Source organism: Nicotiana tabacum, chromosome 23, assembly GCF_000715075.1.
Source record: "Nicotiana tabacum cultivar K326 chromosome 23, ASM71507v2, whole genome shotgun sequence".
Classification (NCBI taxonomy): Eukaryota; Viridiplantae; Streptophyta; class Magnoliopsida; order Solanales; family Solanaceae; genus Nicotiana; species Nicotiana tabacum.
In genome coordinates, this window is record NC_134102.1 from 21,298,693 (window position 1) to 21,370,781 (window position 72,089).

Consider the following 72,089-nt stretch of genomic DNA (forward strand, 5'->3'; position numbering starts at 1 on the left):
AATAATATGTGTACTGGGTAATATAATATATATTTCTGTATGGTATCGGTATTTCGGTATTTCATTTTAAAATATCAAATACCATACCTAATACCATTATTTTTTAAACTTAAACCGAATATCAAATACCAAAATTTTCTGTTTCAGTACGCTAATTCGATATTTACCAAATTATGCACAATCCTAAGTCAACTTCAGCCTATGAAAGCCGTTCAATCTAGGGTTGTGCATAATTTGGTAAATATCGAATTATCGTACCGAAACCGAAATTTTTGGTATTTGGTATTCGGTATGGTATTTGGTTTAAGTTTTAAAAAATATTGGTATTAGGTATGTTATTTGGTATTTTAAAATAAAATACCGAAATACCGACACCGTACCGAAATATATATTATATTATACAATACACATATTATTAATTATAATATAAATATAAAAATCTAAAATTTTATTTTTCTTTATTTTCTAAGTTCATCAATTAACTTTAACCAAGTAACAAGACATTTCTAATGATCAAATTTATTCTTTTATGTACAGTTTTCTTCTCTGGTTGATATTTGCTAATTTTGGACAAACCTTTTGTCAACAAATATTTTTAGTTTTTGTACTTTTGAGTACTTTAATTTAGAATATTACAGTCTATGACTCTATGCACTAGTTAGTATTCAAACTGAATAAACCGAAGTTACCAAACCGAATAAACCGAAACCGAAAGAAGAAAAAACGAATCATACCGAATTTAATTAGGTGCGATATTGGTATTACATTTTAAGAAATCGAATACCGAAAATAACGAACCGAAATATTTAAATATTGTACTGTACCGACCGACGAACACCCCTAGTTCAATTTGTCCAAATTTGAAAGATTTGGGTTGGTCATACATTTATTATGGAAAAATGACATTGTATAGTCAATCTCAAATTTGAGTTTTGATTTGTCAGATATTGTCGTAATTGATTTGGTAACTAAATAAATTATAAAATAATAAATAAATAGATAAATAAATAAAAATAAAATTTGAGTAGGATCGGTAGTGTTACGGCCTATTGTTTAGCCCAAATTGACATGCTCCCCTCGCTCGGCCTCCCTCATTTGATGCAATCAAATTTTGGACAGAGTATGATTCAACCCATTTTATAAAAAATGAACACTCAAATAAAGTATTCATGTCAAATTACGTTAATAATTTCTCGTTTTCACTAAAATGATGTAAGTAAAGTAATCATGTTAAAATTATCCAAAAAAATATTTGCTGATTAGCACTTGGCTTAGTAATTGCTCATGCAAGCCCTGCAACCATTATGAGGAAATTCCTAGCAACGAAGGTATTAAGAGGGTTAATCTGGCATTGGACTTAGTATTAGGTATTTAGGTTAATGCCTAATAGGCAGAGTTAAATATAAGCTACAAAACTTTTTGAATTTTCGGATTCCAAATTTAAATTCCAATTCTAAATTTAAATTTTTCAAAAAAGAAATTCGAAAATGGAAATCAAAATATTCGAATTTCGACTTTGCTTAACTACACCCACCTCTACTAACTAGTACTTCATTTGTTTAGTAACTTGGTTAATGTACTTAAGTGACGGTGGATTATGAATATTCTCAATGGTTAGAAGACAAAGACTCAAATATCGCATTGATGGAATACACTTGACACTACAAAGTTTTAGCTTATAAGTTACTGCTCCCTTCGTTTTAATTTAGATGAGGTAATTTGACTCGACACGGAGTTTACGAAGAAAAAAAAATTGAAACTTGTGGTCTCAAAAGCTTAAGGGGCAAAAACTTTGTGGGGTCATGATATTTGAGTGGTTATAAAAGTTTTCTTATTAAGGGCAAAATTGTTAAAATGAAGAGTTCAAAGTTTAATTATTTCCGATGATAGAAATGTGTCATTCTTTTTTGAACGGACTAATAAGGAAAGTGTGTCATCTAAATTGAAACAGAGGGAATAAGTTTTATCATTTATTGAAAGCATAAGTTATAGATTAAAGAGAGGAAAGACCAATTTGCTTGCATTTATCTTGAATATGACATGCTCCATGATTCAATGTACATTTTCTTGTGTTGTTTCATAACTAAACTTGAAAATATTTTGGGTGGAAGCTAACATACAAGTATTTACTGTCGCATTTCGTTTTCTCGCGAAAGCGGGTTTCGACGTGTAACAACTCTTTTAAATGGGTATAAAGAAGCAAGAGTCGCCACCTAACGATTTTAGGGTGTGTTAAAGTATCTATTTGCAAATAACTTTGTTTTAACTAGTTAGTGTCACCAAAAATCGGGTAAGAGCTCAAATTACCTCGAAAAGAAGGTGTTAGACACTCTTCGAAGTCCACAACTGTGGGTCCCGTCCGAATTTTACGCTATATGGGATTATTGGATTATAATTGTCATATGTGATCATGTAAGTTAAAGGAAGATATGGAATCTAAATATCCAACAAGTATAAAGAAGATTGCACATATGAAGGAAATAGATTATACATTGATAGATGATTGGTACAAGTCCTTGGAGATTAAAAAACAAAGGTGCAAGTAGTAAACGTATGAGGGGGGAAAGGGGTCCAAAGTTTTTTAGCCTAAAGGATCACCACGTGCAACATAAATAATAATTCACAACTCCCTTAAGGTAGGGGTTGCTCATATTTTTCAGTGGGCATAAACTATCATCTTATGCTACCCAATTACTATCTTAAAGTTATTTACCTAAAGCATTCTAGTTCAATTCTAAACCGCATCCTATACGTGCATTACCCGTCCCATGCCTATGGTCCAGAGGCTTTGGACCTACTACTTAGGTGGTTCTAGACTTAGGGTACTCAAAATGATAAAACTAGGCGCACATTTAAAATAGGCATGATTGCACATAATAGCAATGAAAGGCTCAAGTTTGCCTCCACACATAAGCACAAAAAGCACGCGATCAATTACATATTTTCAGATTATGCAGTAAGGGGTCATAGGCAGTTTTAGAATTAAGACGCATTAAAGACGTTCAAAACCTATAGCCATGGCTTCTATGTGGCTGCATGGTTTAACAAAATCTCATAGGCAGTAATGCTAGTCAGATTATCGAAGCTACAGATTATAATCATTGTTAAAAACCCGTAGGCATGATCTTTAAGTGATTCGCGCTTGGGCAATGGAACCGTTGAAAACTCATAATTATGTGTCTTTGATCCTATAGGCATGCTTTCTAAGCGAGTAGAGATATCCTATAGATATATTTTCTAAATGAATTCATTTTGCTTAACCCTATAGGCATGTTTTCTAGGCAGGTCGTGTGATGAGAACAACAACAACGACGGTTTTATTAATCAATTAAGGCTCTAAAGGCATTGTATCTAGATGAGTATCGATGGAAGCAAATCTTAATTACTTAACGCGATCCTATAAGCATGATATCTAACAATCACATAGCAATAGTAAAAGCTGGGCAAATAACCAATGATGTTTGAATCCTATATGCATGTTAGCTAATAGCGGGTATGAGTGAAGCATGTAAACGAGTGAAACACTTAACTCTTATAGGCATGCTTTCTAAAAGTGTATAGGAATAGGACATGTAAAGCGAGCTTCGGACGAGTTCCGAGCAGTGCTCGCAATAGGGAGGTAGATAAAGAGGATTCTGGCGGCCTTGGCTTTCAGCCGGCCACAATCAAGAGTACAAAATAATCCAGAAAGAGTAAGAGTGAGAGAATAATAGTAGTTCTGAGGTCCCTTTAGGGAAAACGGGGAAGGGGTTTTTATAATAACAAAATTGAACGAATTAACAAGGAAACACAGTTAATAAAACACAAATAAGGAAAGAAAAGCATGCAAAATCGATTTAGAATCAATTTAGGAGTAAAATCGGGTAAACTCTAGTTCAACAAGAAGAATACAAATAGTCAAAGATCTCACCGAATCGGACCTATGTAGCCTGGTGGTGAAAGTATCGAGTCAATAACATGAAGATAATATAAAATCAGAGTTGGACGAACACTCACTGACTTAGCTTCCATAAATAATTGAGTAGCAAACACTGTAACGTTGAGAAAATGGTAAGAACCACCGTGTGTGCAAAAAAGAAAAGGAAACATGGAAGATTTTCCATGTGATATCGGATTAGGGAATGGGGTTTGAATGGAGGCGGCTAGGAGTTTCTTTTAGATAAGAGAGAACATTCAAAAGGGTTTGAGGGCGGCTGTTAGGTGGGAAATGAGGTGGGATTTCCAGGTTTGGGTAGTTAAAAGAGAGGGGTTGCTTATAGGTCGTTGATCATATGAGATCAATGGCCATGATTTTTAAAAAGAGCAGGGCGGGTCATTGAGGCGGATCGCGTCCGGGTATAGTAAAAGGGTCATTTGGTTTGGGTTGTTGAAGGGTGAACTGTGGGGTGGGACAAATGTTTTGGGCCTGATTTTGGTTCGAAATTAGCCCTATATTGGGCTACAATTTAAATATACGAAATTCATTTAAAATAAATTATAGAAAATGACTAATAAATAATAAAAATATTATTTATGCAGTAAAAATCTTAAAATTAATAGCTTAACATTATAAAAATATAAAATACTATTTTGACATAAATAATATAATAAACGCAATTATTTATAGAATATAGGCCATTATTATAACTAGTGTAGATAAAATAGAGAAAATGCAAATATAATTATGTAAAAATGAGACAAAATACTATAAAATTCATGTAAGTATAAAATGATAAATTTGGATGATTACATCACCTAAAAAATAACTTAGAGGGATGATTAGTAAATATTTGAATAAATTAAATGCAAGAAAATCAATTTTAAAGCTTTAAAAAATAATAGCAAATACTTATATGACCCTTGTAAATTGGGTAATAATACAAAATGATATTTTGAAAGTATATGGAATACTTTATAAAATACGAGGGCAAAATTGGGTATCGATAGCTGCCCCTCTTTACCCGAGAATGATGAAAGAGTTGTCGGATAAAGAAAATGATGATCAGTTTTATCCGAATGAGCAAGGATGAGGTGCTTTTGAAAAAATGAGGGTCGAACCCTAGTTCTTGAGTTGCCTACATATCCCTGATATTACGGGAATTAGGCTGTGTGTAGTTCTTGATCCAATAGCGTACGAAACCAGTGTAGTTGTTATACAGATGGTCTTATATTTCGAGGAAAGATCTTTCAGATAGGATAGTGTCATGAGTAACGGATAATTTCAGGCGGAGCTATGAATGTGAATTTGAACGTTATGTACGTATAAGACAAGCGTTTGAGCGGTTATGGGATGTGAACGATCAATTGCTAGTGATCGGCTACATTGGAAGCGATCAAAGGATGTGAACATTGTGAACGAAAATCGGAGTAAAAATTGCTCCCGTTTGTAGAACGGTTACCTCCCGGGTTATCTACAAAACTTAAAACATAATACACGCGAATATATGTAGTTGTTGTGAAAATTTAAACATGATGTAAATTCCCTTTGAACCATGAGAGTTGTCTTTCGGAAGATGGGGATGGTGTCCTTAGACCATTACGTCCTGGGCCATGAAGCGTATGACAAGGGATTTGCAAGCCATGAAATGGCATCCTCGGGCCATAAGGATGGTGCCTCTAGACTATGACGCCTTTGAATGATGATATCCAGTTTTGAGAGATCCTCAGGCCATGTCATGATGTCTTCAGGCTATTAGGATGATGCCTTCAGGCTATTACGCCTTTGAAATTTGTGATGATGTTTCAGCCCTTGAAATGCACGTATGCATTGATATTGATTGCTTGATAGAGAAAACGGGTGATGCTTAGTCATATGTGAGAACGAGACCAGGCAGAGCTTAGCCTTTTATGAGATGAGGGCAGTGCTTAGCCCCATGCAGGGAAAGACAACGTTTAGCCTTATATAATAATAGAGGCAGTGCATAGACCTACATAGAGGAAGGCAACGTTTAGCCCGATGAGGGCAGTTTTTAGCCCGGGACAGTATATGTGGATTTAGCTACTCATATTTTATACAAAAATATGTAACACATGGATTTGATACCAGAAAACATATCGTATGTATAACTTAAAAATATAGAAATTAAAAGCAGAATAAAATAGTACTTACTTAAACATTGCTTTCTTTATATCATAGTAAGAGAGTACATTGAAAACATTCAGAGAAAATCTTAAGGGCCAAAATTTTTCTGATGCCTCCTATTACATTTTGTAAGTTCTTATATAGAACTTTGAGAGAGATATACTTTTCCGAAGTCAAAAGAGCGATTAGGTTGAAAAAATAATAGATTTCTAACCATCTTATTATCCTATAACATTATAACATAGACCAATTAAACAAAATGAAAAAAAGAGATGATAGAGAATCCGTTGAGAAGTTTACCTGTATCCAAGGTATCTATTCTTACTATAATACTTTTTTTTAACTGTATCGCACTATATATCATTTGATAACCCTAAAAATCTTCCATATGTGAGATGCTTCCACGTGGATGGTCCTCTTTAAAGATGCTTTCTTGGTAGTGCGGACTTGATTTAATAAAAGTCTTTTATCCTTAGCGGTAGCTTTTATAAAGTTGTCTGGGCTATCAGGATCATCTTTAAATAAAGTTGTCCTTGATAATGATGTCTTGTCTTTTGATGATGACTACTTCTCTTCTGCTTTTGTGAATGGGCAAGTCTAAATGGGTAAGTCTAAAGGGGTAAGATTCCAACTTGTCCTTTAGATGACTGGGTCTCTATTCTATTGTATAGACAACTTACCAGGGTAATTTCGGTTCTTTAAACCTCTACCCATATTAGTAAATTGACTAATCACCGTAGTCTACTACGTATGCTTGAGTTATTCCTCTAGGGTATAGTTCATCACCATTTTCACTACTGGATGATTCAGTGATGAGATTCATGATGTTGTCATGTTCATTATCATTGTCTATGTCCGAGAGAGCTTTCAAAATCTTCTTTCTTAACACCTGCTTTGAAATTTTTGATTTCTGGATGGAGGAGGAAGCTGCTGATGTCTTCACAGAAGAAGATCCTTTTGCCTTAGGTGCCCATCCTTTAACAAAGACGACTTTGCTAAGAAATTTAATTCTTCCAAATTCCTTGATCTCAAAGGACCAACTGATGATACAGGAAATTCTTTTGGCTATAAAGAATTAACATATTTGGATATTCTCTGGGAGAGTAGTTATTTCTAATTCTTGAGTAAATTTCGGATATTGGTGCAGAAATTGTTTTGACAAGATCTGCTTATTTCCTCCATAGTGATTCCACCATTCATAGAACCACCTTGGAATAACTGTTTTATGAATTTCATCGCTGTATTTGACAAACCAGGTGTGCCTTGGTCTCAAATATGTGAAGTTATACCAGACCGCTTTATAATCAAACCAATTATATATTTGTGGCTTGTGTTCCATGGATAGGGAGATTGGTGTATGCAAATGGTCTGTTTGCCATTTAAAAGGGGTCAAAATTCTTTTAATAGTGAATTTTGAATAGGAAATATAATCAGGGTTTGTCACTTGCTCGATCTCTATTGAGTCTGTATCAACCAAGATAGCCTCGTAAAACTTTCTTGTTTTAAGTGGATTTTCAACTTCCACGTAATTTTTATCTGTATAACAGGGATTGGCAAAATCTTCTACCCTAAAATTTTCATACTCTTTGTCCAAAGTGAGGACAAGTATGACTTGTATTGGTAGGAATTCAAACTTTTTTTCTTCTTTAAAAGAATTCTGAATCTCTTCTTTCTTTATTGGAGTAGTAGGGCATACTGCCTGAGTGAAAGTCTCTGGGGCTTTCTTGTTGTAGTCTTCTCTTTTCTGCGATTCGCTAGATGGCTGAGAGACTATAGCTTTTCCTTTGTCTTTTTTCAAAGGAGTAACGGCTGGTATTAAAATGATTTGACCAGTAAGAGGGTCTGTTGAGGAAGAAAGGAGGGGTATCCCAGAAGGGAGAGGAATTTCAACGAAAGCTGAGTATATGTTTTGTGGCCTTATTTCAGGTCCACTAGTAGGTTTGAAATGGTTCCCCGAAGGTGGAACTCTTCCTGTAGAGATGAAGGGTCTTGGTGGCCCTTCTGGCCTTTTAGGCTTTGTTATTTCCCTGTAAAAATTCTCTGGCTAGAAAATCAGGCAAATAATTTTGTTCTCCTTTGATAAATTCTATTTGAAAATCAAAGTTGGATAATAAGGCTTGCCACCTTGCAAAGATTTATTTTGAAATAAGATTTTTGACATCTTTTTGCAAAATTTATTTAGCTGATTTACAATCAAATTAGAGTAAAAATTCTTTATTGATCAAGTTATCTTGAAATTTGGTAATACATAGTACTATAGATAAAAAAAAATTATAGTACTATAATTCCTTTGAGTAGATTTCCAGATTCCTAAAGTAAAGCGAACTAATTATTTAGGGGGATACAGAATTGACTTTCTATTTTAAAAATACCACAGTATCCTTTATTAGAAGCATCAATTTCGACAATCATAAAGGCAGAATGATTTGGAATTCCTAGATAAGGAAGTTTATGAACAATTTGTTTGATCTTTTGGACTGTTTCAGTTTGTTCTGAATTCCATGGGACAATATTTTTCCTAAGATGTTTGTACAAAGGTTCACAGACCAATTTAATATTTAGAATGAAATCAACAACATAATTAAGACTCCCAAGGAAGCGTTGTAGTTGAGTTTTATCAAGAATGATATCAGGAAACTTAGACGAGAACTCTATGGCTCTGCAAATAGGCTTATAGGTACATTGATATAAATCATGTCGTAAAAACGGATGGAAGTTTGGAAGAGCTTGATTTTCGAGCACTAACAACTAAACCATTGTTTTTGACCACTTTAAGGAAGATGTTAAGATGCTCGAAATGGGGATCAATGTCCTCAAAAATGATTAAGAAATCGTCTATGTATACTATAGACATATGGCTATAGGGATTAAAAATGCTATTCATGATATTTTGAAACTCAGAAGGAGCATTTTTAAGACAAAAAGGCATGACATTCTATTCATATTGTCCGAAAGGGACATTGAATATGGTCTTATACTTATCCTTTTCGACAATCTGGATTTGCCAAAACCTAGATTTCATATCGAATTTACTATAGAGGTTTGCTCTATAGGTTCGCTTAAGGAGGTCACGTTTATTAGGTATCGAGTACCTAATCTATTTAAGAACCTTGTTAAGAGGATTGTAGTTAATGACAAGCCCGGGGGCTCCTCTTTCAATTTCAGCTGCGTTGTTTACATAAAATGGAGAACAACTCCAAGGTGATTTAGAAGGACGAATAATCCTTTTTTCAAGAAGATCATAGATTTCTCTTTTGCAGACCTCCATCAGATCATGATTCATCTGAATAGGTCTAGCCTTAGTAGGGATGAAATGTCACTCCCCAAATCGATGGGCTGTGATGAGTGCCCGAGTTCTACCTACCGAATACCCCTAAGCATACGTCTAAGATATAAACATGAAATAAGTGTAGGTTATGCATAACATCTGCCCCTAAACTGATGAATCATGTGAATAACATACGTGAGGAGACATACTCAAAAGACATATATACATATACATGCGGAATACAGTAGGGCGAGCCGACAAGGCCACATACTATCCAACTATACATGAATGTCTACAGACCTCTAATAGAGTGTAAAACTATATAAAGGACAGGACTGGGCCCCGTCATACCCTTATATGTATACAAAAGTATTGTACCAAAATTCAATAGCAACTCCGGATCAAATGGAACACACCAACTCTCGCTGAGCTAGTATCTTAAGGATGGGGACCGTCAGCCTGTCTACCTGCACCTACGGGCATGAAACACAGATCCCCAGGCAATATGGGCGTCATTAAGAATAATGTATCGAGCATGTAAGGCATAAAAATCAATATATAAAAAGCATGAAAGAAGCATGGAGTAAAGAACTCAACCTGTAAGTCTGAATAGCTCTGTGAATCATGAAAATATTTATAATGTCATGTGTATACGTATAAATGTCATATCATGCATAGTTATATGCGTATATAACATCATCAAACCTCTGAGGGCATCCCATCATATCATCTCAACCTTTGTGGGCGAAATCATAAACATATACTAGCTGATCAGGTGGTGGTGCGTATATAACGCCATAACCTTTCCCCCATACCCTATATACATATACTATACGCGTATATAATGCCATATGATCATGGGTCCATATACATGTATAAATGAATGCAGTGCATAATGAAATAAGTCGATAAGATCTCTCGAAATGTCATGAGATCCATGAACAGACGATATGATAGTAGGACACATGGGGAATCAAGAACATAGGTAAACCTAGTACTTCTAGGAATGGAATCATTCGTGAAAGTGGCATGCTTGCTCGTTTCGTTGTATTATATGGATCATGCCAAAAGGAAATAAGGGATAGACTTAACATACATGTATGATCTCTTACTTATTACTCAACCAAGTTCAACACAACTTCTTGCATCTACAACAAGTGAAATGATATTGCCGTTAACATATAATGTCGTACCATCGTATTTGGCTAGTCGTATGGCATAAGGAAAATCGGGCAGCAACTCCCCTATTTTTAATACATCCCAAAGACTACTAAGGGTCATCAACAACCCAACAATAACTACTATAACCAACAATAGCAACAACAACAATATAATCCAAACCATATTTTCATCTTTTCTTCTTCAATCAACTTAATTAACACCTAGAAAATCTTAACAACAGCAACCACAACATTATCAAATTATTTCTCACAATTTCCAGCCACCACAAACCATATATTTAGCCACAAAATAGTCCAACCAAAAAGACAACCATATCCCATGTTCTTTCAAATACTATCTTATGGTTTTTCACTCAAACAACACAACCAACACAAGATTAACCTTAGGCACAATCAAGAAGATGTTATACATACCTTAGATAGCAGTTACAACTCGAAACCCTATATCAACTTAGCTCACAATATCCCTCAATCACACCACAACATCATAGAAGCATTCTCTCGTAGTCTTTAATACCTTTGATGATGATTTGAGTTGATTTCCCTTGAGTTTGGTTCTTGGGATCTTGGGATATGTTAGGGAGGGTTTTGGATAAAATTTGGGTGAGAAATGACCCGAAATGAGGCTGAAACAACTTTCAAAAGACGTAAGGTCGGTGGCTATCTCAAGTGGGTCCCAACCGAGCTGCTTGCATATTCTCGTAAAATACGGATATCTCCCCTACTCCGAGCTTCCTCATATGATAGCTCTGTAACCTGAACATCGTCAACTGGAATGACTTTAGAGGGATCTCCAATACACTTACGGAGCATAGACACATGAAAGACTAGATGTACAGACTCTAAGTTGGAAGGCAAGCCTAACTCATATGCTACTTGGCCTACTCTACGTATAATCTTATAAGGTCTAATGTACCGAGGGCTAAGCTTTCCTTTCTTACCAAATCTCATAACGCCTTTCATCGGTGATACCTTTAGGAATACCTAGAGGTCTACCTGAAACTCCAAGTCTTGTCTTCGTTTATCTGCATAATACTTCTGACGACTCTGACTTGCTAATAGCCTTTCCCTTATAAGCTTAATCTTCTCAACTGCCTGTTGTACCAACTTTGGTCCTACTAACTTAGTTTCTTCAATCTCGAACCATCCGATAGGAGACCAACACTTTCGTCCGTAAAAAGCTTCGTATGGAGCCATCTGAATGCTGGAATGATAACTATTATTATATGCAAACTCAATAAATGGAAAATGATTATCCCAGCTACCCCTGAAGTCCATCACACATGCCCGTAGCATATCCTCCAGTGTTTGAATAGTACGCTCAGCCTGACCGTCTGTCTGGGGATGAAATATTGTACTAAGACTTACCTGAGTCCCTAATCCTTTTTGGAAGGACCTCCAGAAATTAGCTGTAAATTGAGCACCTCTATATGATATAATAGATATAGGGACACCATATGAAGTCGTACTATCTCCTTAATGTAAAGCCTTGCATAATCCTCTACCGAATACGTAGTCCTGACATGCAAAAAATGGGCTGATTTTGTAAGTCTATCAACAATAATCCATATAGAATCGAACTTACACTGGGTACGAGGTAAGCCTATGATGAAATCCATATTAATCACTTCCTATTTCCAAGTCGGAATCTCTATAGCCTACAATAATCCACCAGGTTTCTGATGCTCAATCTTAACCTATTGACAATTAGGGCATTGAGCAACAAACTCTGCTATATCCTTCTTCATTTCATCCCACCAGTATATTCCCCTGATATCATGATACATCTTCATCGCTCCTGGATGAATAGAATAACGAGAATAGTGAGCTTCTCCCATAACTTGCTGGCGCAACCCTGCCACATTAGGAACACATAATCGACCTCGATATCTGAGGACTCCATCTCCTGTAATCTCAAATGGTGTCTTCTCCTTTTGAGGGGTTGTATCTCTGTAGTGAGCTAGCATAGGATATTCATACTAGCGTTCCTTCACTTCAGTTACTAGAGAGGATGTTGCCGTGTCCTGAATAGTAACTCTGGTACCACCTGAATCTAGTAATCGAACTCCAAGATTAACTAGTTGATGAATCTTATGAGGTACCCATAGATCTACGGCTGAGGGCGTCGGCTACTACATTCGCCTTCCCTGGATGGTATAAAATATCAACATCATAGTCTTTTAGTAGTTCCAACCATCGCCTCTGACGTAAATTCAATTCCTTTTGCTTGAATATATACTGAAAGCTCTTATGGTCCGTATAGATATCAACATGAATGCCATACAAATACTGCCTCCACATCTTTAGTGCATGAATTACCGCGACTTACTCTACATCGTGGGTCGGGTAATTCTTCTCGTGGTTTCTGTAACGACCCAACCGGTCGTTTTGAGTATTACAACCCCATTTTCCCATTTACTTCTCAAATTGTACTTTACTGTTATTGTGTGAATTGTCGGGGTAATTGGTTCGGGTCCATTGAGATTTTGGAAGGAATTGGAACACTTAGTTCCAAGGTTTAAAGCTTAAGTTAAAATAGTGACCAGATGCGGACTTATGGGTAAATGACCTCGGATTCGAGTTTTGATAATTTTAATAGCTCCGTATGGTGATTTTGGACTTAGGAGCGTGTCCAGAAAATTTTTTGGAAGTCCGTAGTGGAATTAGGCTTGAAATGCCGAAAGTTGAATTTTTGGGAAGTTTGACCGGGGGTTGACTTTTTAATATCAGGGTCGGAATCTGATTCTGTAAATTTGAATAGGTCTGTAATGTGAAATGTGACTTGTGTGCAAAATTTGAGGTCAATCAGACGTGATTTGATAGGTTTCAGCGTAGTTTGTAGAATTTGGAAATTTAGAAATTTATTAGGCTTGAGTCTGTGTGTAGTTTGTATTTTTGAGGTTGTTAGGTATGATTTGAGGCCTTGAGTAGGTCCGTATTATGTTATGGAACTTGTTGGTATGTTCGAACAGGGACCCGAGGTCCTCGGGTGAGTTTCAGATGGTTAACAGATTGATTTTTGAATTTGGAAGACTACTGGTACTGAAGCCTTCTGGTGTAATCGCACCTGCGGAAAAGTAATCGCAGGTGCGAGCTCGTGCAGGTGTGCAGGTGCGGAAAATGCTTTGCAGTGCGGAATCGCACACGTGCGAGAAGGAGCGCAAATGCGGGCAGAGGGTTGTGAGGCATTGGTCATAGGTGGGAGGGAAAATGCTGCACCTGCGTGAGCGCAGATGCGGACGGATGCGCGCAGAAGCGAAAACTTGGCAGACGAGTGGAGTCTGCAAATGCGACATTTTGCTCGTACAGGCGGATGCGCAGGTGCGCAAATCTTGTCCGCAGATGCGGAAATCGCTGGGGCAGAACCTTAAATTCTAGGGTTCGACATTTTCACCCAATTTTTCAGATTTTGGAGCTCGGGTTGGGCGATTTTGGAGAGGAAATTTTTCACACAACTTGGGGTAAGTGTTCTTATCTCCCTTGTGATTATATTCCATGAATTAACCTTCATTTTTGGTGTAAGACTATTGAATCTTCAAGAGAAATAGAAGAAAATTTCTATAATGTCACAAAATAAATTTTTCAAGTTTGAATACCGATTTGGAGTCGGATTTGAGTAAAATTAGTATGGTTGAACTTGTAATTGGATGAGTTTTCGTATTTTGTGAGTTTCGTCAGATTTCGAGACGTAGGCCCCACGAGTGATTTTTGGGGCGTAATTTCGGATTTTTATGGAAAATATTAGCATTTTGATATGGAATTAATTCCTATAAATTGTGTGGACTGAATCAAATTAATTGTTACTAAATAAGAACCGTTCGGGAGTTGATACGCGCATAATGGGATTTCTGGAGCATTGTTTAGCTTGCTCGACATTGGATTCGGCTTGTTCGAGGTAAGTAACTCTTCTAATCTTGGAGTTGGGGGTATGAACCCTGAATATATGTATTTTGTGAATTGTTGGAAGGTGACACACATGTTAGGTGACAGGCGTGTAGGCGTGCACTATAGAAATTGTGACATAATTATTTCTGTGGAATTTTATTGTTAAATAATCTTGGCATTTTCCATGCGGTTTTATGTGTTAAAGAAATTGAGCTGAAAGCATATTAAAAATCATGTTGAGGCTATGTGCTAGTATTATTGGGACCCACAGAGGTCATATTACTGTGAATTATTGTGTTAAATTAAAAATTCATACTCAGTCATATTCATTTTATTGCATATCATATCTTAGTCTCTGTTGTTATTTATTGATACATCATATCATCATTTTGGGCTATTTTTCATGACATTGTGAGCCCGAGAGACTGGAGAGATTGATGACTGAGTGAGGCCGAGGGCCTGATTTGTGAGGATATTTATGGGATCGGGCTGCACGCCGCAGCATGTTGCATATTTATGGGATCGGGCTGTATGCCGCAGCATGTTTGATATCGGCCGAGGGCCTGATTGTGAGGATGAGTGTGGATCGAGGTTGGCCGCCTACAACATACTTTATTATTATAGCACGTGAGTTGTCCGTGCAGCATGTGAGTTATCCGTGCAGCACGTGAGTTGTCTGTGCAGATTATAGCGTTTGGGCTGAAAGAGCCCCTCCGGAGTCTGTACACACCCCCAGTGAGCGCAGGTACCTACTGAGTGCCGAGTGCTGAGTGACTGGGAAGCACGAGTGATTGTGAGGTATGCCCGAGTGGCATGAGTGATTGTGAGGTGTGCCCGAGTGGAAAGAGTGATTGTGAGGTATGCCCGAGTGGCAAGAGTGATTGTAAGGTATCCCCGAGTGGCACGAGTGACTGTGAGGTTGGCCCAAGGGGCTGTATATGAGTGATGTTCTGCCAGAGGGGATGTTTATGATTTTATCATTGAGTTGCATCGCATTGGCATGCACACATGACATACAGGCATAGAGATGTATTTCCTCGTGCTGTACTGCATCACATCATTCATGATTTTTCACACATTTTTGACAGATGGGCATAGTGATGCATTTGTTTTTACATGGGTTATCCGGAAGAAAAATGAAACATCTTATTTATTATTGACAAGATTTTGGGAGAAATTTATTGTTTTCAAACTATTCATATTTTTGGCAACTCCGGTAAACGATTTGGGGTTTCACTGATGTATTTGAAAGGAAGAACTATTATTTTTGAAATCATGATTTGGCTGAGCATTTTATCTCTGAGTTACTTCTGGTATATTTGCTTTATGTTATTATGGACTGTTATGGACTATTGGTTATGGACCCAACCTTGGTAGAAGCTCGTCACTACTTTCAACCTACGACTAGGTTTGTTACTTACTCAGTAGATGTGGTCGGTTGTACTGATACTATACTTCTGCACATTGCGTGCAAATATTGTCTGTTGTTGTTGCTGTGCTCGATGGTTGCGGGACTTGAAGATGTACCCGCGTTCCTGTTGTAGCTGCCTCTTGTTCAGGGTAGCCTTAGATTTATAAAATCTCTGTTTATGTATTATTCAAACAGACTATGTATTTATTTCATTTTCGCTTTTGTATACTCTATTCTTAGAAGCTCATGATTTGTACTACCAGTTCTTGGGGATTGTACAAGATTAAGACCTTTATTCACTTAAATTGCTTTAATAATTATTATTGAAATTGGATAGTTGGTAATTGGTTTACCTAACGGGATGGGTTAGGTGCCATCACGACTAGTTAGATTTTGGGTCGTGACAGTTTCTTAGTTGTCTAGAAGCGTAAGCGACAACCTTACCATGATGCATCAATACACAACCCAATCCAATGCCCGAAGCGTCACAATAGATAGCATAACTATCAGTCCCTTTTGGAAGTGTCAGAACCGGTGCTGGAGTCAATTTATCATTCAATGTGTGGAAACTCTACTCACAAGCATCAGTCCACTGAAACTTAGTTGCATTATGAGTTAACTTTGTCAATGGTGCTGAAAGAGAAGAAAAACCCTCTACAAATCTCCTATAATAACCTGCCAAACCCAGGAAGCTACGAACCTCCGTCGGTGTCGTGGGTCTAGGCCAAGTCTTCACTGCCTCAATCTTTTGTGTATCAACCCGGATACCCTCACCCGAAATAATATGACCAAGGAAGGCTACAGAATTCACATTTAGAAAATTTTACATACAACTTCCTTTCTTGTAGAACTCTGAGTATATTATGCAAATGATCTGCATGCTCATCCTCTGAACGGGAGTAAACCAAAATATCATCTATAAATACAATCACGAACTAATCTAGAAAAGGTCTGAACACACGGTTCATCAAGTCCATGAATATTGCTGGGGCATTGGTCAACCCAAACGACATAACTCGAAACTCAAAGTGCCCGTATCTGGTCCTAAATGTTGTCTTCAGAATATCTTTCTCTGCAACTAATCAAATAAATCATCAATTCTCGGGAGCGGGTACTTATTCTTGATCGTCGCCTTATTCAACTTTCTGTAATCAATACACATCCGTAAAGAACCATCTTTCTTTCTTATAAATAACACAGGTGCTCCCCACGGTGATGTACTGGGTCTGATAAAGCCTTTTTCAAGCAAATCCCTCAGTTGTTCTTTCAATTCTCTCAGCTCTGCAGGTGCCATTATATACGGAGGAATAGATATCAGCTGGGTATCTGGTAATGTGTCAATAGCAAACTCAATCTACCGCTCTGGCAGAAGGCCTGGAAGCTCATCGAGAAAAACATCGGCAAACTCATTAACCACCGGGATAGACTGAAGGGTCGGTGACTCTGCTTTCACATCCTGTACCCGAACTAAGTGATAAATATAGCCCTTTTTTATCATCTTCCTTGCCTTGAGATAGGAAATAAACCTACCACTTGGCGATGCAGTATTACCTTTCCACTCCAGATTGGCTCCCCTGGAAACTAGAACCGAACCATCTTTGATCTACAATCAACATTAGCATAACAAGAAGCCAACCAATCCATACCCATTATAACATCAAATTCTACCATATCTAACTCAATCAGGTCTGCTACTGTAGAACGACTATGAACTACTACTATACAGTCTTTATATACCCGTCTAGCTATCACTAGATTCCCAAAAGATGTAGACACCTTAAAAGGTTCAATCAACTCAAGTTCTATCCCAAACTTACTAGCAACCAACAGAGTGACGTACGATAAGGTAGAACCTGGATCAATCAAAGCATATACATCATATGAGGAGACTGATAATATACATGTAACAACATCAGGTGATGACTCCTGATCCTGTCGACCTGCTAATGCATAAATACGATTCTGAGGACCGCTCGAGCTAGATGCTCCACTTCTGCCTCTATCACGACCAGCTGGTGCCTGTGAACCTTTCCCAGAGGGGCGTACTAATGATGACGAACTGGCTACAGATCTCACTGGCTGAACTATACTTGTACCACCTCTCGTCGGACAATCTCTCATAACATGGCATGGATAACCATAAGTATAACAAACATCCAACCCTACAAGGCACTGACCAGCATGCTGCTTACCACACTGAGCACATCGTGGAAAGGGTGGCCTCATCTAACTTGACTCACCCCTATACTGAGAACTAGAGGCCCTGGAACTCTGACTGGCCCCTGAATATGTGGAATGATCAAATATCCTGCCGGCAAACTGAAGGGGTGCAATAACTGATGGCTGGACTGGATACCTCGGGTACTGCTATCGCTGACCACCTCTAAACTCACTAGAAGGACCTGAAGATATCGCTCTCTTAATCTGGCCCCTATCATGCTCATGATCGGCCCTCTGCTTCTGCTTACGCTGGTCTACACCCTGAGTGTATGCCTGAATATGAGAAATATCTATGTCTGGGTGAAGTGAGACCGACATACAGTCATTAAGCAGGTGCGACTCCAACCCCATCACGAACTGATGAACCCGATCCTCTATCTTAGCTACAATAGTGGGAGCATACCTAGCCAAAGAATCAAACTGAATGTTGTACTCCCGAACACTCATATTACCCTGTGGAAGAGTCAAGAACCTATCAACTCTGGCCCGTCTAAGCTCTAGTGGCAAATAATGATGAAGAAAAGCCTCTGTAAACTCTTGCCATACTGTTGGAGGGGCATCCTCACCTCTGGACAACTCCCAAGACTCGTACCAATTAACTGCAACATCCCGAAGTCTATAGGAAGCTAGATCAACAAACTCAGTCGCAATGGCCTTCATTACCCTCAAAGTTCTCTGCATCCTATTAATAAATACCTGAGGGTCCTCGTTTGGATCTGCTCTAGTGAATACAGGAGGGTCCAAATTAATGAAATCGCGAACCCTCGCACTGATGGCCCTATCTGCATGACCGATACCTACCTCCTAGTGCCAAGCCTGTGCGGCCACTAATCGAGTCAATAACTAAATAACATCTCTCATCTCCTGACCCGGTGCATCTGGCTGAGGAACTGGGGTTACTAGGGCTGGCACTGGAGTTGGTGCCCCTCGGATCTCCTCCGGAGAGGGTAAGGTATGTGAAGTCTGAGATGGAGTCTCACTATGTGACTCTTCCCGAGACCTGGTAACTCGTGGCGCTCGACTTGTAGTCTCATCATCCATAGACTTGCCCTTCTGGGCGGCTGTAGCCTTCTTGGGCATCGCTGAAAACATAACATATCGTTAGGAAAATGAATTCTTATATCACACGATCTAAAAAAGAAGGGAGGGTAACATCCTACATGTCCTGCAGCCTCCTGTTTATAAGTGTGGTGCACAACACACTCATAAACAAGACTCTACTAGACATGGTCTGTAGACAACCCTAGGATGGAACTGCTCTGGTACCACTTTTGTCACGACCCAAACCGATGGGCTGTGACGAGTGCCCGAGTTCTACCTACCGAACACCCATAAGCATAAGTCTAAGATATAAACATGAAATATGTATAGGCCATACATAACATCTGCCCCTAAACTGTTGAATTGTGTGAATAACATATGTGAGGAGACATACTCAAAAGACATATATACATATATATGCAAAATACAGTAGGGCGAGCCGACAAGGCCACACACTATCCAACTATACATGAATGTCTACAGACCTCTAATAGAGTGTAAAACTATATAAAGGACGGGACTGGGCCCCGTCATACCCTTATATGTATACAAAAGTATCGTACCAAAACCCAATAGCAGCTACGGATCAAATAGATCACACCAACTCTCGCTGAGCTAGGATCCTAAGAAGGGGGACCATCAGCCTGTCTACCTGCACCTGCGGGCATGAAACACAGACCCCCAGGCAATAGGGGCGTCAGCAACGAATAATGTACCGAGCATGTAAGGCATAAAAATCAATATATAAAAGGCATGAAAGAAACATGGAGTAAATAACTCAACCTGTAAGTCTGAATAGCTCTGTGAATCATGAAAATATTTATAATGTCATGCGTATGCGTATAAATTTCATATCATGCATAGTTATATGCGTACATAATATCATCAAGCCTCTGAGGGCATCCCATCATATCATCTCAGTCTCTATGGGCGAAATCATAAACGTATACCAGCTGCTCAGATGGTGATGCGTATATAACGCCATAACCTTTCCCCATACCCCATATACATATACTATGCGCGTATATAACGCCATCTAGTCATGGGTCCATATACATGTATAAATGAATGCAATGCAAAATGAAGTAAGTCAACAAGATCTCTCGGAGTGTCATGCGACCCATCAACAGACGATATGATAGTAGGACACATGGGGAATCAAGAACATAGGTAACCATAGTACTTCTAGGAATAGAATCATTCGTGAAAGTGGCGTGCTTTCTAGTTTCGTTGAATCATATAGATCATGCCAAAAGGAAAGAAGGGATAGCCTTAACATACCTGTATGATCTCTTCCTTATTACTCAACCAAGTTCAACACAACTTCTTGCATCTACAACAAGTGAAATGATATTGCCGTTAACATATAATGTCGTACCATCGTATTTGGCTAGTCGTATGGCTTAAGGAAAACCGGGCAGCAACTCCCCTATTTTTAATACATCCCAAATACCACTAAGGGTCATCAACAGCCCAACAACAACAACTATAACCAACAATAGCAACAACAATAATATAATCCAATATGAGTTTCTCTGATTATCTTAACAATTATATTGAGCGGCAAGCTCGTTTTTACTCATAACAAGATATAAATTGAATCCAATTCTTATTCCATAAATTAGTTTACAACCTTCAGAACATCATACTTATATGTACTATATTATTTCTAGTTCAAAACAGCCACAAAATGCCTTCCAAAATAGCCACATATGTCTAGCACCTTAATTTTTATCGTCAATCACTTATTTTTCATCTTTTCTTCTTCAATCAATTTAATTAACACCTAGAAAATCTTAACAAAAGCATTCACAACATTATCAAATTATTTCTCACAATTTTCAGCCACCACAAACTATATATTTAGCCACAAAACAGTCCAACCAAACAGACAACTATATCCAATGTTCTTTCAAGTGCCATCTTATATTTTTTCACTCAAACAACACAACCAACAAAAGATTAACCTTAGGCACAATCAAAAAGATATTATACATACCTTAGACAATAGCTAAAAATCGAAACCCTATCTCAACTTAGCTCACAATATCCCTCAATCATACCACAACATCATAGAAGCATTCTCGTGTAGTCTTTAACACCTTTGATGATGATTTGAGTTGATTTCCCTTGAGTTTGGTTCTTGGGATCTTGGGATATGTTAGGGAGGGTTTTGGAGAGTTTTTGGACGAAATTTGGGTGAGAAATGACCCGAAATGAGGCTGAAACATCTTTTAAAAGACGTAAGGTCGGTGGCCATCTCAAGTAGGTCCCAACCGAGCTACTTGCGCAGTCTCGCAAAAATATGAATATCTCCCTACTCTGACGTCGTATCGATGAACGATTTAATGCATTAGAAATTAGACTCATAGATATTCAATTTTGTATATAGTATGTCCTAAAAATACCTCATATAGCACACGAAATATATTTCTCAAAAAGCTCCGTTACAAGGCAAATTCTTAGTCGGTTTTTCCGCAACTTTAATCCGATATTTTTCAAAACTTTATATTTTCATCCAAACATCACATATAGCCATATTATGACTTTAAACTTATTTAAATCATGATTAACAAGTCACATATTCATTACGTCACTTTGGGACGCACAAGGTGTAACGTAGAATATTCGTCAAACTCATTAACATAGGGAAGTTCAACGACGTGATTCTTTCTTTCCCAGAAAGCATTTGGGAAGTCAGAAAAGACTTCAAGTTAAAGTTTCTTTTGAAAACAAGTAATTTTGTCACTCATCTCCAGGGTTTTAAAAACAAGTTCAATTTTCTTAATTTTGATGTATTCTTTTAAGAAATTGAGTTGTTTAGTAAGAAGATTAAGTTTGAAAATTATCTTAGATTTTAAAAAGGCATTATCTTCGATAGTCATAGGTTTAAGAAAAGGAAAAATAATCTTTTTACCTAGAATAGTGGTTTTGATAGAATCTAGTTCTGTAAAATATGGTTTTATTTGGGATAAAAAGGGTATACCCAAAATAATTTCCTCGTTAATATCACGTGTAATAACAAAATCATTTACAAAGTAAATACCGTTATTACAGATATGAGCCTTAGAAAGTTTGTAATTGATTTTAAGACGTTCGCCAGTAGCGGAGTATAATCGAGAAGTTCCTTTCTCAAGATATTTGGTAGGGATTAATCCTTCGACGATACAGTTCTGATCGGCGCCAGAGTCAAGTAAAGCAATCTTGTTAAGAGTGAGATTTTTGTTAATCACAAGATTGATGGGAATATGCCAACTTTGGGTCTTAACTATTGAAATAGTTTTTATCCATGTGGCATCAGATTGATAGGTTTATGAATCTTCAGATATGTTTGAAGGATCAACCTCTTTAAGAGGACTATCTTGGTAAGGAGGAACCTGACTTAGAATTTCGTTAGTCAGTTACTCCATTTCTATTTTTTCAACTCTCTGCTTGATCTGTTTGACTTCGTCTTTGACTGATTTTAATTCAGTCTTAAGTTCTTGTATCGAAGGTTCATAGGTAGAGGTATGCGTATTGAAACGGTTCATGACATGCTTCATGTTAAAGGGTTCTACATGGGATTTCAATTTGGGAGTGAAAATGACAATGTTTTTGAGCTCAAAGAGATATTTGCTCTTAAGCTCAGGGTCTTCGATATGGTTGGTAATATCGAAAAGAATTTCTTTAGAGTTATTAGTGAGAACTCTAATGGATTTATTGTCACAAGTGCAGAAGGTTCCTATACATTGACAGGAATCGCTAAAAGCGCTTGAGTCAGACTCATAGGCAACGTTGATAAGGTCACCATCGCTATAGTCTTCGGATGAGGATGAAGAGTTGGTCATTTTCTTCAAGGATAGAGATGACTTTTTTCTTTAAATCATTATCGAGTTCGAGAAGATTAACTTTCTTTTTTTCTTGACTTTGACTCGACACTCACTAGCTTTATGGCCCATTTTGCCACATGTCCAACACGAGTCTTTATGCCCTTTTAAACTATTTCTCGGTCTTTTGATTCTTTTATTGTAAGAACCAGATTTTTTATGAGTTCTGGGTTTACCTGTATAAGGCTTCTCCTTGATTCGCTTTGAAGCAGCCCTGGAAGGTGCGATGGTATTACTGAAACCAAAATCTTGACAAAAGTTGTCAAGTTCACTATTGGATATACCACGCTCTTTCTTAAGCTGGGTTTTAAGCTTAATGTTTGTACAAAGCTCTAAGACCATGACATTAATTAAGCTGATAATATCACCGTAACTAAGGTCTTTATAAGGGATTTGGCCATTACAATGATCCTTTATCCTAGCTCTAACCTTTTCGGCGAATATGGAGGGTAGTCCGCTAATAAATCTTTCTTTCCAGAAATCATTATTGCAATATTCTCTTATAATGACCTTAGCTAGGAAATTTTCCATGTACCATCGAAAGTCGGTAAGATGAGGACAAGAAAGATTATTGAGAATTTCAAAACTTCTGTCCTTGAAGAATTTAGGTTCAACAATGAAATGCTTGGCTATACAATAGATTAAAGTAACTATAGCGTCTTCTTTGATCTCTTGAGTCTGGACTTCTGCTTTGTTTTCAAGTTTAATAACTTGATTAACCGTTATGGCGTTGAGGACATTCCTTTTGTCCTCATTGGTGAGGTAATTGTCCCACTAATTTTTCAAGGTTCCAGTGAACCCAGAAGTGATCATAGTAGCCAAATTTTTGTCTGAAGCACCAGCGACTTTATAAGCTGTTATGGCCAGGCCATTTCATGCAGCTTATTGAAGATTTGATGATCAACAAGGCCATCAGTATTCTATTCGGTGATTTCTTGTCCAGAATACGAAGAAGAAACCGTAAACCTATCTTCTTTGAATTGTACATCTGGAAAAAATGGTCTACTAGTATAGTTTTTCCTATAAGGAAATCTATATGACTTAGAGCTTAATTTGTTAAGCTCGTTACTATCCTTGGATAGTACTTTGACTCCTTCTTGGGTAGTATCTTTGCTGGTAGAGGCTACATAATTCTTTTTGTCAGAAATATGAGTCTTAGCCAGCTGACCGCTGATCTTTTTAAGGAGATCTTTGGTAAGATCAAGCTTGTCATCAAGTTTGGGAAACTTAGATTTATCAAATTTAGGGATTTTGAAGACAAGATTTCTTTCAATGAGAATTGGCTCTTTAGAAGAAGAGGGTTGTTTGGAAACAATCCCAGAATTGGAGTCTTGTAGATGGCATGAGACAACATGAAGAACTTGATTGGTGTAATTGTTTTGTTCAATTACTTTATTGATATCTGCATTTGTAATTAAAGCAAAGGGATTGGAAATTTTTCGTTTAAATGGAGAGGCAATAATAATTTCTCCATTATAAGGAATAGAGATCTGTTCTAATGGTGGAATGGAAGATTCTATAGTTTGTGCCTTGGTGTACCACTTGTTCACCAAAACAGAAAGTGATTCAGCATGGTCATCGAGTTGACCGGAACAAGAAAACCATTTGAAAAACTCAATATCGCATCTGAGTCTTTTCATGTCAGCTATCTATTTTTTCTGAATGCTAATCTTTGGTTAAGTGTGTATGTATCAACATACCACTTTCGCTTGATTTGATTATCAGGTTGTTCCCATAATTTATTGAGGGTTTTGAGATCTGGATCGAATTTCTCTCCGGATCTAATCATGCCTAAAACATCGTTTCTCATTTCACTAGCAGTTGGACTACCAGCTTGAGGTGGAAGATTATAGTAGACTTTGGGAATGGTTTTATTAAAGTCTACGCCATGAATTTTACGATCTTCAAGATCGTCGCTATTTTGGCTTCCATTTCTTTCCGAGGGTTTAGAAGAAAAAGGTCTTGAAAAAGACATTCTTCTCATAGAATTGGATCTTAAGAATTTTAAGTCTATAGATCCATCAGAGAATTGAATAACTTGCCTAATTTGCGAGCTTTCAGGAGCAAGCCGGGGTTGAGAAATTGAATTAAAGTGCCATTCATCTCTGGAAAGAATGTCACTCCACTCAATTATCCTAGGAACGAATGTGTTGCCATGTTCATGGCTAGCTTCCATTAACATAGTAGCACCTTTGGTACTTGAGATTCTAGCTTTTGGGGCTAGAGTAGTTTTCATGAGCCTATAATATACTCTGTATATTATGGCGATTTCGCGAGTGTTTACCTTGTTATTTAGGTTCTTGACCTTAATATTCAAGGTAAGAGTATCCATAATATTCTGGTCGTTGATATCAATAGAGTAATTAGGATAACAATTAAAGTAAATCAAGCCATTAGCGAGGTTACTTTGAAAGACACCTAAGAGGGAGTCATCAAAATTAAGATGACGACTGTCTCTTAAGAGTAGACAGAGGAGGGGGGGAGGGGGGGAGGGGGAGTGTCTAAACCTAATCTAAAAAGAGGTTTGACAGCAACTTGTACAAGTCCGATATGAAGGAACTTGTATTCTTTACGATACCTATTGATATCTCTTTGATTGAATAACTGAATAGTTTCTAGGGACTTATTGATAGTAACAATAGGCTCACAAGTCTTGATATTATAGCTTTTTACAAAGCTGAAATGATCAATATCATAAATAGAATGGAATTTTTCTCAAGGGATATTCCAATTTTGAAGGTCTTGTTCTACTTTGGATATTTTATCCGTAGAGGAGATGTTAACACTATTTCAGACAAATTGGTTGCTAGAGGATGCACTCATGAGAGTAGATATTAGATGTACTATCCTTAGAGTCTTTATTCAAATATCTTGGAATTATGATTAAAGAATTACGTAAGTAACTGTTTCTAAATATAGTCTACGGTATTTCTTTAGAAAAATCAAAAAATACAGGTTCAAGTTTATATTGGATTTTTAGCAATAATCTTGATAGGTCAATTTTCTCAGTTACTGTAGCGTGACGGGACCACCAACCTGCCTGTCTTACCACACTGCGGGCCTTATGGCTATTCAGGCTAACCAACGTCTGAATCGGTACTTATCCGATTACGAATAGTCTACAAAGAAAATTCATGAATCTTATTTCTAAAAAGACCCTCACAACAAGAATAGTATTGTATAAATAACCTGAAAGACATGATGTATTCTATATTACGAAACAGTATAATCAGTAATACTAAATCATATTATCAAGATACGACTGACTCCAGGACAATATATGTGGATTTAGCTGCTCATATTTTATACAAAAATATGTAACACATGGCTCTGATACCAGAAAACGGATCGTATGTATAACTTAAAAATACATAAATTAAAAGCGCAATAAAAGAATACTTACTTAAACATTACTTTATTTATTTCATAGCAAGAGAGTACATTGAAAACATTCAGAGAAAATCTTAAGGACCGAAACTTTTCTGATGCTTCCTATTACATTTTGTAAGTTCTTATATAGAACTTTGAGAGAGATATCCTTGTGGTGAGATACTTTCATAAGTTTGGGGGACCGAAGGCAGTTCTCCGTGCACCGGACTGAACCTCCTTCCCAATACAGGCTTCGCAGCCATCCCTGCTTGCATTTTTGAAAAAAGCGGTGCTGGTAAGGCCGGGACCGTGGTCGTCCGTCTCCGGTTTGCCGGCCGATAAGATCTCTGAGATTGATGGTCATCTTTAATGATGCTTTCTTGGTAGTGCAGACTTGATTTAATAAAAATCTTTTATTTTTAGCGGTGGCTTTTATAAAGTTGTCTGGGCTGTCAGGATCATCTTTAAATAAAGCTGTCCTTGATAATGATGTCTTATCTTTTGATGATGACTGCTTGTCTTCTACTTTTGTGAAGGGGCAAGTCTAAAGGGGTAAGATTCCAATGAAGATGTGTCTCTGGAATTACTAAGGGGTAAGATTTCATGAATTAACTCTGGAATTACTTAGAGTAAATTCCATAGGAGTTTTAGTACAAAGTGCTCAAAGTGAGGAATGAGAAAGAGTTCAATACTAAAATGTCAATGTAAGAATTTAAGCATACATAAACATGACAGCCTCAAACAAGTATAACACCCCAGAATTCTTTCAAATGACTACATTGAATGAACATATTCAGGCCTATACAAGTTGCGATTAAGGATTCCAGAAGAAATTCAAAGCAAGGTCGACACAATATCATATTGACTTAGAAAGGTCCACATAACACAGATGTTCAGAAGCATGAACACAAACCGGGATAAAACATAATTGCGAGGGCTTGGACACATACCAATTTACAGATTTAATAACAAGTAGAGGAGAATCACCAAGTTCCAGTAGCAAAATAAGAACAACAGCAAAAACTCCAAACTCTAGTACGACAGAGTTCACAGGAGCTTCGAACGAGCCCCAAGCAATGCTCGCGCTAGGGAGGTAGATAGAGAGGATTCCGGTGGCCTTGACTTTCAGCCAGCCACATTCAAGAGTACATAATAATCCAGAAAGACTGAGAGAATAACAGTAGTTTTGAGGTCCCTTTAGGGGAAACAGGAAGGGGTTCTTATAGTAATAAAATTGAACGAACAAACAAGGAAACATAGTTAATCAAACACAAATAAGGAAAGAAAAGCATGCAAAATCGATTTAGAATCAATTTAGGAGAAAAATCGAGTAAACCCTAGTTCAAGAAGGAGAACACAAATAGTCAAATATCTCACTAAATCGGACCCATATAGTCTGGTAGTGAATGTATCAAGTCAAGAACATGAAAATCATACAAAATGGGAGTTGAACGAACACCCACTGACTCAGCTTCCATAAATAATTGAGTAGCAAACACTGTAATATTGAGAAAATGGTAAGAACCTCCATGTGTGCAAAAAAGAAAAGGGAACATGGAAGATTTTCCATGTGATATCGGATTAGGGACTAAGGTTTGAATGGAGGCGGCTAGGATTTCTTTCAGAGAAGAGAGAACATTCGAGCGGGTATGGGGGCGGCTGTTAGGTGGGAAATGAGGTAGGTTTTTCGGGTTTGGGTATTTAAAATAGAGAGATTGCTTATGGGCCTTTGATCATCTGAGATCAACATCCAGGATTTTAAAAAAGAGCGGGGCGGGTCATTGAGACGGGTCGCGTCCGGGTATAGTAAAGGGGTCGTTTGGTTTGCGCTGTTGAAGGGTGAATTATGGTGTGGGCTAAATGTTTTGGGCCTGATTTTGGTCCGAAATTAGTCCTATATTGGACTACAATTTAAATACACGAAATTTATTTAAAAATAAATTATAAAAAATAATAATAAAAATATTATTTATGCAGTAAAATGCTTGAAAATAATAGCTTAATATTATAAAAATATAAAATGCTATTTTGTTATAAATAATATTATAAACGCAATTATTTATAGAATATAGGCCATTATTGTAACTAGTGTAGATAAAATAGAGAAAATGCGAATATAATTATGTAAAAATGAGATAAGATATTATAAGCTGCATATGAGTATAAAATGATAAATTTGGATGATTACATAAACCTAAAAATAATTTAAAGGGATGATTAGTAAATATTTGAGCAAAATAAATGGATCAATTTTAAAGTTTTAAAAAATTATAGAAAATACTTATATGGACCTTGTAAATTGGGTAATAATGCAAAGTGATATTTTGAAAGTATACATAATACTTTATAAAATATAAGGGCAAAATTGAGTATCAACATTTACTCCTCGTGGATTTTATTTTCACATATATACATATGTACACTTTTATTTGCAGTAAATTATAGCATGACTAAGATTCTTTTAAGTTCTTGTTCAACGCTTGACTAGCTCAAAAGAAAGTAGCTGAAGTTTGTAGATGGGCTTTTGAATAAGAAATGGGTGATTTACGAGAGCAACGGCCCCTAGCGCCAAGAGCAAGCACATTTAATTTATATTATTTTCTTAACGTGTGTCATATGCTATTAGTACTATTTCATTTTGTGAGAGAGCTCTTTCTCCATGAAAATTGAATAATTAAACTTGGTAAGATTAGTTTGAAGATTGTTACATAACTATAAATCATTAAGGTACATAAAACTATTCGCCATTTTTCAAATTTTGACCGTAGGCATTTGCATCTTATAGTCATGTATCTTTATCAACAGATATACAAACGACGCTACCTTAAAATTTCATCAGGATGCAGCTTCGAAAGATCAATTTGGAATCCAATTCTAAAAAATATTTCCATATTGCTATTAGCTACGGTCCGAGGAACCTATATGTAATATTGAAAGGTTACCGGATCTCGTAAACTTCAGCAGTGTATATACATGTGGATACTTTGAAAATGATTAATTTAAATTACTTGGCACCCTAAACACTAAAAGCTTTTAGGGGCACTGGTTAAGCAGAATACTGTGCTCTGTCGTGTTAAATTTCTGGGTCCGGCTCTATACGGAGTAATCCTAGTACGAGTGAGAATCACAACTGTGGACCAAAAAAGATGCTTGAAATCATTTTAATACTTATATTCCTATGTGATATGATAGAGGCAGCAGTGCAAACTAAGTGGCCAAGTATAGACAAAAAAGAATAAATAAGAGATCTTTAAGCAAACGCCACAACCGAAAAATAGGCTAGTTCATTAAATCAGTAGGCCGTGCTAGCCTTTGCTGTGATTACTTTTCCCCTATGTAAAAACAAAGGAATCGTCCTTGCTTGAAAACTATTGCCAAGACAGATGCTACTACGTACATGTCTTTATTCAATAGCGATCTGAGCTCTTGGAATATGAACAAATTCGAAGAATTGCAAAATCTTGGTGATCTTCACTATTTAATGAATGGGGGAGTTGGCAGTATATGTGTCTATTAATTAGAAGCTGGTATTGGGTGAAACCTCAAACTATTCAAAATAAGGATGCTTTTAGGTAGATGAATTTGAGTAATGATTCACATAATAGCCTGGTTTGCTGTCACTTATTCTACAACGTTGTCTAGAACACCTATCTTAATGCCTTGGAAACGGTTAAGTTTATCTCCTAGGACAAGGGAGAAAAAAACTTTACACCAAATCACATTAATTATCTACCAAGTTTAAGCGATTAATTAAGGAGCAAATACGTATAAATTAATTATGATCAAGTCATAAAAGTATATATGAAAAACGTGTCATGCATTAATCAGCTTGGAGTAAACATCAAATGTGGGTATGATTGATGGTAAGAGAAGGATGGAGATTTTTCTAAGGTCTTATGTATTCATAAAAGTTTTTATTGTTTTTTTACCGTCTTGCTTAGGAAAGACACATCTCCGTCCAGACAAGATCCTTCAAGTTTCATTTTTGAATGAAGTTAGACGATACAACTCTTATTAGTTTAATAATTTACTCAGGAATTATTCAATGAATCGGTTAATTGGAATTGCGGGATGAATATATATTACAAATGATAAATCAATTTCTTTTTTTATATGTCTGCCAGCGAGGTTCAGAAAATAGGCATATAAAGAATAGAAGTGCTGACTCTTAATCCCACAGAGGTTCAACTTAACTATCAAACACTACGAGGGGGTGAAGAACTACTGGGAAAAATAAATGAACGAGCACTGGCCCTTGACCTCTCACCTCCATTCCTTGCAAGAAATAGGCTGGGAAAGAATTTGCTCGACATCAATGGCAACCCAATTTAGTCATTTGAAACAAAATCTAACATTTACAATAACAGAAGAGAGTTTTGCAGTGGCAGAGCCACATTGCCAAGGGTGGTCAATTGAATTCAGAATCTAACATTTACAATACCAGATGATAGTTAATGTTTTTGAAGACCACATTTCTGGTGGTCATATATATATATATATATATATATATATATATATATATATATATATATATATATATATATATATATATTGATCGTTGCAATCTAGGTCTATATCCTTTGTATGCTTTATACTTGTAAGTACTCCAATATATAGAACATTCAAAGGTTCCACTTTTAACAGTGACATTTAGTGTTTTTTGAATCCCTTTGTCTCGAATCCTGCCTGAGCCCCTAGGTTTGCTGACTTCCAACAAATTACCTCCCTTACGAAAAAGTATGGCTTAATGATCAATGAAGTGGGTTGAGAACCTGATGTCTCAGGTTCAAATCTCAGTAGAAATAAAAGCATTAGGTGTTTTCTTCCCATATGTGTAAGCCTTGGTGGATAAAGTCACATGGTACCTATTGCTGGTAGGAGGTAGCACGTATTTCGTAGAATTTAATCAAGGTGCGCGCAAGCTGGCCCACACAGCACAGTTATAAAAAAAAAAGAAGGAAAAGAGGTAACAAGGAGTAAATTCAATAGGTGATACAAAAACATATGGAAGCAAAGACATCATAAATGACTTTCATATTCCCTGTACTATGTTAATGTTATGGATTGTCACGTTCTTCTCTCTCATGCAATAATGCTAGGTCACGTTAAAGTCGAAGTCCTTGTTGTAAGTTTGAGGCCAATAAAAGTAGCTTCATCTGTCAACATAAACTTTCCCCATTCTGTACGAGAAACCTATCAAATTGTAGTATCTTTAGCTCATCTTTAATCCAAATCCTGTTCTCCACTTACCAGACTTCACATAGAAGCAGAAAGGTATGGAACTTTGTGGTCCTCACATATTCTTTCCCTTCTCTTTCACCTTTATTTATTTCAAGTATCACTTTATTCATTTTCTCATATTCTTGTGCTCCTCTCTCTAGTTTTTCCCAACTTGTTTGCTTCCCCACAAAGAGATGGAAACTAGCAAATGGGAAGAGAAGAGAAGCATGACGGCAGCAGAAATGGAAGAGGAGGATGACGAGGAAGACGAAGATGTTGTGGAGGACAACAAAAGGAAGAGGGTCTTGACTCACTCGGGAAGGAAGGTACCTGGCGGAGAGGGTTCAAAGCTGCCTTCCTGTCAAATTGAGGACTGCACTGCAGATATGGCAAATGCCAAGACATACCATCGCCGCCACAAGGTCTGTGAATTTCATGCAAAGGCTCCAGCAGTACTTATTGGTGGACTCCGACAGCGTTTCTGTCAGCAATGCAGCAGGTTCAAAACTCTAAATCTTTCAATATGCATTTGAGTTTAACTTCTATACACCGATGAGATCACCTAAAAGATAATTACAAGGAACTGCCTATACACTTGGAAAATAAGGCAGGCAATTTGCTACAACAGGTTAAATTACACGGTCAGTGTACAAAAGTTAAATTCTATGCATTTCTAGTTTGTATATGTGTCTTTGTGTTGTCTTACGATAACATTAAAATGCAGTTATATGCATAGCTTAGAACACACACAGCCACTAGGCACACAAACAAGCATTTCAATTAGCCGATGACCACAAAACAGGATAACTTTAGCTAAAGCCCTAATGCATCTACATCAAAGACCATCACCTTCAACAAGAACAAAACCAGAGTGGCATAAAGTTGCAAGGCTGGTAATCCTCCTCACATGTTATGCTTCGGGTATCATTTTATTTAAGAAACATAGTTCTGGGTGAACAACAAATCCACTAATATCCTTGTATTTATGCTGTTTAAAATAACAATATATTCTTCATAAAAAGCTCATTGAGTCTACAGATTAGATAGCCTTCAGATTCACATAGCATGGAACCAAAGCCAAATCAAACAACTATGGGGGCAGCCTGATGCACTAAGCTCCCGCTATGCGCGGGATCCGAGAAAGGGCGGAACCACAAGGGTCTATTGTACGCAGCCTTACCCTACATTTCTGCAGGAGGCTGTTTCCACGGCTTGAACCCGTGACCTCCTGGTCACATGGCAACAGCTTTAGCAGTTACGCCAAGGCTCCCTTTCCCAAATCAAACTACTATAATAACGGTAATTTCTTTTGTATGAATTTCATTGTGCTCAGTGCTGCTTTAAATTCAAAGGTAAGGGCATTCTAAATCAATAACACTAGTATGGAGAACAATCTGTTGTCGAGTCTCAAAATGGGAATTCTTTGTCGTTCCCTGCATTTATTCGGCAGGCAGGAAACCTGGACCGAAGATACTGACGGGATAAATATCTGAACCTCCAAGGTAAGATTATTGCATCTGATACTGGGTTATTCCCAGAAGGTACCTTCATTTCCTATAAAGACAGACAAAATATTACTACTACGGAGAACAAATAATTTCTCTCCTCTCAAACAGGGCTTATTCTTGACACCCAATTTTCTATTCCAAAAGCAGGAGGTAGGCTTGATTCAACTAATATTAGGGCATGCTAAAGATTCACTCATTTCCTATAACAATCTGTAGTCTCTCATCAATGATGAAAGTCTATACACATCGCACGGATTTTACTGATCTTTTAATCAGCTGCTTTTAAGTTGCAAACTCTAGGCATAGGTAAAAATTAAGTACTGTAAACTCACCATGGCCTGACAACTGAAACATAAAAACTGAGTAAGAACCAACAGTAAGACAAAGAAATAAGCAAGGGCAAAGCTTTTTCTTCCTAGATCCCTTTCCCTTAGTGACTAGAATGGAACCAACCAGATCTTTATTTACGGTCTTTTTTCTAGCTCTATTTTGTTGCAAGGATGTTGTATCTTGGTTGTCTTGTGTCCTCTCAGAACTTTTCTGCGGAATTTCATTTCTTTTATATCATGAATTTATAATATGCAGGTTTCATCAGTTGGGAGAGTTCGATGAAGCAAAAAGGAGTTGCAGGAGACGTTTGGCAGGCCACAATGAACGCCGTCGTAAAAGTTCATGTGATTCTCCTGGAGAAGGGTCAAGTTAAAGGGGCATCAGTCCAATGGCAGAGAAATCACCTACTTGTGGACTGATGGAAGATAAACTCCCACTGAAAAATATAATCACGGTTTTACCATGCTCGCTCTCTTCTGTCACTATCCAATTTTCCTTTTTAACAAAAATTATCATGTAAGGTATGCATTGAGTAGTAATTTCATTTCGCTTGAAAAGAAAGGAGTATGAAAGAGTGAGTCATTAACTTTGTCTGTTAGTACTTTGATAGTTCGTAGACTGAAAATATAATTATGCTGTGTTACATATGGATGCTGCTTGAAAACTTCCCTCTTGACATGCCATCTCACACTTACAAAGTTTCTTTAATTTTTCTAATTATCATCACTCTCACAGAGCTTGAGTCTAGCTTAAAAATGCTTTTCACCTCATGCAACAAAACAGCACTCAATGAGCATCACAAAATATAAACTGAGTGTGAGAAACAGGTAGAATTGACCTGTTCAATTAGGCATATAGTTAGTATTCGACTGCACTGAAGCAGATTGGAGTACGCAAAACCGTTTTTCATAGAATATATCACCAATATTGCAGCTAATAATGTTGTGCAATAAAGCTTAAGAAGAACACTCCAACTTCAATTAACTTTGACCAATAACCAACCACATCAATCAAGCTACGATACTACCTTTGGTCCTTTGAATAAAGGGAAAAAAAGAAAGTGAGAGAACCACAAAGCTATTAAAGATGCTCGGATTATCTCATTAAAAAAATAACGTGCTTGTGCCAAATTAGTAGTGCGACGGTGAGGGCACATCAAAAGAATCATGGAGTAACCTTGCCACGAGCCTCTAAAGCTTTAAGCCAAGCAGGCAACCAGAATAGTATTGGCAGCAATCAGGATTTCTTACTAGTTCAAATCACGCTTGATTCCCAACAATTTGGCAGACAACTCCCATGCGACAATTGCAGCTGCATTAGCAGGAAAAGCTCTCACAATTGTAGGACCTAGACCCGTATAGCATCCTCTAAGACCTGATCTCCCATAAATCTACAATAATAAACTGATTCAGGCATTTCGTGTAGTAATTTTCAAGTTCAAAATACAAGAGATTATGGTAATTACCGATTTTAAAATGAGAAACGGATTTCTCGTATGGTTTTTCTCTGGGGTAGTCTGAATTATAGTTTTTGCTACATCCAACGGCAGAACTGCTGACCAACACTGGAAAGGGCAGATGCACCAATTAATTGTGGATAGAGCATCACATGGAAAGTTTACAAACAGTACAGAACAAAACAAGGACAAGAGGTAGACTAATCAAGTAAAGTTACAAGGAGAAGTCATAAAGAATGTGGTAATTCCAACCAAGAATACTCACTGCTATACCACCGAGACCACCACTCATTATTCCAACTCCAACATCAACCAAGTGGCTTGACTCAGAGGAAGCACCTTTCAGGTCGTAGATGCAAGTGATAACGAACATATTCATATGTACTAAAGAAGACAGCGTTTCCCAAAGATTCTCTTAGTAAAGTCGTGAAGCCTCCTCGAAATATGCCTGTGATCTGGAGAGGTTGTTTGTCAGCTTAAACGCACACCAGAAGCCAAATTTGCATCGATCAATAAATTTCTCACCCCTTCACTTTTTACAGTTTTAACAGCACACTCAAGTGGACCACTATATCTACTGGAGCTTGGTACCACAGAATCAGCACCTTGAACTTGCATCCTACACTGGAAATCACAGATATATCAAGGATGATACTTTCCAAGTAATTCTACAGCAGGATGTTATGAACTCTCGCATCACTTACCTTCACCAGTTCTGATGGGCATAGAATGAAGCTGATAATAGCTCCTCCAAAGGCAGCTGAAGGAACTATTGCACGAGGTTGGGGCTTACCTCCATCTGGTCCACCCTTTAAGCAAACACCAAATGTTCGTCATTAATAACAAACTACTGAGATATTGTCACAAAATCGCCAAAGTTCCAAGATACAAGTTAACGGTTCTAAGAGTAGTTGGCTTTCAACATATAACTGACAATCTTCGAATTGAAAGACACAGTAAAATCATCGCTGGATGAACGTTGAACAAACCTGCAGCAGTAGTTTTGTTTGGGAGTAAATACCAAATACAAGTGAGCTCTCAAAGGCCATGCCAATGAACGAAGATGTAGCTCCTCGATATAGCCCCTTAACCTGACACAGAAAATCTTTATCAGCCCAGGTCCTTCAGAGCCCTGAATCCCTGTGCCACACAAGAAGAAAAAAGAACAAAAGAAAAAAATAATAATTGCAGCATAGACAACAAAAATCGACTTTTTCTGGTGTACTCAATAAAAAAGGATATAAGATAAGGCTTATAGGTAAAAAAATATTATCTCAATTTATTTGAAAAAACAGAAACTAGGTTCTTGTATAAAAAAGTAACAGGATTTGGTGGCAATTCTACTTGACAAACGGTCATGGCGGCACAACTTGGCATTTATGTAAAAGAGCCTCTAGTGAGTTCTGTTTCCTCAGATCTGTTTACGTTCTACTTCAGTAACCAGAAACTTTAGACAGATCTTCAACGGAATAAACAATAAGATCATACGCGCATGAACATGCTCATGAATATAAATAGCAACAACAACAACAACAACCACCCTGTGAAATCCCACAAATGGGGTATGGGGAGGGTAGTGTGTACGCAGACCTTACCCCTACTCCGGAGGAGTAGAGAGGCTGTTTCCGATAGACCCTCGGCACAAGAAGAATGAATAGCGCAAGTAAAGATATATCACATTTAGTATATAGAAGACAAGGCTTATCGAAAACTGCGGATGGATTGAAAATAATAGGATCTTTCAACATCAGAAAAGCATTTAAGTAAAGAGATTACACGTTCCACCAACTAAACAACATTCCAATAAATAGACAGGTAAAGCTCAAAGTTGGATCTAGGAAAAAGTTGAGAGGCATACTCCTTCAGTTTGTAATATTCTAGCAGCACAATGCAATCCATTATTGTACTTTATTCCACGAGCTTCTGTATTGTGTTTCTGGAGCTTCACCTGACAAATACATTTCACTTAATTCAATAGGCAGACCCAGAGAAAGTCACAAGAACCTCTAACGCCTGCACAAGTATATAGTATATGATACTATTAAGATCTTCCCTAAACATAAAATTCTAACATCTCGCAGAGGTGACATTCAAGGGCGGTTGTAGTGTTACTAGGTTTATTCAAACCGAACCTAGTAGCTTTGGCTCAGATCCTGTATGTGTGTTAAGAAATCCACTAAAGTATAAATAATAGATTTCAAACCAAGTAAATCAAATGTGCTGTGCTGAATCTTGAACTCGAGCCTTTAAAGTTCCTAGATCCGCCTCTAGCGACATTATGATGTGCTTCAAAGAAAATACCTTACCCTATTTCCTAAAACATTTTACTTAGACTTTTCAATAGCGAGGATGAATAAAGTAAGACAAAGCAATTGTAAAAATCAGAATATATGAATCCTCACTGACCATGTTACTCTATTTAAACTCATCTCATTTCATAATATAATCGACAATATGAATTGTCGCCGACCATGTTACTCTATTTAAACTCATCTCATACCAATATTATGCAAATTCTAATAAGAAGGTAGTAGAAGTTCTCTAACTAATTCCAGGGGAAACATGTGGTTTATTGGGTTAACTACATCTAACGGCCAAAAACAACAAAATACAGAAATCTCAAAATTGTGCTGCATCTAGTTCTAGCCATTCATCTATGAACACACAAAAAACCAGGAGCCTTATTTGTCCAAAATTCTACACGATAAATGAAAAAAAGGGGTTAAATTACGATTGCATAAATCAATTCAGTAATGCAAATGGGTATTTCTGTAGAGGAATTTACCTTGACAGTATCAAAAGGGTGACCAGTAATAACCATAGCAATACCGGCCATTAGACCCGCTACATAGTCCTTGTACCCGGAACTTCCCGGATCCATTTCTCTTTTCTTCCCACTTAAGTATTTGCTGTCTTCTCAGTTATCTATGCAGCTGTTTTTTGGAATTGTGCTGGGTTTTTGAAGGGTTTTTAGCTCAGTGATAAAATCCAATAATTTGCTCTCTGAGGGAACTGACACTTTTTGTAACAATACTAATTCCATCTTTTGGTTATTACCAAATTCGAGAAAATAACAAAAGTTATCCCTAATGTTTGGGAAAAGTTCAAAATAGTCTCTTATGTTTGTCAAAAGTGAGTACTTTTGGTCCACATTAAATATTTAATACACTTTCATTGTTAAAGTTACGAAACTCTGAAGAAATTGATTTAACATGACCTCACTTTTGCGGTACAGTTTTTGTAGTTTTTGTTATTTTTTAGTATGAAGTGCAATTTTTTTAAAAATCTATTTCTAGTGTCTGATACAAATTTTTATGGTGCAATTTATAAATTTGACAGTATTTTCTGGCATTTCTAGTTACATCTTTTTAACACGTTTTTGTTATATCTAACCACTAGAGTTTGTTAAATATTTTATGGAGATTAAACGTGTTCACTTTTGTAATTTAGAGGATCAAAATTGCTCTTAAATATATTTTGAGAGATCATTTTAAACCTACTCCAAACACAAGTGATCGTTCTTTATATTTTTTCTACCGAATTCACTAAAAAAAAAATTCAACTTTGACTTTAAATACATTTTTTGCCAATTCAAGTCAAATATTGTCGAGACGGATGCCAAAATATCACAAATCCAAATAAGTTGTTTTAGACTAGGGCTATATTGTGAGTTTGTTCTTTTCATAAAATGTGTTACTATGTCTCTATCTACATAAGCAAAGCATGATCTCTAGACTTAGATTGAGAAGATCAGTTATACTTAAAATAAAAGTAAAAACAAAAAAACAAAAAAAAAAAACAACGAAATTACGATCATCTTTTATAATATTAAATTATGTAAGCAGGACGGAATGAAAAAATAATTAATATTAGATGATATTAAGGCATAATTGGTAGGATTAGGATTGAACCCTGTTACGAATGTACCATATACAGATAATCAAATACAATCATTTGCAACCAACTTATATAATTTGGTATTTAAATATTTTGAGCATATATATATATATATATCTCTATCGATTTCTTTGTCTAACAATATACTTGTAATTAAATATCTCCATATATCAAGGAGGCAATTGACAAGTTTGGACCAAACTATAGCATTACGCTGATAGTCGAAAGAGAATAAAATTTGATATATAATTTTAAAGGTCAAATATTTAATTAATTGCATGTTAAGAAAGCAAAAAAATATAGAAGTCCGGCAAAAGTTTTGGGTTTTTTTTCTTTTTGATGCTGTGCATGTGGGAAAAAAAAAGGAGTCCGGCGTGTGTAGTCAACTGCAAAATGATAGTGTATTTATTTGTGTGTGGTGTGTTGTGTGTGCTAGTGTGTGTCATGTAGAGTGCATGTTTTAATTGTTTTCACTATATATTCACATATATATTTAGAATTTTTGCAGAGGTTAATGAGATTCGGTGACCCTTCTTTTCTGTACATAGGTCCGCCCAGTGGCGGACCCAAAATTTTATGCAAGCGGGTTCAATCTTAGAAGTATATAAATTTAGTTGTAAAATAATAGTTGTCAAGTGAGTTCAAATAGAATATTTATGCAAAATTTACACAGCTTTAATCCTAATTTATACATATACACAGTATCATTTTTTTGTGAAGCGGGTTCAGTTGAACCCGCTAGCCACCACTTGGGTCCGCCTCCGTGCACATGTACGCATCATGTATGCATGCAGCTTCAAAAATTAGCATTACCTCACATACATATACAAAAAATAATAACATATGAATTAATTCCTCTTTATGTATATATGGAATTTTTGCCTAACTTTACGGATGTCAGCAACCCCTCTTTGTATAGCATAGGTCCGCCTCTTCTTGGAGAGTTGTCTTACTCTTCCAAAGTATATGCACATGACCACTGAATCCCCTATTTCTGTCTGAGCTGGATAAATATTGTAATTTGACTATGAAATTCCCTTTTCATGTGATAAGAGTGTGACAGTTCTGATAGGATCCTCTACTCATTAAAACTAACAGAAGCATAGAATGAGCAACAAAACAATACATGTGCTATCCTTTGGAAGAATTTAGTGTTTAAGGTTAAGATTCCTTATAAAATCTTTGAATTTCAAGTCGTTTATAATGCTCTATGAAACCTAAAGGGCATAAGTGCGATAAATACAGAAATCAGGAGGATTTTTAAGTTCCACAATCAAGAGCCAACTAATATAAGAAGAGTTAGCCAAAAGCCACTAACTTAGACTAACAAAGAAGTTGCAATGCACTGTCTAGGACCTTTATTGCGCTATTGACCTTTGCTTTCAAGCCAAAAGAACAGTTAATGTCGCTTCTAATGTCGTTTGCACATCGTTACATGTCATAGGATGCTCAGTAACTAGTTCTACTGCAAACTATGTCATTGCCATGTTATACAAGCAAAGGCTCAAGAAAACTCCTGTTGTTTCAAGCCAAAATCTCCAATTATCTCTTAGGGGTCGTTTGGTACGCGGGATAAGGTGGAATAAGGTGTGGTACTAAATTTATATTTGTGTGGTTGACGGTATAAATTTATCTTATACTGTCAACCAAACATAATATAAACTTAGTCCCAGACTTAATCCTGGATATCCCAATCTTATCCCACCTTATTCCATCAAACTTAGTATAATTTTATCCCACCTGGAGTGAGATAAATTAATCTAGGGATTATAATTCCAGGATTATAATCCCGGGATAATTTAGTCCGCGTACCAAACGACTCCTTAGTGCATAGTATTTGCTTGGACCTGCAAATAAAACTTACATTATCTTAAGACTGGATCCTCACTAATTAAACATCCAACTCATTGCACTTCCTGCTGGTTCAACACATGATTAGACTCGGAATAATTCTTACGCAGCTTTAGTTAACAACTCAATGCTTAATGAGATGGCTATAGAGCCAAGGAGATTGCAATCCAACATAGATTGCCCACCAGAGAATGCCATTGCATCTGACCATACTATTGCACTGTTTTTGGCAGAGTACCACTCAAAAGATCAGCATGTCAATACAACATCCACAGTTCTATCAACATAGAGAAATAGTGTTAACGACAACAACCAAATTCCACATGACCTCCTTTTTACCTGTAACAGAAGTATTTTTAAAAATTTGCGGTGGTGTTCGAGCCAGCTTGTACACACTGCGACTATGCCACCGAGTACCTACTTACCTCCCATCGACGCGGATGCCAAGTAATTTTGCCCATCAAGGTTTAGGCAAAAATGAAGAAATCACTTCGCGTTTTTTTGCCTCAATCTCCCATCAAGCTCTTAAGATATCCTATATGTTAAAATTGGTTACCATGGCTATTGAAAAGGTCAAATGCACAACAAATCTAGTAGTTTGGTTGTTCCTCACATGGAATACTTTACTTTTCAAAGTACAAGAATGTCTAGCACAATTGACCATTACACCCTTATCTAAGGATTGAATGAACAAAAAGCTGCTCAAACCTAAACCTCCGTTTCCCAGTCAAGATCCTCCCATCATAGTGAACCTCTCCCCGGATGAGGTGGGTGCCTCTTACTCAAGGGGATCAAATCAAAGTTCACTAGGTAACCACTGATCTATAATTATCCATAAACTCCCATGTTTAGTGGAGAAGAAACAAACAAAAGTATCCTTGCTTGCTATCCAATACTTTGTCACGAACTATGGTTGCTAGTTTATTTCATGTATTACTTGCACTAGTCAATATCTAACCAGCTAAGTTGATTGGAGAAAGATTTTATGAGGACATATTCCCCTATTCAAAGACAAGGGATGAAAGACCTCCCAATCTACTTCATGTAACCCTGGAGAAAGAAGTTGACACTTCCCTTACTAACGAAATGTCGTGTTTGTTTATCTTCAAAGGCACAATCTGCTCCTACTCGTCTTTATTACCTTCCTTCAACTATTAGGATGTTTTAGTTTCCTAACTTTTAAAAGTGCAAAGAGCACAAACTACGGTTCAGACCCGGAGCCTTATACGAGCTAATGAGACCTTCACGCCAAAGCCATCAAAGTATCTTTCTTATAGATGCCTCTATTTGTATGGAGAATTGGCTGCTAATAGATGTCGCGCCGTGTCCTCCTCATTTTCCCACTGCCTTCCGACTTGCGGGAGTATACAATGACAATGTCGGGACGTAAGTGCCAGATTGTGAGACTAGCTGTTGACGTCAGATTGAAGATTCCTGGATTATCAGTGGTCTCCTCCACGGCCTATTGCATCTAAATACATCCTTCCTTCTCAATGCCAGAGCATCCAATGAGGAAAAAGCACAGAGAAAAGTATGACAGGAGCAGTAATCTAGTAGTTGACTCCAGCGAAGATGATGGCACATTAGCAAATATTATTTCCCTACCAAGATTGAATCAAACTATTACCAAGAAATCATAGAAGATTCCAAACACTTTCGAGCCATAAAGCAGCAAAAAAGGTCTTATCTTATAAGAGGAAATCCATACGAAAAATTAACATTTTGATTCTAGCCCCTTAGTAGAAACAAAAGTTGTCCCACAATGACGTGTTTCACCAATTCCTGACTGATGGCAGCACGTAGAGCAAAATTCATCTCAAGATTTTCCATATTTCTCCACATACCCCTGCAATCACAGATAAATCAATTGTCAAGTTCAGGGAAGAAAGACTCAGCCACAGTCAGTGAGTACTGTTCCAAAGTGTTGACTCACCTCAATGAGCTTAGCTACTTTTGGCTTAGAAACAGAGAGATACTGCTTAATGGATTCAGTCGTATCAGGAATTTGATCAGGTTGCAAAGAGTTAATGACCTTATCTACTGATTTCTTAACAATCATCTTATATGCATCCCTAATCAAGAGACCTTCATGCCAAGTTGGCTTCAGCAATTCTTTGACGAATTCCACAAGAGCAGCACGAAAATGCTTCAAAACTCCTGATTCATAGTTCACAGATCCATCTCTCCTAAAGTCATTATCAATTTCATAGTTGTGTCTGGGCCTCTCTAATTTTGATTGTGTCCTTTTTTGGCCTCTGGGATTAACTGGTCTTGGGTGTTTTTCTTCTTTTGAAGAGGTATTCACGTTTTCTTGATGAGTTGTAGCTCTATCAGTTGTTTCTCTTTCATCGGCAGTCAAATCTTTCTCTGCTGCGCTGGTTTGCTCAATGCTATCACGAATCGGATCATACAGACTTTCTGGAGGGGGAATAATTTGACTAAGAAAGGTTGATGGTTGAAAAGGCACAGAAGGCTTCCAGTCATCAAAATACACCTTGGTCTTATAATCACGTGAGTGTTCCATGTCCCTTGATAAATCAGTCCAAGAGAAAGGCTCAGTTCCAGAACCAGGAAGTGCTGAAGACTTGTTTGAGATTGACCTAGAAGAACAATATGCTCGACTATGGTCTAAAAGCTTCTGATCACTAACCGGATCTAGGTTTGAAGAAGAAGTAAGATAAGAAGGCCACCTATCCACAGAGTGATTCAAGTGTGGATAATGATGATTTCCGAGTATAAGCTGGGACCTCTTATAACTCGTGTCGTCCAAAACTGAGCTATAAGACGGAACTTCAGCGTTCTGATACTTGTAAGATGACAGTACTGAGCTACTTAGAAGCACTCCACTATGATAGCTATCTTTATTAAGAGAATCATCTTTGAGTAATAGTGATGAAGAGCTTCCATAACCAGCCAAGTAGGGTTTACATCCAAGAGTCTCCCTTTCGATGTCTCTAAACGGTATGTTTGACCGATGCTCATCGCTATGCATATGCAATTCAATGTCACTATTCAACCTTTGATTTTCTCCACATCGAACTGCAGATGGTGCCAAATCAGAAAAACAATCTGCTGCTAGTCTTTCAGTGGTATTTTTTGAACCTATAAGGCAGAAGTTACTTTGTCAGGATTAGTAATGCAAGGCTGTGCAATACTTAAGGTTAACCCATTCCTATAAAACTAGTTTGATATTACCTTCTCCATCTATGAGTTTGCTTTTCATCTTTGCAGCATCTAAAACACCGTCATTATCATGGCTAGTTAGAGGATCCCTTCCTTTGATGCACCAACTTCTAGAGTAAAACTCACTTCTATCTGCTGGTCTTTTGTTTCCACCACTAGAATCATCAGCTGGGGACAAACTTCTTAGCCTAATCTTTGGAAGATCCAACCTGGAAAATCCAGAATATCAAGACTTGGTTCTACTTGAAATATAGCCAAAACAAACTTCCAACAAGGAGATATTCAAAAGCAGCATAAGACCCAACTTCCTAGTACGACTAAAGAATTGAACCAGGACCAGTATAATAAACCTTGATGATGTCTGTCGTAAATCCTCAGACGCTTCTTGATGACCTCCTCCTTCAGAGAATTGGGCACCAATAACTTCCTTGCTAGAAGCATCACTATTTACTATATCAGCACTTGCTTCATGATCAAAAGGCTGGATTACATGGGTTATCCTTTTCCCACTGTATCTAAGAGCTTGAGGATCAGAAAGCACGACCATTCTTTTTCCTGCAAGAGCCCCAATAGGATCCCAGTGAATCTCTATGACTCTTGTTACAGGAGATCAGAATGTTCAATTTTTTTAATTGATAAGTAATACCGGAATGTTTCCCATTTAATTTAACAAGAGTTCTCACCATCCAAACTTGAATCATTCTTTTCTCTTCTTTCATCTGAATTAGATATTCTGCAACTGCCACTACCCTCTTCAAGCATAGTGGTATCAGGATTTACTACAGATTGTTTTGGAGTAGAAATTCCTGATCTTAAGTGCTCTTCAAGACCCACAGGCTCCAGAATGTGGGTTCCATCTACAAGGAAGAAAGATCAGAGTAAGTCAAATAGCAATGGAACAACTTTTTGGTGGATACCCTAACATTTATCTACCCGAAAACTCTACCTAAGCATGAAAACCATTGTCTGTCTTACCAGATCTACCGTGCACACAAACCTTACAACAACTACTAGGCCTCAGTCCCAAACATGTTGGGATCGGCTACATGTATCCTCACTAACCATGTCTCTCCATTAAAGCTCAACTCATGTCATCAACATACCAAATAAAAATAAGAGTGAAAAATAAGTTACATATCTATAAATAATATTTTAAATATTAAATTTATGATAAGGTCAAAACACTCCTAGACAAAAGCAATAGGTTTAAAATCAACGTACTAACAAGACTAAACCTATTCTCAACTAGTAGATATTACCTATATGGATCTTTTTCTTCTATTGTGCCCTATTTTTAACTACTCTGTATTGATTCTAAGAAATTATAGGTATTTTAAGACAATTTCCTTACATGTGATTTTAGGTCTACCTTGTTCTTTTTTAACACCTTCACTCGCCATAGTTTCACACCTACGGACCGATGCATTTGTTAGGTCGATGCAGGACATGACCAAACTATCTAGGAGCCTTCTCTCATGTTATTTTCAATGCGTGTTATTTTCACTTTCCGGCGAATATGGTCATTTTTTATCTTATCTAATTTTGTATGACCACACATCAATTCTAGCATCCGCATCTCTGTAACATTCATCTCGTAAATACATTAGATTTAGTGGCCCAACATTCACTAGCATTTTGTTGGTCCTATAATTTTTTTGTACAACTTACCTTTTACTTTAGTACGCATCCTCCTATCACATAACACCCTGATAGTAGCACTTTTCCATTTCAACTATCGGTTTTAATTCTATAAGTAACATCTTCATTTATCATTCCATTCTCTTGAAACAACGATCATATATATCTAACGTATTTGTATTTTGGCACTACAATTTCGTTTAGTCTCACCTCAATTTTGCTTTTCTCATGCTGACTAAACCTGCAGTGCAAGTATTCAATCTTATTTCTACTAATCCTAAAACCTTTAATCTCCATAGTTCATGTTTTTGGTTGACGCCCACGCCGGTTTCGTTCTCAATAAATAGCATATACCATGGGACCTCATATTGTATTGTATTAGTTAGCACATCCAAAACTAGGGTAAACAAGTAGAGGTTCAATAATGATCCCTGGTGTAGATCCATTGTTATGAGAAACTTTTTTGTATCTTCTACTACTATTCTCACGCTAATGACGGCTCATTCATACATGTGCTTTGTGACATTTATATACTCTCTCTGTCCCATTTTATGTGAAGGTATTACTTTTTGGGAGTCGAACAAATTTTTCTTTGATTATGATTTTCTTAGACTCTTATTTTGAATCACTACCTATGTTGACTTGTAGTACTTTTCATGTAGTTTGCAAATGTATAAATTTTATTTTAAAAAATATGAAGAATCTATAACCGAATTCACATAAACAATTAAGTGATTTGACCCTCGTACTCCGAACCCCTTCACATAAATTAGGATAAAGGGAGTATTTAATATGAATTCCTTTTTTTTCTATTACCCACCTAAGGACCTTTCATGGTACTCTACATGTACTTTCTCTAGGTCAATGAACACCATATGTAGATCTTTCTTCCTTTCTACGATTAATTTTCATCAATCTTCTTCGCGAGAATATAGCCTCGGTTACAGATCTACCAAGCATTAACCCAAACTGGTTGTCTATCACACTTGTATATTCTTACATTTACGCTCTATTACTCTTTCCTATAGCTTCATCATATGGCTCCTGAGCTCAATATTAAGATATTTTGCACAACTTTGATATTTCCGTTGTTCTTAAAATTTGGAATCAGTATTCACTCGTCGGGCATCCTACCACTTTTTAGTATAGCATTGAATAGCTTGGTGAACCATTCTACTCCCTCTCCATGACACTTCTGAACCTCTATCAGGATACTATCTGAACCACAAGCACTCCAACAACAACAACAATAACAACTCAGTATAATCCTACTAGTAGGGTCTGGGGAGGGTAGTGTGTATGCAGACCTTACCCCTACCCTGGGATAGAGAGGCTATTTCCAATAGACCCTCGGCTCCCTCCCTCCAAGAACTCCCCACCTTGCTCTTGGGGTGACTCGAACTCACAACCTCTTGGTTGGAAGTGGAGGGTGCTTACCACAAGCACTCCAATCCTCATATTTTTCAAGGCATCCTTTACCTTTGTTTGCCTAATTCTACGAGTGTAAACGTTTCTATCATGCACAGATGTGTAGAGGTCCAAAATGTCATTGTCTTGATTCGAGTTGAACAACTGATCAATAGCTCCGTGACCTCGTTATTTCCCTAGCTTTTGGTACAAGTCATCTAGAGCTTCCACTCGAGCTTTATTAATAGCCTTCTTAGCTTCCCTCTTGTATCCTTCAAAGGCTTCCCTGTCTTCTGCTTTTAGCAACTTCATATAGCACTTTCTTTAGCTTTAATAACTCTTTATACCTCATCATTTCACCACCGGGATTCATGTGGTCGAGTCCTAGATCTTTAAAAACACCTAACAATTCATTTACTTTTTTAATGCACCCTAATAGTTCCCTCCATAGAATGTCTGCATCCTCCTCTATGTCCTTAGCTCCCTTCTCTCGTAGTTTTTCTTAAAACGCTAATCCGTAAGCACCCTTTAATGCCCACCACCTAATTAGCGGTTGTTTGCAGGTCGTACTCTTTCTCCAAAGGCTTCCTCGTCTTCTACTTTAGGCAACTTCCTATAGCACTTTCTTTTAGCTTTAGTAACTCTTTGTACCTCCTCAATTCACCACCAGAATTCCTGTCTTCGAGTCCTAGAGCTTTAGACACACCTAACGATTCAATTACTACATTTTTAATGCAACCTGACATTTCCTTCCACAGGATGTCTACGTCCCTCTACGTACCAAGCTCCATTCTCTGGTAGTTTTTCTTAAAACGCTAATTGTTAACGCCTTTTAATGTCGACCACCTAATTTGCGGTTGTTTGCAAATTGTCTTCTTTTTTTTCACTCTACTCTTAAGCTTTACATTTAAAATCACTAACCTATGTTGGGTTGTCATCACTTTTCCTGGAATAATTTTACCGTCCTTGCATGTAGTTCTATCACGCTTTTTTGGAAGGATAAAGTTTATTTGACTATGGTTACCCCCACTTATATAAGTTATTATGTGAGAATCTCTTTTTTTAAAGTATGTGCTAGCTATCACTAAATCATAAGCTAAAGCGAATATTGAGACGACCTTCCCTTCGTCATTCCTAGTAACCATAACCATAATCCCAGTGTACTTGTTCAAAACTGTCACTATCTTCATCTACATGACCATTTAAATCCCCCCCTATAAAGATTTATTGTCTCCTGGAATCCCTTGAACCAAAGTGTACATATCCTCCCAAAACTTAGCTATACCTTCTACATCTAATCATATTGTGAAGCATAGCCAATAATATCATTGATTGTCTCTTTTCGCCATACAATCTTTAGTGCAATAATCCTATCTCCGACTCATTTTACCTTTATAATCTTATCTATAAGTCTCGGTTCTACAATAATTTTCACTACATTCCTATTTTATCTATCTCACAATACCGTAATTTATAACTCATGTTACCTATTTCTATAGGCTTTTGCCCTATCCATTTATTTAGTTTCCTATAAGCCTGCAATATCCACGCTCCTCCTTTTTAGGGTATCCACTCAAAGTGCCTATGTTCCAGCTACCTACCCGGATCCGACTTTCTTAGACTAGCTCTTTTACCCTTATTTGTCCATGATGTGAGAAGATTTTCTTATTTTGCACCACATCCAGGCACTGATATGGTGGAACTAGCTACTTTACCCACACCCATCCATGTTATGGGAACCCTTTCATATTTTGCACCACATCTGGACACTGATGTGGCGCAACTAACTTCTTTACCAAGACCTCTCCGTGATGTGGGAATCCTTGCTCATACTTCCTCACACCCATGCGACAATGTGATACAACCCCTTGCCCATTTTTCTATCACATTTGGGTGCCGATGTATGCATGCCTAGGTGGGCACACCCCAATGATATTTGTTATATAAGGATTCATCATAAATTGACATGTTTTACGCTAGCTTCAAGCATACCGCAACCCCATATGAGCAATGTGGTTTATTTGTGTTTAGGATCAGTAATATGAGCAAGCTCACACAAGCAAAGTTAAGGCACATGAAACTTTATTGCTAAATAATAAGGCCAATAGATAATGGTGCAGAACAAACCTTAAGGAAATCCTACATTGCATATTTCCATATTTAGGGATGGTAATGGGGCAATGGGGGTGGGTTTGAGGAAGAGTCCCCCCTCCTTCTCATAAAGCATGCACCTCGTTGCCAAAACCCCATAATTATTTCTCAGAATTAGCTTTGTTGAAGACACTCAAACCTCTCATCTCGAACCCCTTTGCCTCTTTATCAAAGATGTAACTGCCTTCAAGTTTTGACCTCGTTCTTAGTGTCCCACAAAACTCCTTTAAGCATCTCTAATTCCTTGGTAACAACAACAGGTGCATGCATAAGAGACACGCAATATTGGAAACAAGGTCTTGATCAATACTTCTGAACCATCTTAAATCCATGGTCTAGGTAATATCCATATAAATGGAGAAAACTCAACATTAGGTTATCACCACTAAGTTTTTATGCATGGTATTTGCAACTCTGGATGATCATTTGATCTTTCCGAATTCTACTGTTTGTGTTCTTTCAATAAGAGTTCAAATTGTTCAAGAGGTCAAGTTCATTTACTGTGCTTACTACGAAAAAGAGTGGAGCTAATGATATTAAGGAATTTAGGTTTTTTAGCCTTGAGAAGTATCTAAAAATAATAACAATAACACTTGAAAGGATATTGAAACTCGTGTTGGATAACCTAATCACCTCAATATGCATTTGCAGGGAGAAAACTTCTTGTTTGATAGCTTATGAGTTAGTAGACACAAGATTAGACTGAGAATTGGACAGCCGAATTTGTTAGTACGCCGAATTTGTTAGTACAATTATACTTTGAAAAAGCATACATATGATCAAACATATATATGATCCCATAACCATATACAACGGTGGAGAAAACAGATTAGGCAATATGTCTATAATGGGGTTTTTCGTCCTTTTGAATGGCACCACATGTGAATTCTTTAGAGAGTCTGGGGGGTAAAGGGGAGATCCTTATCAGATCGCAATGGGGCTTTCAAGCTTCAGTATAATCATAGAGGAAACATTGTCTAAGGGAATTCAAAAGAAAGGTTTGAGGTTGGCCAGGAAAGAAAAGGAATGATCACCGTATCATATCTATTGTTTGCAAATGATACTTCTAACCCCTATGAATCATAGGGTAGATTACTGCCGTACTTATTTAGTAGCATGTTTAAAGTTGTGCCGAGGCTGCGAATACATACATAAGGCCAAACTGGTACCAGCTGGGGTTGCGCAAGAATCCATACTTTGACACTAACCATGAGTGAATCAGGAAAGTGGTCCCAGTATTGAGTATTGACTACGTATTTGGGACTTCCTCTATGAAGGAAATTCAAGGACAAAGAACTCTAACAGCATGTCATAGAAAAATTCTCTAGAAAAGACTTAATAGTTGGAATAACTATATTTGCCTAAGGGAGGAAAGTTGAAGATATTTTTATAAGTTACCCACATAGTATGTGGCTATATTTTACCCCATCCACTATAGTTGATAGATTGGAGATACTTTTTAGTGGGAACTAAAAGACGAGAAGAAATCACATTTGGTAGAGTGGGGAAAAAAGGCTTAATAGGCAAATAGAGTTTTGTATTTGCATGGATTTTTGTGCTTGACCCCCCAACTCCACAGGTTTTCATCTAGACATCTGAAACTGTTCAAAACCAATGTTTTAAACACCTCTGACTCTATGTTCTCTTAATTGTGTTGATGTGAATACATGTCAGTATCTACCTAAAACTACTTTGCGTATTTCTTAATCGCGTTGACGTGAATACACGTCGGTATCTACATCAGATACACCAGGCCACATCACCATTTATTTTCAAAAAGCTACTTTAAAAAAAAAAAAATCCCAAATCCATCCCAGTTCTCTTTCTAACCACAAAGTTTTCCGACCATCTTCTCCTTGAAAAATTCCTCCAGTAATCTTTTCCCTCATAAGAATCTAATTCACTCTGACGCTCATTCCTAATAGAAGACTGACCACCAACAAAATCCATAGCTCCACCATTTTTCAGCATTGGTCATAGTTCAACACAGTGTTATCAAAGGGGAAATGTGCAAAAAAGCTCTAAGGTCCGTTGGGGCTTTAAGCGCAAATCGCGAATAAAGTGTGGGTTTTAATGAAAAAAGGTGCAACTGGAGAAAAAGTAAAAATATGTATATGCAGTCCAAGACTAATAATTATAAGCATGAATAACAAATATATAGACAGAGAAATTGAAAAAACAAATTACGATAAAGTGAAATATCAATTGTTTAATGTCGCCTTTTCAGGATTACATTCATTGGCAAGGAAAAGTATGCCTTAGAGCCTTGATATAACACTAAAGCGTCTACAAAGCGAGGCGAAGCGCTCAACATGTTTTGAGCCTCGCTTCCGGGCTTAAGCGCGCCTTTGACAACACTGGTTCAACACAACCACCATCTCTCCATCTTAAATCTTCACCATCCCCTTCCTCTTCATTAAGAACACACACCACCTACACCACAAACAATTGCATGTCATTCCCTCAAACTCAATAGAGTTGAATCCCACCTACATCCACGGATTATAGGGATTAATTAGAAACATTCGTGCTCAGTGCCACAAAAGCACTATCAACGGTCAAAGGTGTTTAACACACTGTTTTTGAATATTTAAGAAGTTTGGATGATAATCTGTGGAGTTGGAGGGTTGGTACAGAATTTCGTGCAAGAATGGATGTCTATTTGCCTATTATGCCAACAAAAAGAATGACCCTTACTTTGGAGGGAGTTAGGATCTCAAGATTGCGCCCCATATGTGACACTATGAAAATAATAGTGCATATTTACTCTAGACTTATATGGACTCAACATCTCATAGCAGTGTTATTAAAAGCCATTGCTTCGTAGATTAAAGCAATGAAGCAATGTGGAGCAAGGGATTGTCACTTCATAGGTGAAGCCATAAAGCTTCGTAGAAGTGCGGAATCAAACGATGACATGCAAATTGATCCCAACAAAAAAGTGGCCAGTTCTTTTAATATCAATTTTGAGGAGTTGGACTAATATAATCATTATTGTATATTGGAAACTTTTTTGGATCGGTAGAGGAATCGCAATTTGATTATTACACTTTAAATCATATGTTTGGTATTTTTAATGTTGTGAATTGTGCGATGCACTTCAAAGAAGCATGCGCTTCCCTTCCCGCCTTTCGCTTCAAGACACATGGATATTTGTCATTTGTTTACGTTTTTCCCTTTAAAAACATTGTACAAAGATTCCTTTTATAAAGGAGGTAACAAGGAAGAACAATGAAGGCCACAATAGAAAAGTGAGCCGGAAATTGCATTGACATCAAATATAGGAAAAGATATAATTATAAAAAAGATATCATCTGTGATCCGAGTTGTGGAAGCAGCCAATAATGCTTGCATTAGGGTAGGGCGGGCTACTTCCCCGAACCGCGTGAATCAGGGTTGTAAATAGCGCTCGCCTTAGCGCTAATAGCGTGAGGCGTAGCGATGCGAGCCTCCATCGCTTTTCTGCTGTGTTGCGTTTTACAAATAGCGCTCGCTTCTGCCTGTGTAGCGAGAGGCGACAATGTAGCGAGATGTGACTGTAGCGTCGCTTTAAAAAAAAAAAGAGCAGTGATTAAAGAAAACGACTCGCGATTAGGGCTTTGAGCTTTCAGACATTTCTTTCTTCTTCACGCTTCAAACAACAAAACAGCCACATCGATTTCTTTCTCCAGCCATAGCCACAGTGGTCGACCTAGCCACATCTCGAGATTCTGCCATTTTCCTCTTCATCCAAGTCGACCCAGGTATGCTTCTCTTCTTCTTCGAGTTTCCTTTTTTTTTTTTCTTCTTGTTTCTTCTTTCTTCAGTCTTTCTTTCTTTCTTCCTTTTTCTTTTTTTTTTTTTTTTTGCCTCTGCTTTTGATCAAGCAGCAGTCAACAGAACAAAGTCTGCTTTTGCTCTGTTTTTTCTTCCTTTTTCTTTTTCTTCTCTTCTTTTTTTCTTTTGCTATGTTTTTTATCAAGCAACACCCTGTTTTTAGTCTGTTCTGACTTCTGTCTTTCTTTTTGTTCTTCTTCTCTTCTTCTTTCTTTTTTTGCTCTGTTTTTTGTTTTTCAATTCCTTCACAACTTCACTTTAGGCAGAGGCAGAGAGCTTTATTTCAAACCTGAAGAAAAATAAATGTTGTTTGTTTTAGTTTATGAATCTACTATGACTATTGAGTTTTTAATTTTTGAATTGAGATATTTATTAATATATTATTGCTATAGATTTTTTAGTTTATATATATATATATATAGTTATGTATATAATATTTTATTTTTTTGTATAAATTGTCGCTTCACATAAAAAAGGCGAGCGCTTCGCTTCTCGCCTCTCGCCTTAGTGAAGCGAGCCCTCGTCGCTATTTGTCGCCGCACGCTATTCAAAACACTTGCGTGAATGCAGGATGCTTTGTGCACAGGGCAAGTCCTTTTTTATATTATCTGTGATTCAAGTTGAATTGTGTGACCATCTCATCTAAAAGTTTAAGCTGTTAGAGAGAGCACATCTTATTTATTTAAGTATGTCTTCAACACGTTCCTCACAAGTGGGCTCGATCCTGAGCCAAGCACGTGAAATTTTGTTTGATAACGGATGGCGGTGACACTCAGAACCAAAAACCTTGCTCTGATTCCAATCTTGAAGTGTGTGACCATCTCATTTAAAAACTAAAGCTATTGGAGAGAGGACGCTTTTGTTTACCTAATTATGTCTTCAACATGCCGACCTTGGGCGTAACTCAACCTCAAAGCTCGCTCATAAGGTCAGGATTGTGCAAGATCATATAAACAGACCCTCCCATCTGATGTGGGAACTCAACACCCCTTCCCTCTTTGCACGCCCAAGCTTGCCAACTAGAGTGTGCATGATAAGGGGGCCCAACATTGGTAAACCAAGAATTGGAATAGGCCTCCTCTAATAACATAATAAAGAAATGAAACTTGGGCCTAACTAAACGTCAAAGGCTAGTTCATGAAGTGAGAATTGTCTAAGACCATATAAAGAGACCTTCCCATACCTAAATAGCTGACGTGTGGACTCAACAATTCAAAATGAAAATCGAAAAGACTGAATCATGACAATAATCATGAAGAATGAGGAGAACAAACGAGCATGGCATACAAGGAATGTCAAGAAGGTAACGGAACTACAAACAGGAAGTCAACCCCAAATCGGTGGGGTTTCGCCCATTTTCCCCCTGTTTTTGAGTGTTTACTCCATTTGGATGCATATATTGCATAAGCCAATCCTATAAGAGGAACAATTACAAAAGTAGGACATCAACACCAAAGCATGCCGAGAACAACCATCCTACGACATGCTACAACCCTCTCGTGTCCCGAGTTCAGGTCCATATCCCCAATCACCCTATTTCTTAGGCGGCAAGGATTAAATCTCGATCATGAAGGATAGTTTTAACAGAAAAACGAATCTCCAAATTCTTTTGCCAGCAAGTACAATTGCCTCTCAAAGCTCTAGGCTTATTCTGAAATAAAAACATGGTAAGGTCAGTTTATCCGCAATGACCGAAGTGACACTACCCTAACGATTTTTGATAACCAAGAAATCCTGAAGACCACCTGCTCCTCTATTCTTCTCCACTTAATTACTAGGCTTTTTTCTGCCAAAGGGTTCGACCTAACTTGTTACTACTTGCCCCATAAAATCAACAAAAACAACCACCAACCCAGTATAATCTCACAAGTGGGCTCCGGGGAGGTTAGTATATAGATAGAGAGGCTGTTTCTGATAACCCTCGGCTCAGGTGAACTTGCCCCATAAAATCAGCTCAGATTAATTTACCATGCTTCAGGAAAGCAGTGATTAAATGATAAATAAAAATGCAAAAGAAACTGGGGCCAACTACTAAATCGAAACCAACATATTTTATCATAAAGATTGGAACTTGTACACTATATATCATATGCTCGTCCATTTGATAATAAAAGACAAATAAAGCCAAACAGCGAAACTAAAGACATGCAGTCACAAAATAGTAAACACCCAAAAGTTATAGCACCAAAAAATCTACATAAATAAAATGGAATTTATTTCTTAAAGAACGAACCTTTTTTATGATTTTCTTCGTGGAGTGGAGCTAATCCTTCACTATTTTCTTCTCTGTTTTTAGTTGCTTCTTCAACCTCAATTTCTTCGTACTGTGATGCAATTAATACTGGAACTAAAGGAAATTGCGGTATAGAAGGCGCATACTCGTCCACGTTAACAGAGGATTTGGGTATCGGGATTGAGTTGTTGTTTAGTGGATCAGCCACCGCAACCGATGAGTATCGGGGCATTGAGGTCTAAGGAGTGAATTCATAAATTGTTTTTTTGGTGGAAAGGAGTAGGCGTCCATTGGTCGGTTCTATTCGGGTTTTATGAAATTCGGTTCTTACTTACCCTTTGCTAATTGAAGCTATAATTTTAAAAGTAATCCAAAATTTAAGGCAAATTATATAAGTTATCCTGAATTAGTTTTTGAGGACAAAAATTACTTTGTCCGCTTAACCTTTTTAAAGTGGTCTAATAAACTCTCCTTCTGCGTTTGACCACTTTTTTCAACAAGTGTATATCACGAACCAGTAATGATATGACACGTGTCATTAACTTAAACAAAAAACAAACGAAAACCCTTCCTTTTTCAAAACAGAAAAAAAGAAAGAAAAAGAAACAAACTAGACAGAACCCTGGTCAGCTTCATCTCCATCTTCTCCCTCAGTCACCTCCCTAAACAAAACTCATAAATTCCTCCTAATTACATCTTATAATAATCTTCAGCCCCAACCATTATGCTTCCCCTTCCGTGATTTTTCTATCAGAATCAACCATATCAAGACCCCCATTTTTCAAAACATAGAAAACAAACCAGCAGCCACAAACCCCTCTTTTCCCCATTTTTTTAAATTCCCACATACACCTCTGCTCCCCCAAGAACCATCATTGCAAGATTGTTCTCTCATTTTCACCCACAAAATCCACCACTAATTAGATTCCAACGGAAATTGGAATAAGAAAATAATCACAAGAATTGTTTCTGTCAAATGGATGATGTGAAAATTGAGAAGAGACTACTGCAATGTCATGGGTAAAGAGAGGTGGACGAGACTCTTTCTATTGGAAATTTGCAGCATTCAGGTGAAGAAATACATGAAAAATATGTGTGTATGAGCTTCTTGATGATTGTGAATTGTGGATGGTGAGTTTGTGAATAAGATAGTGAATTAAAATTCAGTGGATATTCTGTGTGCAGGCAAATTTTGGAGTGCAAGAATGTTAGTGGCGAAGACGGATCGGGGAATAGGAAAATGAAAATAACTCAAAAAATGAAAATAATTAAAAGTTGGATTGTCACGACCCAATTTCACATATAGGTCGTGATGGCGCCCAACACTATAGCTAGGTTAGCCAACAATTAAGTTAAACATATATCAATTATTTTCAGAAAAATTTTCTAAATAATTTTATTTTATTACTAGCAATATTAAAGAGAATAGAAAAGATACCGATTAATTTAAATTCAAAAAAAATAAAACCAAATTTCAAATTCTACCAATGTGTGTGCCAAGACCTGATGTCACAAGTGTATGAGCATCTAGTAGATTATACAAAACTTCAAATATTGTCTGAAATAAAATAGACAGAATAAAAATACAAGAAGAGACACGGGTAGCTGCAGAACGGCTCAGAAAGGCAGCTCACCACTACGCCTCTGGATAACGTGGGTGTAAGATGATAGGTTCTCCACTAGTACTTGCCTCAGGTCCTGCACAAAAAGTACAGCAAGTGTAGTATGAGTACGTAAACAACGTGTACCCAGTAAATATCAAGCCTAATCTTGAAGTGGTAGAGATGAGATGACCGACTTTGACACTCACTAAGGGTCAATAATAATAATTGAAATAAAAATAGAATATCTAAATCAACATGTTTCACAGAGTTAACAATAATTTTATTTATCCAGCAGAAATAATTAGATTCCTTCAAATGCAACAATTTCCAATCTATTAATTAAGTCCACAAGCTGCAGTTAAAAATCAAAGTCTCATATAATTATTTTTATTATTATTAGGCACGATTACTGCCGAGGTCGTACGGCCCGTTCCAGAGTGTCGTGTACACTGCCGAGGGACGTGCGGCGCGATCCGTGGATGCATCTATCCTGTCGAGGCGTTCGACCCGCTCCACAAGAAAGGAGGACATTTTTTTATGTACCTCCGGAAGGAGAGTATATTTATTATAAGATCAATTCGAGAGGATGAATAATTTTCTTTAACAATTAATTAATTTAAACAGAAAAATTAAGCAAATGAGATTTTCATCTTTTAATATTTTTCCCTAACAATTCACAATATATATAAATATATCAAATAATTTTCAATTAAACAAAGAATACAATTTACACAAGTAATTCATGGTTTGAATCATAAACTACCTAGACTTTTAGCATAAATAGTAGCTACGTACGGACTCTCGTCACCTCGTGCGTATGTAGCCCCCACAATTAGCAGAAATTATTAATTTAATCACCTATGAGATAATTTTTCCCTCACAAGATTAGACAAGATACTTACCTCAATTTGCTCCAATTTAATCCACTAGAAGGCCTTTTCCACGATTATCCAACTCTTTATGGCTCGAATCTAGCCAAAATAATTCGATACAATCACTAAAATTTATAGAAATCAATTCTATAAGAAAATACTACATTTTTCAATGAAAATCCGAAATTAATTCAAAAATCGTCTATGGGGCCCACGTCTCGGAATCCAGCGAAAGTTACGAAATATAAATGCCCACTCAACCATTAGTCTACCCATATCAAAATCACTAAATTCCGATAACAATTCGGCCCTAAAATCTATCCAAAAGGGTTTTCAAACTTTTCCAACTCAATTCACCAATTAAATGATAAAAATAGTGATGGATTCAAGTAATTTAACCAATATTGAGTTAAAAATACTTACCCAGTTATTTTCTCTGAAAATCTCCCAAAAATCGTCCAAATCCGAGCTCCAAATCATTAAAAATGGTTCAGAACTTAAACTCCATGCCCACTGATTTCTTCTACGCGATCGCGAACTTCCTCACGCGATCGCGTAGCACAAATTTTACTGCCCAGAAAATAACCCTACGTGAACGCAAACAATGCCACGTGATCGTGAAATTCAAACCTACAAGCCCACGCGATCGCAGACCATTTCACGCGATCGCGAAGCACAAATGCGTGGCCTTCCCTGCTGCTTCACTTACTCTACGCGAACGCGACCTCCTTCACGCGGTCGCGAATACCAAATTCCCTCACCTACGCGATCGCAACCCTATTCACGCGATCGCGAAGAACAAAAATATCACTGCCTCAAACAAGCCTACGTGATCGCAGACTATCTCACGCGATTGCGTAGAACAAAGTCGCCTCTGCCTAATTTACCCTACGCGATCGCAGACCAACTTACGCGATCGCGTATAAGGAAATTAAAAGAAAAATACCAGTATGTATCAACAGTCTCCCAAATGCCAAAAGTGATCCGTTAGCCGTCCGAAACTCACCTGAGCCCCTCGAGACCTCAACCAATTATACCAACAAGTCCCAAAATATCATACGAACTTAGTCGAACCCTCAAACCACACCAAATAACTCTAAAACCACGAATCATCCTCCAATTCAAGCTTAATGAAATTTAAGATTTCCAACTTCTACATTTAGTGTCGGAATCTATCAAATCAAGTCCGATTGACCTCAAATTTTGTACACAAGTCATAAATGACATGACGGAGCTATAAAAATTTTCGGAACTGGATTCCGACCCCGATATCAAAAAGTCAACACCCCGGTCAAACTTCCAAACTTAAATTCTTGTTTTAGCCATTTCAAGCCTAATTTAACTACGGACTTCCAAATAAAATTTCGAATACGCTCCTAAGTCCAAAATCACCATACGGAGCTATTGAAATCGTCAAATCCCGATTTTGGGGTCTTTTTCTCAAAATATCGACCGAAGTTAAACTTAGCGCTTTAAGGCCAACTTAAGGAACCAAGTGTTCCAATTTCAACCCGAACATTTTCAAATCCCGAACCAACCATCCCTGCAAGTCATAATTTATTAAAAACACATACAAGGAGTTTTTATTTAGGGGAATGTGGTTCTAAAAGTAAAAGTGACCGGTTGGGTCATTACATTCTTCACCTCTTAATGAACGGGTTTAGAATTGTACCTGAAGTGCTGAATAAGCGTGGATATCTGCTCCGCATGTCTTCCTCGGCCTCCCAAGTAGCTTTCTCGATTGGTTGGCCCTTCCACTGGACTTTTACTGCAGAAATCCTCTTGGACCTCAACCGGCGAACATGTTTATTAACAATGGCAATTGGCTCCTCTTCATAACCCAAACTCTTATCTAGCTGGATTGTGCTGAAGTCTAACACATGTGATAGTTCAGCATGATACTTTCAGAGTATAGATACATGGAAAACCGGATGAACTCTCGATAGGAAACCTCCCCGGCTCATTTCAACACCTCAAATGGGACTATAAACCTTGGACTCAATTTCCCCCTTTTCCCAAATCTCATGATTCCCTTCATCGGCGAAACTTTCAAGAGAACTTTTTCACCTACCATAAAAGATAAATCACGTGCTTTCTGATCCACGTAACTCTTCTGTCTGGACTGTGTTATACGAAGTCTCTCCTGAATCAACTTTACTTTTTCCAAGGCATCCTTCACCAAATTAATACCATATAACTTAGCCTCACCGGGCTCAAATCATCCAATGGGCGAACGACATCGCCGACCATATAAAGCCTCAAATGGAGCCATCTCTATGCTGGATTGGTAACTGTTGTTATAAGCAAACTCGGCCAAAGGCAAAGAAACGATCCCATTGACCTCCAAAGTCAATCACATATGCCCTGAGCATATCCTTCAAGATCTGAACTATCCACTCTGACTGCCCGTCAATCTGCGGATGAAAGGCTATGCTGAGCTCTACACAGGTCCCCAATTCACTATGTATTGCTCTCCAGAAATGTGAAGTAAATTGAGGGCCTCTATCTGATATGATGGAAACGGGCACACCATGTAACCAAACTATCTCCTGAATATATATCTGGGCCAACCTCTATGAAGTATACGTAGTCACAACCGGAATAAAGTGTGCTGACTTGATCAACCTGTCGACAATGACCCAAACTGCATCAAACTTCCACAAGGTCCGCGGCAACCCGACTACAAAGTCCATAGTGATGCGTTCCCATTTCCACTATGGTATAGCCATCTGCTGAAGTAGGTCACCTGGCCTCTGGTGCTCATATTTAACTTGCTGGCAATTTAGACACCTAACTACATGCTCAACGATGTCCTTTTTCATTCGTCGCCACTAATAATGCTGCCTCAAATCACGATACATCTTCTTAGCACCTGGATGAATAGAATACCGAGAACTGTGTGCCTCCTCTAGGATCTTTTTCCTCATTCAATCCACATTAGGAACACATAGACGATCCTGGAGTCGCAGAACACCATCTGCACCAATAGTAACTTCATTGGCACCACCTCGTAGTACCATTTCTCGAAGAACCAATAGCTGTGGATCATCAAACTGGTGAGTCTTGATCTGCTCAATTAGCGAAGACTGTGCTACAACACATGCAAGAACTCAGCTGGGCTCTGAAATGTCCAACCTCACAAGTCAGTTAGCCAAGGATTGAATATCCAAAGCTAATGGCCTCTCAACTGTTGAAATGAAAGCCAAACTACTCATACTCTCCGCCTTTCTACTCAAGGCGTCTGCAACCACATTTGCTTTGCTCGGATGATATAGGATAGTAATATCATAATCTTTCAGTAACTCCAACCATTTGCGCTGCCTTAAATTTAGGTCCCTCTGCTGGAACAAATGTTGCAAACTGCGATGATGAGTGTAAACTTCACAAGACATCTCATAAAGATAATGCCTCCAAATCTTAAGAGCGTGAACAATCACCGCTAACTCCAAATCATGCACCAGATAATTCTTCTCGTGGGGTTTAGCTAACGTGAAGCATATGCAATAACTCGCCATTCCTGTATCAATACATAACCCAAGCTAACGCGTGAAGCGTCACAATATACTGTATACATCCCCGAACCGGAAGGCAACACTAATACTAGTGTTGTAGTAAATGTTGTCTTGAGCTTATGAAAGCTCACCTCACAATCATCGGACCATCGGAACGGAGCACCCTTCTGGGTTAATTTGGTCAAAGGTGCTATAAAAGATGAAAAACCTTCTACAAACTGACGATAATAACCTGCTAAACCCAGAAAACTCCTGATCTCAGTCGCCGAAGTGGGACGATGCCAATTCTGAACTGCCTCAATCCTTTTGGGATCAACTTTAATACCCTCGCACGATACAATATGCCCCAAAAATGCTACAAACTCTAGCCAGAATTCACATTTGGAGAACTTAGCATATAACTTTTATTCCCGCAATGTCTGAAGCACTACTCTCATATGCTGCTCATGCTCCTCCTTACTACGCGAGTAGATCAAAATGTCATCAATGAAGATAATGACAAACAAATCAATATATGGCAAGAATACCCTGTTCATCAGATCCATAAACGCTACCGGGGGGTTAGTTAAACCAAAGGACATCACCAGAAATTCATAATGACCATATCTAGTCCGGAAAGCAGTCTTCGAAACATCTCAATCCTTAATCTTCAACCGATAATACCCCGACCTCAAGTCGATCTTAGAGAACACCTTAGCACCCTGCAACTGGTCAAATAGTTCATCAATACGTGGCAACGGGTACTTGTTCAATTGGCGATAATCAATACACATTTGCATCGTTCCATCCTTCTTCTTCACAAATAATACCGGTGCACCCCAAGACGATACACTCGATCTGACGAACCCTTTGGCTAGTAACTCCTCAAGTTGTTCTTTCAATTCTTTCGGAGCCATGCGATACAGTGGGATAGATATAGGCTGGGTATCTAGAGCCAAGTCAATACAGAAATCAATATCACGATCATGTGGCATACCTGGAAGATCTGAAGGAAATACATCGGAGAACTCCCAAACAACATGCACTGAATCAATAACCGGAGTCTCTGCAGTAGTATCCCGAACATAAGCTAGATAAGCCAAACAACCCTTCTCAACCATGTGTTGAGCCTTCATAAAGGTAATAACCCGATTAAATGAACTAACAAACGAACCCTTCCACTCCAGCCTAGGCAACGCTGGCATAGCCAAGGTAACAGTCTTGGCATGACAATCTAGAATAGCATGATATGAAGATAACCAATCCATGCCAAGAATAATTTCAAAGTCAGCCATCTCAAGCAGTAGAAGATCTGCTCTAGTTTCATAACCATAGAATGTAATAATACAAGACCGGTAGATCCGGTTCACAATAACAGAATCGCCCACAGGAGTGGACACATAAACATGAGTACTCAAGGACTCACGAGAAACACCCAGGAATGGAGCAAATAGAGATGACACATATGAATACGTAGATCCTGGATCAAATAATACTGAGGCATCTTTTCCGCAAACAGAAATAATACCTGTAATCACGGCATCTGAGGCCTCTGCATCTGGTCTGGCCGAAAAAGCATAGAACCGAGCTGGAGCGCCAACTGGCCGGCCTCCGCCTGGCTGACCTCCACCTCTCGGATGACCCCTACCCACCTGTCCTCCACCTCTTTGTGGTCGGACAACTGGTGGAGCAACTGGTCCGGTAATCATAGGCTATTGACCGTGTTGCACTAGTTTACCCCGAAGCCTGGGGCAAAATCTCCGTATGTGACTTGGATCCCCGTACTCGTAACAACTCTTCGGTGCGATAGGCTGCTGACTAAGAGTCTGGCCCTGGGGAACTGAATACCCACTGGGAGGACCCTGAATAGCTTGTGGGCGATAAGAACTCTCTGGTATAGCACTGAGATAGGGTTGCACTGGAGCACCTCGAGGAGGTGCCGGTGCTGGATATGGGGGCCTGCTGGACTGCCCTCTCACGAACTGACCTCTGCCCCCAGACGGAGCACCTCTGAACTCTCTAGAATACCTGAACCGCTTATCTCTCATAACATGCTCTCATCTCCGCTGACGTACACCCTCAATCCTGCGGGATATCTCCACGACTAGCTCATAAGAAGTACCCATCTCAACCTCTCTAGCCATAGTGGCCTGAATGCCAGTATGTAAACCCGCAACAAACCTCCACACTCTCTCCGCCTCAGTAGGGAGTATCATAAGTGCATGGCGAGATAACTCAGAGAACCTCGCCTCATAATCGGTCACTGACATCTGACCCTGCTGGAGCTGCTCAAATTAAAACCACAACTCTTCCCTCTGGGAGGGCTTAATGTACCTGTCCAAGAAGATACAGGTGAACTTGTCCCAAGTCATGGGAGGAGAATCTACTGGTCTGCCAAGAAGATAAGACGTCCACCATCTACGGGCCCTGCCCTCTAGCTGAAAAGTAGCAAAGTCAACCCCATGAGACTCCAATATCCTCATGTTATACAGTTTATCCTTTCACCGATCAATGAAATACTGGGGATCCTCATGTCGCTCACCCCCAAAGACAGGAGGATGTAGTCTAGTCCATTTGTCCAATAGTTTCTGAGGATCAGTGGTTGCAGCTAGCCTGGGCTCAAGTGTAGCTGATGGCACTGGCTGGGCTCCACCTACGGGTAGTGCACCTTGGGTCTGATATACACCAGCTACCTGCCTATGAGCCTGCGCGGTAGGGCTCTGTGCTCCCCTGCCCGCCTGAGATATGGATGGGTCTGCTGGAAATAAACCGACCTGAGTCATAGTGTCCATGAACTGCATCATACGACCCATGACATCCTGGAATCCCAGTGCAGATGTGAAATCCACCGGAGCTGGCTCTGCCATAGGCACCTCACCCTGTTCCTCAACATTTGGGTTCTCTGCTGGACCCACTGGCGGCATAACTGGAACAGTCCTGGGATGTCCTCGCCCCCTACCATGGATTGGAGCCCTCCCTCGACCTCTTCCTCGGCCTCTAGCAACTGGGGAAGTAGCTCTTCCCTGGTCCGGAACCTCATTAGAGCGCGTTCTCACCATCTGTAAGAGAATACGAGAAAGATATTTAGTACTACATCAATTGCACAATGGAATATGAAGAAAGGTAATTTCCTAACACCCTATAGCCTCTCGAAGATAAGTGCAGACGTCTCCGTACCGATCCGCAAGACTCTATTAGGTCTGCTCATAACTTGTGAGACCTACGTGAACCTAGTGCTCTGATACCATGTCGTCACGACCCAATTTCACCTATAGGTCATGATGGCGCCCAACACTATAGCTAGGTGAGCCAACAATTAAGTTAAACATATATCAATTATTTTCAAAAAATATTTCTAAGTAATTTTATTCTTTTACTAGCAATATTAAAGAGAATAGAAAAGATACTGATTAATTTAAATTCAAGAAAATAAAACCAAATTCCAAATTCTACCAGTGTGTGTGCCAAGACCTGATGTCACAAGTGTATGAGCATCTAGTAGATTACACAAAACTTCAAATAATGTCTGAAATAAAATAGATAGAATGTAAATACAAGAAGAGACACTGGTAGCTGCAGAACGGCTCAAAAAGGCAGCTCACCACTACGTCTCTAGATAACGTGGGTGTAAGTTGATAGGTCCTCCACTAGTACTTGCCTCAGGTCCTGCACAAAAAGTGCAGCAAGTGTAGTATGAGTACGTAAACAACGTATACCCAATAAGTATCAAGCCTAATCTCGAAGTGGTAGAGACGAGATGACCGACTTTGACACTCACTATGGGTCAATAATAATAATAGAAATACAATTAGGATATTTAAATCAACATGTTTCATAGAGTTAACAAAAATTTTATTTATCCAGCAGAAATAATTAAATTCCTTCAAATGCAACAATTTTCAATCTATCAATTAAATCCCCAAGCTGCAATTAAAAATCAAAGTCTCGTGTAATTATTATTATTATTATTAGGCACGATTACTGTCGAGGTCGTACGGTCCGTTCCAGAGTATCGTGTACACTGCCGAGGGACGTGCGACGCAATCCATAAATGTATCTATCCTGTCGAGGCGTTCGACCCGCTCCACAAGAAAGGAGGAGATTTTCTTATGTACCTCCAGAAGGAGAGTATATTTATTATAAGATCAATTCGAGAGGATGAACAATTTTTTTTAATAATTAATTAATTTAAACAGAAAAATTAAGCATATGAGATTTTCATCTTTTAATATTTTTCCCTAACAGTTCATAATATAAATGGACATCCACAATATAATTATTATCATAACATATATCAAATAATTTTAATTAAACAAAGAATACAATTTACACAAGTAATTCATGATTTGAGTCCTAAACTACCCGGACTTTTAGCATAAATAGTAGTTACGCACGGACTCTCGTCACCTCGTGCGTACGTAGCCCCCACAATTAGCAACAATTATTAATTTAATCACCTATGATGTAATTTCCCCCTCACAAGATTAGACAAAAGACTTACCTCAATTTGCTTCAATTTAATCCACAAGAAGGCCTTTTCCACGATTATCCAACTTCGTATCACTCGAATCTAGCCAAAATAATTCGATACAATCACTAAAATTTATAGGAATCAATTCTATAAGAAAATACTATATTTTTTAATGAAAATCCAAAATTAATTCAAAAATTATCCGCGGGGCCCACATCTCGGAATCCGGCGAAAGTTATGAAATATGAATGCCCACTCAACCACGAGTCTACTCATACCAAAATCACTAAATTCCGATAACAATGCGGACCTCAAATCCTCAAATCATGTAAGAGGGTTTTCAAACTTTTCCAACTCAATTCACCAATCAAATGATAAAAATAATGATGGATTCGGGTAATTTAACCAATATTGAGTTAAGAACACTTGCCTTGTTGTTTTCTCTGAAAATCTCTCAAAAATCGTCCAAATCCGAGCTCCAAAACGTTAAAAATGGAAAATGGAAACTTAAACTATCTGCCCAGTGATTTCTTCTACACGATCGCGTAGCACAAAATTTACTGCCCAGAAAATAACCCTACGCGATCGCAAACAATGCCACGCGATCGCGAAGTTCAAACCTACAGGAACACGCGATCGCAAACCATTTCACGCGATCGCGAAGCACAAACGCATGGTATTCCCTGCTGCTCTACTTACTCTACGCGAACGCAACCTCCTCCATGCAGTCGCGAATACCAAATTCCCACACCTACGCGATCGTAGCCCTATTCACGCGATCGCGAAGAACAAAAATATCACAGCCTCAAACAAGCCCATGCGATCGCAGACTATCTCATGCGATCGCGTAGAACAAATTCGCCTCTACCCAATTTACACTACGCGATGGCAGACCAACTTACGCGATCACGTATAAGGAAATCAGAATAAAAATACCAGCAGCTATCAGCAGTCTCCCAAAGGGCAAAAGTTATCCGTTAGCCGTCCGAAACTCATCCGAGCCCCTAGGGACCTCAACCAATTATACCAACAAGTCCCAAAATATCATACGAACTTAGTCGAACCCTCAAATCACACCAAGCAGCGCTAAAACCACGAATCATCCTCCAATTCAAACTTAATAAAACTTAAGATTTCCAACTTCTACATTTGGTGTCGGAACCTATCAAATCATGTCCGATTGACCTCAAATTTTGCACACAAGTCATAAATGACATAACAGAGCTATAAAAATTTTCGGAACTGGATTCCGACCCCGATATCAAAAAGTCAACACCCCAGTCAAATTTCCAAACTTAAATTCTTGTTTTAGCCATTTCAAGCCTAATTTAACTACGGACTTCCAAATAAAATTTCAAACACTCTCCTAAGTCCAAAATCACCATACGGAGCTATTGGAACCGTAAAATCCCGATTCCGGAGTCATTTTATCAAAATGTCGACCGAAGTTAAACTAAGCACTTTAAGGCCAACTTAAGGAACCAAGTGTTCCAATTTCAACCCGAACACTTTCAAATCCAGAACCAACCATCCCCGCAAGTCATAATTTATTAAAAGCAGGGAGTTTTTTTTTAGGGAAACGGGGTTCTAAAAGTAAAAGTGACCGGTTGGGTCATTACATGGACAAGTGGCGTCGTATAAAGCTTCTGATACATAATTTTTAGCACACACTCCCTCTTTTGTGTAACTAACACGGGCATGCCACGTAGCAAAAGAGGTGTGTATTAGACACACATTATAAATGTTGAGTGTGTAAGGTAAGTTTTGTCCACACAAAGTACTTCTAAGGGATTTGGTCCTTAGTTCAGAAGGTAACTTATGTAATTTGCCAAAATTTAATTATTTTTTCATAAACACACTTAAAAATTCGAAAATATTTTCAGCATAATATGTTGGAGTTCGAATTTTTTACATATGAGATTCCAACATAATGTGTTGGAGTTCCAACATAATATATTGAAAGTTTATACGCATGAGCTCCATAATCCAACATTTTATGCTGGAACTTTCCATCTTTCAACTAAGATATTTTTGTCCAACGTTTATCAACGCATAAAATAGTAGTAGCTATTTTTTAAAAACTTTGCAAATACTAAATAGGATACAATTTAAAAGGTGGCACAATTATAGAGTACGACTGCAAATCCCCCAATCAAAATATAAGACCTTGTCCTTGTGTATATAATTCTTCTAATCCCAAAATAGCTTGGACTTCAATTGATTTATTCAGTTCAGTTCTTTGCATAGCACATGACTATAGAAAGAAATTTTCGTTCCTGTTGCACTATTATTGTTCGAATTGTTTGACGATCAATAAAATTTGAGGGTATTTTATTTTCCATCATTGACAACCATTAAAAAGTTGAAAACTTTGAACTCAAATTCGGCATCTCGAATAATATATGGTACAATAATATACAAATTTAAATACAAATTTCGTACAAATTTAATACAAATTGATATATCTACAACAACATGCATACTAAAAACAAATCTCATACAACTAATTATATAGTATACACTTATTTACAACTTATCTAAAATTTTCATACATTATTTTTACCCAGTTAAATACATTCACAACATCATACAACTTAAATACAATTTTCATAGAAATTTTATACAATATATCTTTTGTATATATTCTATATCTGATTTGTATATTTTGTATGTCGTGCGTTCTTCTTCCTCTCTGAAATTCTAATCAAAACTTCCTCTTTTAATACAATTTTGATACATATCAACAACTTTATATAAGAAGATAGTATTGATAACTTAAATACAAATTTCATACAACGATTCATACATTATACAACTATTTTCAACTTTCATACAACATTCAAATTTAAAAATATATAATTATAATAGAATACAATTTAAATACAATTTGCATACAACTTTAATATAATTTCGTAGCTATTGTATGTCATGTGTTCTTCTTCTTCTTCCTCGAGTTTCAATATGAAATTCAGCCAAAATTAAGTCTGGTCTTCATCAAACACCCTCAAATTTGAGATATAAGCTCCAAAGAATATTCCTAATTGTTCGTAACAACACACAATCCAAATAAATAATAATTTTTAAAAACTCAAATTTGAATTCAAAGTTTCGAATTTTTTTCATGATTGTCAATAGTGGAGAGTCGAACACCTTCAAAATTTATTGATTGATAATTTCAATTCGAATACCAATTTTGATGATGAGATTGATAATAAAAAAAATAAAAACAAAATCTCTTGTAATATCTTTTAAAGTAAATTATTTCTTATAAATAGTAGATCAAGTCATTTTTTTAATTCAAATAAACTTGAACTATTTCAAATGTATAAAATTATTTTAAAATCTACTTTAGTAGTATAAAATTATGATCATTAGATGCTGGGAACTTATAAAAATATTTTCTTAACTGCATATATTTCTTATAAAAAAAGTGAAACCTTGGTGAGTAGACTTACTAGAAATCTTCAATGGTGGAAGCTAGCAGGTAACCGAGTTGTAACGATCCGACCGGTCGTTTTGAGTCCTAGCGCGTCGTTCGGCAGTTTGAGGCCATGAGTAGCTTCACTTCAGGTATGATGACTTGTACGTGTGGTCGTAATTGGATTTCGAAAAGTTCGTAGTTGATTTGGAAAGAAGATTCTAATTTAAGAAGCTTTAAGTTGGAGGAATTGAGTAAGGGTTGATTTTTTAGTAAAGGACCTCGAAATCGGGATTGGAAGGTTCCAAAAGGTTCGTATGATAATTTTGGACTTAGGCATATGTCCGGATCGGATTTTGGATGACCCGGAAGCATTTAGTGCCTATTGTGGAGAGTTGGCATTTTGGAAGAATTTTATGAATTTGGGTCGAGGTGTATTTCAATATTATCGATGTAAATTTGGTATTCCGAGCCTGGGAATAGCTATGTATGGTGATTCTGGTCTAAAGAGCGCGCCCGGATGTGGATTTGGAGGACCGTAGGTCACTTCGAGGTCATTTGGCGAAAGTTAAAAATTTGAAGATTTTTGAGAAATTTGACCGGGAGTGAACTTTTTGATATCGGGGTCGGATTCTGATTTCCGAAGTTGGAGTAAGTCCGTAATATTAAATGTGACTTGTGTGCAAAAGTTGAGGTCGATCGGACGTGATTTGATAGGTTTCGGCATCGAATGTAGAAGTTTGAAGTTCTAAAGTTTATTAAGCTTGAATTGAGATGCGATTTGTGATTTCGACGATGTTTGATGTGATTTGAGGCCTCGGGCAGATCCGTGTTACGTTTTGGAACTGGGTGGTGTGATTGGACGGAGTCCCGGGGGCCTCGGGTGGATTCCGGATGGTTAACAGATCGAATTTGTGTTCGGGGGAAATGCTGGGGCTGCTGTCCTCTGGTGTAACCGCACCTGCGAGGTTTTGGCCGCAGGTGCGGAGCCGCAAAAGCGGCCAAAAGGGTCGCAGAAGCGAAAAGAAGGAGTAGTGTCACGATCCAAAATCCCACCACAGGCATCGTGATGGCACCGAGTCTATAAGATTAGGTAAGCCGATTTCTATCACATTTTGAAGCCTTTTTTTTTGAATTAAATAAATAACCAAAACTAACAGCGGAACAAATATGAATATACAACCTCCCAAGTCTGGTAGTACTGAGTCACGAACTCTAACTGAATACATGGAATGATCACGAGGACCGAATATACAATACTATTTGATTAAAAATTAACAGTACAATGGAATGAAAAGACTCCAAGGGACTGCGATGACCAAGCAGCTCTACCTTGAATCCTTACGATCCCGCTTTAACTCTGCTTAAGTATGAGTACACCACGGTCGGTACCCAGTAAGTATCAAGACTAACCTTAATGGAGTAGAGATGAGGTACAGTCAAGACACTCACTAATTTAATAACCTGTGCAATATAGCATGCAAAAATAATAGAAAAGAAATAGCAGTAATAGCAACATCAATCAACTAGTGATTTAAACAGCAAGGTAACATGAACACCATAAATATTGCTCAAACGAGTAATAAATACAGGTACAACTAATTAATCAGGTCCTTCAGAATATACATCTTTTATCTAAGTTATTCAATAAAAATCTGTGGAATATAATCCTTTTCAATAAATATATTTCTGAATATAATTCTTTCAAGTAAATATCTTTCGAATATAATTCTTTCAAGTAAATATCTTTCGAGTGTAATTCTTTCAAGTAAATATCTTTCAAATATAATTCTTTTAAGTAAATACCTTTCGAATATAATTCTTTCAAGTAAATATCTTTCAAATATACTTCTTTCAAGTAAATATCTTTATAATATAACTATTTCAAATAAATATCTTTCTAATATAATTCTTTCAAATAAATATCTTTCAAATATACTTCTCTCAAGTAAATATCTTTATAATATAATTCTTTCAAATAAATATCTTTCTAATATAATTCTTTCGAATAAAAGTCACCATGTGACGCCTCATTTAACTTTCCTGGCGTGAGGAATACATTCAACATATCACATCAAATGGCACGGCAATACCTTCGTGCACTTAGCTCATTCTCACCCAATATATATATATTTGATTCAAATCAATTGGCACACGCAATACATATATGTAGATCAAATCAATTGGCACGGTAACACCCTTCGTGCATTTATATCTTTCTCACCGTGCATACATATAACAGTATCAACTAGGTGGGAGAAATGTCAATAACAATAAAATAAATAAAGTGGAGGCACACAGGAAGCAACAACGACTACAAGTCACACAGAAAACATAGGTGCACAATAACATCTCAAGATAAAGGCATGAATGTATACAAAACAAAACGATATCACAATATAATGTATGTCTCTCGTTCTCGCCTGCACGGAAACAACCTTCGTGCCATGAATATATGATAACATAAAAATAATTGCGCGACATCACCCTTCGTGTTTTTACTCTCATCCTCACCTGATAATATAAATGAAATAGCACGGCATCACCCTTCATTCTTTACACTCTCAATGGCATGGCATCACCCTTCGTGCTTTACATTCTCAAATGGCACGACATCACCCTTCATGCTTTACACTCTCAAATGGCATGGCATCACCCTTCGCGCTTTATACTCTTCCTTACCAAGCACATGTATATCATTAACAAGCAAGGTAGGAAGCATAAATAACATCAAGGAGAGTGTTTAAACCACAACATAACACAACAATTCATATCGCAATTTCCACTGACCACAACCAAATTCCAAATATGTAGCAGAATCAATAAATTTGTCAACAAATAGCCCAAGGCTCCACACAACATATAATAAACCTCAAAACAATCAACAGAGGTGAAAAATACTCAGTATTGGGCAACGCCTTCATTAATCCAAATTCTTAATAATTATATTAACTTCTCAATTTAAACTAATTAATAAATATTTGCAGATAAGGGTTCCATCATGGATTTAATTCCAAGAAAATATCAAATCAATAAACGCACGGAATTCACGTAAAATCCAAGTGACAATAACACTAAATTTATTATATAAAATATAAATTTGACAAACAAGGAATGAGGCGTGATAAATCAAGGATTTACTAATGCTAACATTTATCTAATTTAATACATAAGAATGCCTAAAACTTTAAACCAAGAAAATTTGCACATATAAGCCCGAGTACGTACTTGTCATCTCGCG

General features: G+C 37.6%; 3 protein-coding genes across 3 annotated transcripts; 1 reads left to right on the plus strand and 2 right to left on the minus strand.

The window, feature by feature from the left end:
- Positions 1–31,596: 31,596 nt before the first annotated feature.
- Positions 31,597–34,011, plus strand: LOC107760247 (squamosa promoter-binding protein 1-like). Its single transcript, XM_075246516.1, has 2 exons — positions 31,597–32,021; positions 33,616–34,011. Exons 1-2 carry the CDS (start codon positions 31,717–31,719, stop codon positions 33,731–33,733), a joined length of 423 nt encoding a protein of 140 aa, XP_075102617.1. The 5' UTR covers positions 31,597–31,716; the 3' UTR covers positions 33,734–34,011.
- Positions 31,865–37,839, minus strand: LOC107760246 (mitochondrial arginine transporter BAC1). The gene is given in 10 exon segments (XM_016578264.2): positions 31,865–32,003; positions 34,611–34,750; positions 34,826–34,924; positions 35,082–35,162; positions 35,164–35,271; positions 35,342–35,440; positions 35,521–35,625; positions 35,806–35,907; positions 36,675–36,764; positions 37,602–37,839. Coding segments are annotated over 10 exon segments (921 nt in total). The 5' UTR covers positions 37,698–37,839; the 3' UTR covers positions 31,865–32,002.
- A 4,321-nt stretch (positions 37,840–42,160) lies between these two features.
- LOC107760245 (uncharacterized) lies at positions 42,161–56,176 on the minus strand. Its single transcript, XM_016578263.2, has 6 exons — positions 54,993–56,176; positions 44,431–44,604; positions 44,098–44,302; positions 43,760–43,956; positions 42,498–43,666; positions 42,161–42,410 (listed from the first exon to the last, which is right to left on the minus strand). Exons 1-6 carry the CDS (start codon positions 55,222–55,224, stop codon positions 42,381–42,383), a joined length of 2,007 nt encoding a protein of 668 aa, XP_016433749.2. The 5' UTR covers positions 55,225–56,176; the 3' UTR covers positions 42,161–42,380.
- Between the last annotated feature and the right edge of the window lie 15,913 nt (positions 56,177–72,089).

What these genes read in the sequence shown, in the direction of transcription:
- LOC107760247 (XM_075246516.1), top strand. Translation starts at nt 31,717, where the DNA reads ATGGAAACTAGCAAATGGGAAGAGAAGAGAAGCATGACGGCAGCAGAA. An exon ending in TTCTGTCAGCAATGCAGCAG is followed by an intron (nt 32,022 to 33,615) that starts GTTCAAAACTCT and finishes TATAATATGCAG; the next exon opens with GTTTCATCAGTTGGGAGAGT.
- LOC107760245 (XM_016578263.2), bottom strand. Translation starts at nt 55,224, where the DNA reads ATGCCCCGATACTCATCGGTTGCGGTGGCTGATCCACTAAACAACAAC. An exon ending in CGAAGAAAATCATAAAAAAG is followed by an intron (nt 44,605 to 54,992) that starts GTTCGTTCTTTA and finishes TCTTCCTTGTAG; the next exon opens with ATGGAACCCACATTCTGGAG. An exon ending in CAAACTCATAGATGGAGAAG is followed by an intron (nt 43,667 to 43,759) that starts GTAATATCAAAC and finishes TCTGCCTTATAG; the next exon opens with GTTCAAAAAATACCACTGAA.